Source organism: Pongo pygmaeus, chromosome X (assembly GCF_028885625.2).
Source record: "Pongo pygmaeus isolate AG05252 chromosome X, NHGRI_mPonPyg2-v2.0_pri, whole genome shotgun sequence".
Taxonomy (NCBI): Eukaryota; Metazoa; Chordata; class Mammalia; order Primates; family Hominidae; genus Pongo; species Pongo pygmaeus.
In genome coordinates this window covers 101,917,222-101,989,310 of record NC_072396.2, presented here as the reverse complement: position 1 = coordinate 101,989,310, position 72,089 = coordinate 101,917,222, and positions in this window count along the sequence as shown.

Below are 72,089 nucleotides of genomic sequence, written 5' to 3'. Positions count from 1 at the left end.
ACCTACTCCTGAATGACTACTGGGTAAATAACAAAATTAAGGCAGAAATAAATAAGCTATTTGAAACCAATGAGAAAAAAGACACAACGTACCAGAATCTATGGGAAACAGCTAAAGCAGTGTTTAGAGGGAAATTTGTAGCACTAAATACCCATGTGAGAAAGCAGGAAATATCTCAAGTCATCACCCTAATATCAAAATTAAAAGAACTAGAAAAGCAAGAACAAACAAATTCAAAAGCTAGAAGACAAGAAATAAATAAGATCAGAGCAGAACTGAAGGAGATAGAGACATGAAAAACCCTTCAAAAAAAAAAATATCAATGAATCCAGGAGCTGGTTTTTTGAAAAGACTAACAAAATATAAAGATGGCTAGCCAGATGAATAAAGAAGAAAAGAGAGAAGAATCAAATAGACACAATAAAAAATGATAAAGGGGATATCACCACTGATCCCACAGAAATACAAACTACCATCAGAGAATACTATAAACACCTCTATGCCAAGAAACTAGAAAATCTCGAAGAAATGAATAAATTCCTGGACACATTTACCCTCCCAAGACTAAACCAGGAAGAAGTCAAAGCCCTGAATAGACCAATAACAAGTTCTGAAATTGAGGCAGTGATTAATAGCCTACCAACCAAAAAAAGCCCAGGGCCAGATGGATTCACAGCCGAACTCTACCAGAGGTACAAAGAGGAGCTGGTAGCATTCCTTCTGAAACTTTTCCAAACAGTAGAAAAAGAGGGACTCCTCCCTAACTCATTTTATGAGGCCAGCATCATCCTGATACCAAAATCTGGCAGAGACACAACAAAAATAGAAAATTTCAGGCAAGTATCCCTGATGAACATCAATGTGAAAGTCCTCAACAAAATACTGGCAAACTGAATCCAGCAGCACATCAAAAAGCTTATCCACCACAATCAAGTTGGCTTCATACCTGGTATGCAAGGCTGGTTCAACATACACAAATCAATAAATGTAATCCATCACATAAAGAGAACCAATGAGAAAAACCACATGATTATCTCAATAGATGCAGAAAAGGCCTTCAATAAAATTCAACAACCCTTCATGCTAAAAACACTAAATAAACTACGTATTGATGGAACATATCCCAAAATAATAAGAGCTATTTATGACAAACCCACAGCCAATATCATACTGAATGGGCAAAAGCTGGAAGCATTCCCTTTGAAAACTGGCACAAGACAAGGATGTCCTCTCTCACCAATCCTATTCAACATATGGCCAGGGCAATCATGCAAGAGAAAGAAATAAAGGGTATTCAAATAGCAAGAGAGGAAGTCAAATTGTCTTCGCAGATGACATGATTGTATATTTAGAAAACCCCATCATCTCAGCCCAAAAACTCTTGAAGCTGATAAGCAACTTCAGCAAAGCCTCAGGATACAAAATCAATGTGCAAAAATCACAAGCCTTCCTATACAACAAAAAGAGACAAACAGCCAAATCATGAGTGAACTCCCATTCACAATTGCTACAAAGAGAACAAAATACCTAGGAATACAGCTAAGAAGGGATGTGAAGGACCTCTTCAAGGAGAACTACAAACCACTGCTTAAGGAAATAAGAGAGGACACAAACAAATGGAAAAACACTCTATGCTCATGGATAGGAAGAATCAATATTGTGAAAATGACCATAATGCCCAAAGTAATTTAAAGATTCAATGCTATTCCCCTCAAGCTACCATTGACTTCCTTCCCAGAATTAGAAAAAAATATTTTAAATTTCATATGGAACCAAAAATAGCCAAGACAATCCCAAGCAAAAAGAACAAAGGTGGAGGCATCATGCTACCTGACTTCAAACTATACCTCAAGGCTACAGTAACCAAAACAGCATGGTACTGGTACCAAAACAGATATATAGACCAACGGAACAGAACAGAGGCCTCAGAAATAACACCACACATCTACAACCATCTGATCTTTGACAAACCTGACAAAAACAAGCAATGAGGAAAGAATTCCCTATTTAATAAATGGTATTGGGAAAACTGACTAGCCATATACTGAAAACTGAAACTGGACTCCTTCCTTTCACGTTATACAAAAATTAACTAAAGATTGATTAAAAGACTTAAACATAAGACCTAAAACATAAAAACCCTAGAAGAAAACCTAGACAATACCATTCAGGACATAGGCATGGGCAAGGACTTCATCTCTAAAACACCAAAAGCAATGGCAACAAAAGCCAAAATTGACAAATGGGATCTAATTAAACTCAAGAGCTTCTGCACAGCAAAAGAAACTACCATCAGAGTGAACAGGCAACCTACAGAATGGGAGAACATTTTTACAATCTACCCATCTGACAAAGGGCTAATATCCAGAATCTACAAAAAACTTAAGCAAATTTACAAGAAAAAAACAACTCCACCAAAATGTGGACAAAGGATATGAACAGACACTTTTCAAAAGAAGACATTTATGTGGCCAACAAACATATGAAAAAAAGCTCATCATCATGGGTCATTAGAGAGATGCAAATCAAAACCACAATGAGATACCATCTCACGCCAGTTAGAATAGCAATAATTAAAAAGTCAGGAAACAACAGGTGCTGGAGAGGATGTGGAGAAACAGGAACACTTTTACAGTGTTGGTGGGAGTTTAAATTAGTTCAACCATTATGGAAGACAGTGTGGAGATTCCTCAAGGATCTAGAACCAGAGAGACAATTTGACCCAGAAATCCCATTACTGGGTATATACACAAAGGATTATAAGTCCTTCTACTATAAAGACACATGCACACGTATGTTTATGGCAGCACTATTCACAATAGCAAAGACTTGGAACCAACCCATATGCCCATCAGTGATAGACTGGATAAAGAAAATGTGGCACATATACACCATGGAATACTATGCAGCCTTAAAAAAGAATGAGTTCATGTCCTTTGCAGGGACATGGATGAAGCTGGAAACCATCATTCTCAGCAAACTAACACAGGAACAGAAAACCAAACACCGCATGTTCTCATTCACAAGTGGGAGTTGAACAATGAGAGCTTATGGGCACACAGAGGGGAACATCCCATACTGTGGCCTGTCGGGAGGTGGGGGCAAGGGGAGGAATAGCATTAGGAGAAATACCTAATATAGATGATGGGTTGATGGGTGCAGCAAACCACCATGTCACATGTATTCCTATGTAACAAACCTGCATGTTCTGCACATGTATTCCAGAACTTAAGGTATAATAAAAAATAAAGTAAAAAATTAAAAAAAAAATAGATATGGACACCTTATCTACTATGTTCACTTATTACTATTATATACACTTATTTTACATATATGTGTATATATGGATGTACATATATATACCTTCATATACATATATCATCATTGTTGATCATGGCAAAAAAATGTAAAAAGTGCATGATTTTCAAAAAGGGCATTGTTAAATAAATTCTCCTACATTTTCAAAATAGTATCTTCTGAAGCCATTAAAAAAGAATGAATCACTTCTATGCAAGCTTTCTTTGAAGAATTTTCATAAAATATATTTGAATAAGAAAACAATTCAGAAAATACCTGGGAGTGGGGTCCACAGATCTCCATTTTATAATTATTCAATGAAGTTTGAGAATTATCCAAAAGTTTTATAGTCAAAAAACATCTCCACCTGGTGAAATCAGAATTGATCGAGTCTTATGTATAAACAGTGGTTCTATATGTTTTAAATCAAGCAAATACAATCTTTCTTTAATGCTGTTAGCCTCTTAGAAAGCTAGACAATATTTCCTTGATTGGCATTCAGCCCTTAACAACTCCACCTATCAAATATCAGGTGGCATTTTTCCAGAAAAGCATGTTCAGAAACAATGTTGGGTAGAATATTCTTGTGTGCCGTCTCATAAGGATCCTTCTTAAGTATCAAGATTTAGTCTATAACACAAGTAGTCTTTCAGTGCTATGATTCTTGGTCATTCTTAGATCTCTTTTTCCGGTTCCTATGTGTATTTTTAATATTTTAAATAAATATCCACCATCCCTACCATGCCACACACAAAATAAACATGGTAGCATTGAGCCATAGGAAATATTGTTAGAGCCTACCTGTGTCATTCATTGCTTTAACAAATTCATACTTAGCCCTGATTTTATACCAAGGATTATATTAGTTTTTCTGAGCATATGATAAAAAAAAGTTACACGTTTCCTACCCTCATGTATCTTAGATTCTAGTGGAAAAGATAGACAATAAGTATGTATGATTATTATATGTAAGTAAATCCCATAATGCTTTGATTCATATATTTTTTTACATTTAATCATCTCTGAGATCTTGAGGCATCTGATAATTGATGGTGTATCATAACTTAATTGGCAGCATTTTTAGTTTGTTTTCAGTAATCCGTACAAATAATGGCGCATCTTATATTGATGGCATCTAAAATTCACTGAAACAAGTGTTCACAAACTGGGATATATATTATAAAGAAAAAAACCCAGGAACATTAGAGAGGATAGTGGACCTGCTGAGGAGAGATCAGAGAATGGTTTCCTTTGTTTCTTTTCCTTGATCCTCACCAACTTCTGCTATACTCATAAGAATGTTTTCTAATCCTCAGAACATTGAATACAATCCAAGAAAAAAGACCAAGAATATGTAAATTTTGATGCTTTCTTTCCAAATATTACCCTAAAGTTTACCTGCTACAATATGGTCTGAACTACGGTAGTAGAGGTGGAGGTGGAAATAAAATGGAACCATCTGTGAGATATTTAGGACATAGAGGAAACAGGACAGATTTGATGTGAGAGATGAGAGGGTCTGATATGGGTTGACTGGTATGAAACCCCGATGACATACAGAAACAATTGCTGAAGAAAATTTACTAGAATAATAGAAACTAATTTTTTCAGAGTAATTTCAAATGGCACACATGTCAAATTATATGATCTCTAAAGACAGAAGCAAAGACTTTTAACGTGATGAACTGACATGTAACACAGAATGATGTTTTATATAAAGTAGTATGTTTCAGATACTACATCAGATAAAGCAAAAGTGGGAAATACATCTGAACAATCCATAATTTGGATCTGATATTTAATTCACGTGACTAGTGAGTATTATTGATGTTAACTATAAAGTCATGTTTGTTTAATATGGTTTTTAACTACTAAATCTTAAATCCAGTGAGAAGAATTGTTTCTTTACCCTCAAACAATGGCAGGATAGCATTTTAAATATCTAAAAGCAACAATGCATTTTATAACTAAAGAAATAATATTAGTAATATTTATTTGTAATAATAAGACCAGATAAACATTTTCAAAAGGAATATCTTTTACTGCGAAAGATATTATCACTATGATGATAACATCTAAAGTTTTGGAACCAGTAATAAGCAATTCTTTCTAGTTATACAGTGGAGGCTTTTCACGATTTATTTCATTTATTATCTCCATGTTGTCAGAAAATGGCCAAAATTTTATTTTTAATTTTATATATACTGAAGGCACCTGAGATACATGAAAAAAAAAAAAAACTCACATGAGATAGCATTGATACAGGTAATTGGAAATATTTAGTTTATGCATCCATGGGTTAGCAGAGCACCATGTTGGTGTCAGATACAGATGGATCAAATCCCCTAGCTGACCCTCAGTTGCCATATATGTAAAATAGAAAACACAATTTTGTTCCAAATAGGGTTTTGTTTTGTATGGTTTGAATGAAGTAAAGTATGATGAAGTAAATGGCATTATTGTTTTTATTTTATATAATCAAATATTGGTTATTTGGATAGATTTAGAATTTTTTTCTTCTTTTATCAGAATGCTTATCTCTGATTAGACATATCCTTAGTTTTAAGTCCTGATGTAACCATCATCTTTGCAGTGTTAGTCCTAAAAATAAAAACTCCTGAAAATATGCTGCTTAAGCATACAACAGACTAGCTCTAAGCAATATTGTGCTTTTGACTGCAAGCAGAAACAAATGTGAAATCATAAATTGCATGGTCGATTTCTTCCCTCAGCTTCCTTGTAGTGTTTGCTGTACAGGTAAACACCCAATTGGAGAGCATTGACCACAAAAATGATACACTCTAAATTATGAGAACCATATCCTTATCCATCTATTCAACAGACTGTTTCTTTAAATACAGAGAAAAACAGGGTTTACTGTGCTGCAGTATTCATAAGAACTGATTCATTCTACCATAGTATGACTTGAACAGAATGATAAACAAGAACGTTATCATTTTGCAGGGCAAGACATGACCCAATTTAAAAATAGCTCTAAATTATTAAGAAGCACTTGAATAGTATATGCCATTGTCCAAAACATGCACCACATTACCACGAACAAATTTTAAATGCCTGTATTTTGAGGAATAAATTGGTTAGCATGTAGTATAAATTCTTTAGTTTAAGCATATATGTGTTCCTTATGATGTGTTGTATTCATTTCCTATGTACTGTAATCACTGAATGCAGTTAGCATACCAATTTTGAGTTTTACTCAAGCTGCAGGTAACACTAATTACTGAGCACACAGTTTGACATCTGCATTGAACATATCTGTATGCATAAAATATTATCCTTGGTAGTGGGACAATATGTTCTTATTAATCAATGCCAATATAAACATTTTATATTATTTTAGATGTAGATATATTTTAATCCATACCCAAACAAATGTATTCACAGTTTCTTCCCTAATTTTCTAGAGTAAACCCTGCATCCCACAGGATGCCAACATATTTCCTAGGGCAAATAATTAAAAGAACCTTGAAATATTTCGGTACAAAACCAAAAGACAAATATCACAGCAAACATAGAAAATATACATGTCAAGTTTTAAACAAACAGATGTATGTGTTCTCCTTTTTGGATAAAGATAAACATTTATAGTCTTTCTGTAAAATACATTTGAATTGTCTTCCCTCCCTGCTGACAAAATAGATTAGTCTAGGTGATTTCTGTCCATAAAAGGTTTTGCACTTTTGACTCAACAATTTAACTGCTATCAAATTACCCATTTACCAACATTCTGTTTGTCAAATATAGGGAGAAATTAGCATTTGTCGTTTTGGTTCTTTCTCATTTTACAGTTCCCCTAACATTTGCCCTTATCCTAATTCTTTCCTTAAAAAATGGAATACGTGGTGTGGAGGTTTTCCCTTCCCATGCCAACCTAACAGCAACTTCTCCCTGTAGATAATGTTAAATATATTTTTAAATAATGCTAATAGCTTTAAATCGGAGAAATCAGACAGGTTAGAGTCAATGTAATCCAACATCATCTCTGTCGGTTGCATTTTTAGAGCCAGTATCCCAGGCCCATATCTACTTTTAACAATATGTGTGAATAAGACATATCAGGATACTGCAGTGAAATTTGAACAAAAGATATGGGCCCTTTAACTGTGTGACATGTGTTATATTTAAACTACTGAATTGAAGGATGCCTTTTGGTTTGAAATTACAAGTACATGTGAATGAGAAGCACAGATATCTATCCTTCGAGGCTTTTCTTTCCCACCTGTACACTGTTTCCTTATAGCCATAAAATAGATTGAAGAGTCAGTAGGGCCAAGGTAAAGCATGACATCAAAGTCATGGAGGACCTTAGTACAGTGGAGGAAGGCCCTTCTACCCCATATTCTGCATCTACCTTATTGGATATTTATTAAAACCGCAACTGAGGCAGAGGTCCTCTAAGGAAGAGATATGACCATTATTTATCTTAGTATCCACCATGACTATTACAGTGTGTGCCACATAGAAGATACTGAATAAGTGGTTGATGAATTAATGAATGAATGAACAAGTAAGTAAACAGCTAATCAGCCCTAAGAGGGTTCTGTGTGTCTAAATGGGAATTGGATGGGGATTTTTTTTTTAAGCACTTACTGGCAGAATAGTCAGAAAGATGGTTAGAATAGCACCAGATCCAATTTTCTCTCTGAGTAGATCAATCCTTTGCCTCTTCTAGGCTCTCAGAGAGCACAATTACATCCTAATACAAATTGCAAGGAGCCAAAAGGAAACTTTCATGCTAGTGCCCACTGACCATAGTCTACACAGGTGCTGGGACATTTAAATATGATGTTGTTCTACAGATCTTCTTGTCAGAGATCACCAATTTATTCAAAGAAGCACAAATTTAGAGAAAAGCAGTTAAGTCAATGCTTGTCTGAGTGAAGCAAAATCAAATGGTAATGTAATGCACTGGATTGGGTGATCTAGGACCGTATTATCCAGAGGCTAAAATCAAACAACCTAACTAATTAAGATGTCTCTTCTGTCTCTTCTGGCCACCCAATGGCTAATCAATTTGGCAGATATTCAGTGGCTCTGACTCTTTAGTTTATATTATATAGACATAGCCATAGACTAAACTGGCCCAGACGTATTTGAAATGTTCACTCAACATGTGCTTTCCTTTGGGAACCACAGCTCTATTTAAGCCACATTTTTTATGAAAATAGAATATATATCAAGGCATGTTCTGTTTCTATGTTTATATGTTAAAAAAATCTAGCTTAATGCACACACATAGATCATATACATCTAACTATTAGGCTTTGAAAAAATGCCATTAATGTGCTTTAAGGCACATATTAAATGTTAATTCTTTTCTTTTTTAATGAATAATAATCCACAATAAATTCACAACTTTTGTGTTTGGGCAGATTAATTACATTTGCCATGTTCTGGTACCATCAAGGCAGGGGTAAAAAGCCTGAAATTAAGCAGTTCTAGAATAATCCTTTTCTTGAAAGGATGTGTGTTAAGAAAACATGATAATGATTACAAATGCTAAGATGTTGAAAATATAGTGTGGGCTACAAAAAGGTGAGAGAATTTACCTCAGTGAAAAAGTTACATAAGGAGAGATTCTAGCAGATATTTTATGAGCAGACTATAAAAACACCAAACCCTGAATAGAAATTTAGACATACCTACTGTTTGTAATATTTTCTCGAATGGCTGTACATTATGCTGGTCAGAAAAGAGAAATAAAATATTCTTCAATTAAAAATAAGCATACAAAGGTTTTCCTCTCATTTTTAAAGGAAATTATATATTCTTATTCTCTTGACTGCTGTAGATATGATTTCTAGGGACCCAAGAACACGTCTTACTAAATTCATTAATTATAAAGGATAAAGTTATGCCTCTTTTCAACGCCTTTGTCAATGAATTCCTGTCTGAATAATGAAAAGTTAGATGAATAATTTGAATAGATGACATGTAAGGTCTCTTCCACCTTCACTACTAGATATATCAATGATTCTAATAACATCAGGTTTTGCTTGCTAAGGCTGGTGAAATGAGAAGCATGTAGATGACTCGTCTCTCCTCCAAAATTCAAGTTGGTCCTTAGAGATTAAAAAGAAACTCTACCACACACGGAGAATAGCTTAAGGAGACCAAATGATACACATCTTTAAAAGCTTTCCTTTGGTTTCAAACAGCTTCTCCAGTGAGAAAATGTTGCTTGGGAATATTAAGGGCATATGACTTCTAAGGAGAGCAGAGTTCATAGCCATCAAGAGATTTGTGAAGGTGAAAATCAGAGTACTGAACAAAAGAAGATATTGATTAAGCAACCAAAGGAAAAGGACGGGATCTTGGCAGATCTTAGCAAATACTTAAGTGCTTTAAAAATGCTTTTTGGGGACTTAGAGAAATAAATGCTTAATATGTAAGAATAATCTTTGGAAATGAGAACAATGCATGTTAATGGAAAAGACTTTAAACACACACAAGTTTCTTCACCTTCCAAGAATTTGGCTAAAAGTAGTTCAAAAGGCAGGAAACTGGCATTTTAGTATTCTGTTTGAGAAAGAGAAAGATAAATTATGAAAGTAGAATTAATTTTTGTTCTGCTCTGATAAAAATTTCAGGGGTCATCAGTGTTCATATTTTAGCACGTCAGGATGCATACTCAATTAAGTCTGCCAAGTTCTGTCCAGAAAAAAAAGTCTTCCTTATTCTGAAAGGGAAATCTGCAATATGACAATATCTGTGTAATAATTTCCTTAGATTTACACTAACTGTAAATAATAATTGAGCTATACTTCTATGAATGTATTTCAGAACTCCAGAAATTAAAAAGTGGTGGTTATTATCTTTGCTATACTTAACTATCTCAAAAATTCTCTTTGCCGTTTTTATTCTTCTCACATTAACTCAGAATTTGGGTGAGAGACTTCATGATTCCACTGAGTAATGTAAGCAGGTAAGACAAAAGATAAATGCAAAACCCAACCAATGGCAGGAGACAAGTGCTGGAGGAACTCTCATAGCAATAGAAGCTGAATTGCGAGGTGCAGCTAGCTGAATAGGGGTGAATCTAAGAAGCACTGAAGTTTTAATCACAACTGAAGAAATATTTGAGAGGCAAAATCAAAAAAAGAACAGGATCCCAATAGCTAGGCATAAAACAGAGACTTTGTGGAAAACACTCCTTAGAATTCTAGTTAGAAAGGGAGATATCCAAGAAATCTGCATGTAAGTAATTGGGATATCAGACAGGGTAGCAGATTGAAATCCAGGAGTAGGGAACAAGGGTCCGAGGGCCTGGTGTTGAGAAATAGGGAGAGTTGAAATGCAGAGCCAACAAAGATCATCTCTAAGCCCCTCAAGGTCTAGGTCTGATTAGTATCAAAGGAGATGAGAGCAGTACAAGACTCAGTAAAGTAGTGAGTAGGTATTCACCATCAGGAGCTGACGTTGTTTGAATATTTTAACTGAAAACTATGCAATATTTAATGCATATAGAAGAATATATTTAATAGATATTGCCATATACAACACATAATAATAAAATAAACACCTGAGAGCCCAGTCTCCAAACTAATTGCCCCATGTTACCAAAGCTATTGACTTTACCTGTGGAATTCTTCCCTATTTCGGCCCCTTGCCTCCTCCTCCAGAGATAATAACTCCATTCACAATTTCATGTTTATTATTCTCTTGTTTTATAAACTGGTTTTGTCTCATATTTATGTATTTATAAACACTATATGATTTGTCTTGCTTGTTTTTTAGCTTTATGAAAAATGAAATCACACTATATATAGTCTCTCGTGATTTACATTTCTACTTTTTTCTATGATTTATACATTTTTGTGCATGAGCCATAATTTGTTATTTTTCACTGCTATGTGATATTTTATTTTTTCAATATACCAAAATGTACTCCTCCATTTACTTGTCCATCCTCTTAGCATTATTGTGAACAATGCTGCTATACACATTTCCTATATTGTTCTCCTGGTGAACATGTGCAATAATTGCTCCAAAACCTGCTTTTGAGTTAGATTTCTGTGCCATAGTGGAGACAAATGTTTAACTTTACAAAATAATACCAAATTGTTTTCCAAGATGTGTGTCAAATTTGCTTTCCCCTCAGCAGATTCTAAGTGTCCCTATTGATCCTCATGCTTGCCAACATTTTGTATTGATAATTCTTTTTTTCAGATATATAAAATGCTATTCCACCGTTCTCTTAATTTGTATTTCTCTGATTAGTAATGAAATAAACATCTGTTTTTATGCTCAACACGTTTCACGTATTACAAAATTCCTGTAGTGACTCTTGCCCATTTTAGCTATTGGGCTGTGATTTTTACTTATTGATTTGTCATGGTTTTAAAAATATATTTCTTTAAAACTATTCTAGGTACCAATCATTTTGCAGTTATGTGTCTTGTAAATACATTTCCTCAATTTTAGGCTTGCTATGTCACTTTTAGTAATGAACTGAAGTTCTAAATTTTAATGTACGCTAATATATCTAATCTTTTATGGTTAGTATTTTTTGCATCTCATTTAAAAAAAGAAAAACATACACTGAGCTCATAAAAATATTCTCCCATGTTTTTTGTCTTAAATTTTTTACATTATTTTACAAGTGAGCCAAGAGGAGAAAGGTGAGATAGAAAGATATAAGAAAACAATAAACATTTCTGAGCACTTAATATATTTGAGGTATTGTACAAGGGGCTGGATTTTTTCATTAATTCATATATATTGACTTCTTTACATACAATGTTTCCATTTAACCCTCTGCTTTCCCTCATATTAGAAGCCTACACTGATGATCATGACCTGGAGAGTATTAAGAAAAGATTTCTTAGATCCCATATACCATTGCTTAATTGAACTGTGCCCAGTGTTTTGGTTCTATTTACTTATTATTGTCCATATTATCCCACTGCTAGGTTCTGACTGTATTAGAAGCATGGGTTTTGCAGACAACCTAGACAATTTTATGCAGGGTAGGGGCTATATATGTAAAAAGGTGCCTTCCATGGTTTGCATGCTTCACTGATATGTGTGTGTAAGGAGAGAAAAAAAGACCGCATGGTAATCCAGGATCACCACCACCACCACCACCACCACCACCGCAACAACAAAACACTAGATTTTTCTAGGAGCTTTATTCAGGACACAGTGTCTTGTTTTCCTTCTAAAATCAATGCAGAAACACTGCATCAAATAAATGAGCTCCTCACGCCCCCTGAGCTCCAGATGTTTGGTTAGACAAGTAAACATTTAGATGGGAGAAAAATTTAAAGGATGACTCTTTCTATATAATTCAGAGGGGCACTGCAATATTCTTTACAGATATTTTCTACTTAAGAGCACCATAATAAATATGCCGTGATTGTTATCTCCTAGATGAAGGTGATGGCATGTCACAGAATGGTCTGGTGTCCAAAGAGGTGACTTCAAGTTCTGGGAACTGGTGAACATTTCTTGTGGAATATTTATGATGTGGGCTTAAATTGTATTTGCTATGGATGTGTTCTGAATATAAACTTAAAAGATGAAATAATTGCCTTCTTCCCAGAGAAGTTAGCATGTCTCTTTTCCATTTCTTTTCAAGTGCCTACTTGGTCTAGGAGCAGGAGAACACTTTGAAACCTAAGTATGTGACATTGTGCTTGCTGATTAATATAAACCAAATTATTTTAATAAATTAGCTCTTCTATTGATTCCAAAATAACCTCAAGCTTCAGATACTTACAAACTCAAAAACAAACTACAGGTCAGACCATTACACCTATTTATTTCTCTTACTAAAAGGTCATCTGAAGGATTGTTTATGCTTTAGTTTGGTAACTTTCTTTTTTATTATTCTTATTATACATTAAGTTCTGGGGTATATGTGCACAACGTGCAGGTTTGTTACGTAGGTATACACGTGCCATGTTGGTTTGCTGCACCCATCAACTCGTCATTTACATTAGGTATTTCTCCTAATGCTATCCCTTCCCCAGACCCCCACCCCCGACAGGCCCCGGTGTGTAATGTTCCCCACCCTGCATCCATGTGTTCTCATTGTTCAACTCCCACTTATGAATGAGAATATGCAGTGTTTGGTTTTCTCTTCTTGTGATACTTTGCTGAGAATGATGGTTTCCAGTTTCATCCATGTCCCTGGAAAGGACATGAACTCATCCTTTTTTATGGCTGCATAGTATTCCATGGTGTATATGTGCCACATTTTCTTTATCCAGTCTATCATTGATGGGCATTTGTGTTGGTTCCAAGACTTTGCTATTGTGAACAGTGCCGCAATAAACATACATGTGCATGTGTTTGGGAACTTTCAACACAAATATCTATGGTTGTTTTATAATGCTGACATCATTGCAATCCACATCAAGGGATACAGTGTTCAAAACTCATGCCTATAAAATGAATATAGATGTGTCACCTTCTTTAGAATGACTGGAAGGAACAGCATCCATCAGTCACAAGCTATGGTTGATATTTTATAGGGTTTGTGATTGTAGGAAGTTGTCAATTGTGACCCATGGCCATGCTTCAAAATAACCCACCTTATTTCCTGCTGTTCACTGCTATGGTGCATTATTTTGAGATCTGGTACATTATATATTTATAACAATTCTTCTGATCCCTTGATTTGTGACTGCTCTGCATCAGGTCACCACACAGATATCATTTATCTTCCACAGATAATAAGACATGATAAAATCTCACAGGACTAACACTACAGATAAGACAGCAGTTGCTATAAGACACACTCAATTTAGTTTATTATATAAGCCATACTTTTATCACTAAAATGTTATTGCAATGGAGAGGTGACTTTTGTAACAATGATAATATAATTTTACATGTAGGGAATTCTTTACAGTTTCTAAAGCCCTTTCAACTTGCATCGTCTCGTATAATCCCTACAATAACTTGATGGTATGTACAACAGGTGTCATGTCCCCAATTAACAGATGAGAAACTAATACTAACAGAAAGTGAAGTGACTTGCTCAGATACAAAAATTTGTGTAAATAGCTAGGCCAGACTTAAGAACCAAGATTATTGTCCTTACTTCTTTAAAATAGGATGATGTGAATAGGTCGGCAATTTTCCCAACTTTTCCTCTGACCCCTAGCATAACAAAAAAGGTTCCACAGTAATACATTAGATCTAAAACCTCTACCATCACTTAAGCCAGAGCAGTTATGCTCTTTTCTATTTTTAAAAAACATTTGAACTCTGTGTAATATTTCTAATGAAAAATAGTAACAGGATACAGAAAGAAAAATCATTGAAATAGATTATCTCCACCTCTGACTTTATTTCTTCCTGTGATTAGTCAAGTGGTAATATATAAAAATCTTTCTACTCCCCATTTCTAACTTCATTACAGCCGTAGCATATTATTGTCACTATGACTAATTAGTCATATATAAAATAAAAATCATTCTATTTTCGCTAATAAGTTCAAGTGTAATTTTCTAACACACACAAATACACGTCCCGGTTCAGATTTAGGACCTGTGGGTTTGAAGACCATGATCACATAATATTATAAGTGACAAAGAATGTAGTTTACTCCATTCAGCTATAGAGGGTCAGTGGTTCATAAGGACAACTAGGACACTTTTATTCACCACTAAGTGACATAGGATTATACAGGTTCTGATGATGGCATCAGCTGATATCAAGCTGTGGCAGAGGAGATATGGTAATTTAGGGGAAAAATGAGCACACCAAGCAGATTTTCATATGTGCTTTGAAAGTCTTTCATTTGCACTAGAGATGGGTTTAGGCTATTTTCCAGGTAGCAAAGGTGAAGTCATAGATATAACATAAAGTAAGAGCTCAAAAATGCTGTCATTATATAAGCAGAAAACTGTTGGAAAATAAAAATGTTTTAATGCTTTTACAATAGCTACAAAAGTATTGACTGGATAGGAGTGAATTTAATAAAAGATTGGAAGACCTCTAACCCAAAAACTACAAAACATTGTGAAGACATTAAAAAGGACCAAAATAAGTGGAAATTTGAAGAGTCAAGTTGTTAAGATGACAATTCTCTCTACAAATCTACAGATTCAAAGCAATATAAGTCATAATCCCAGCAAGATATTTTTAAAAAGTTGACAAGCTTATTCTAAAATGTATATCAAAATGTAAGGAGCCTAGAATACCCAAAGCATTTTGGAAAAAGAAATAAAGCTGCAGATTTTATACAAAATGATTTCCATATATACTACAAAGCTAAAGCAATCAAGAAACCATGGCACTGACATAAGGATTAGCAAGTAGAACAATGGTGCAGAATGGAGAATCCAGAAATAGACCCACACTTCCATGATTATCTGATTTTTGATAAGGGTTACAAAGCCATCCAATTATAGAAGCAAAGTCTTTTAAAAATTTATGGTAGGCCAGGTGCAGTGGCTCATGCCCGTAGTCCCAGCTGAAAAGGGAGGATCCCTTCAGCCAAGGGAGGTGGAGGTTGTAGTGAGCCGAGATCGTGCCACTGCACTCTGGCCTGGGTGAAAAAGTCAGACCCTGTCTCAACAACGACAACGAAAAAGGAGCACCTACATGGAGATGGGCGAACAACTTTGATCCTAGTTTTATACCATACACAAAAATTAATTTGAGATGGATCATGGACCTAAACAGAAAAACTAAAACTGTAAAGCATACAATGAACAGGAAAATACCTTTGTGACTTTGAGGCAGCACAGAAAGTAAGAACCGTAAAAGAAAAATATGATTAACTATACCATCAAAATTAAAATTTCTCTGGGGAGTGGCCAAGAAGACCAACTAGAAGCAGATAATGTGTGTGGCTCTCACGGAGAGGAATGGAAGGGACAAGTAAATACAGCACCTTCAACTGAAACATCGAAGTACTCACATTGGCACTAATCAAGGAAACAACTCGACCTACCATGAACAGTGAAAAAGCAAGGGAGGATGACTGCCCACCCAGAGCGACATGGAGCCAAGGGAAGCTCCCCTGCCCAGAGAAGCCATGAGCGAATGTGCAACCCCAGGAACCCACGCTTCTCCCATGGACCTTTGCAACCCTCAGGTCAGGAGATCTGCACATGAACCCACTCTATCAGGGCCTTCAGTCTGACACACAGACATCTGTTGAGTTTCGGCAGAGCAGCCGCTCAGGTGCACGCGGAGACTCAGGAGCTTTAGATACTCTGGCTTTCCAGGCATCCGACCAAAAGTAGTTGCAACTCCAGCAAAGCGGGAGGTTAGCCGCCCCCCGCCCCCTCACCATACATACCCCTAGGAAGTTGGCTGAATCCAGGGGGCCGAGCAGCAACAGTCTGTGGGCCACATTTCCACGGTGCCTCACAGGATGAGACCCAGTAACTTGGAATTCCAGCCTGCAACTAGTAGCAGCATTGCACCTTCCTGGGATGGAACTCCTCGGGGGAGGGGTGGGCCACCATCTCTGCTGTTTCAGAGACAGCCCTTACTGCCTTTGGGCTTTGGAGAGTCCCAACAGACCAGGGGTGAATGAGATCCCCCAGCACAGCACAGCTGCTCTACAAAAATGTAACCAGACTACTTTTTTCAGTGAGTCCCCGATCCTGTTCCTCCTGACTGGGTGGGAACTCCCAACTGGGGTCTTCAGGCACCTCCAACAGGTGTGTTCAGCCAGCAACAGTCCTGCACCTCCCTGGGACAGAGCTCCCACAGGGAGGGGCAGGCTGCCATCTTTGCTGTTTCACAGCCTTCACTGGTGATACCTCCAGGTACTGGAAAATTCGAGGCGACTAGGGACTGGAGCAGGCCCCCAGCATACTTCAGCAGCCAAACGGAAAAGTGGTCAGACTGTTATAGGGGTGCCTATTCCCATATCTCCTCACTGGGCAGGTCCTCCAAGCCTGGGCTTCCAGCCACCCTCCGACAGAGCTATCGAGCCAGTAGCAACTCAGCAACTCCCTGGACAGAGCCTTTAGGGGCATTGAAAGCCTATCTATCACTGCCTCTGCAGTGGAACTGCCCTTCTTACCCTCAGGTTAACAAAAAAGCCAAGGCCCTAAGTGCTTTATCCATACCTCCAACAAGCTGCAGTCGACCCAAGGAGAGAAGGCCAGTCCATCTCCCACAGGTCCTACACACCCCCACTGCTTGTCACCAGACAAGAAACCCCAGGCTTAGGCCCACAGCACAGACCCTCCATCCTGGGCTGATTGCCCTAAGCTACTGCTAACCAACATCTCTCTGGGGTGGAGCCCCCAGGAGAGAAGCAAAGTGGTAGAGCAGCAAGCCAGCTGATGTGGAGCCCAGAGGGTTTGGTGCAGAATCATCTGTAGCAGAGCGTGGTGAGAGACAGCCATCCCCCTGTGATCGACTTGCTCTCATAAGAGACTTTTTAGCCCTAGGGGAATTGTTGAACCTGATCTTCACAGAGAGGTCTTGCACATCAGACAGGGCTGGTCCAACCTTAGCACTTCTTGGTCTGTTGGCCTCTCCTGGGACCCCAGCCTGGCCACACCTGCTTACAGGACAGTCTTGGGTCCCCTGGGGGACCATACCATACCCATACCATAGCTTCTGAGCCAGTGGACCATACCTGACTGATGGAGAGCTCCAGCAAGGTGGCACCTATGACCATGCACCAGCCCACACATTGCTTCCCCATATTGCAGCATCCCCTGAGCCCACAGCAACTCCCCACATCACATTGCTGGTGTCTGTCTGCACGAGTTTTACTTTAATTGCCCCGCCAACACATGGGACTGCAGTATGCGTCCCGACCCCCACAGACTACCACTGCAGACAGAGCCTTGGTGGGCACAAATCCAGCAAGCCCCACCCCTGCCAGTGTCCTGCTCTTGTGCTAACACTGTTCAGAGAACAGGGGATCCTCCCACACCCTGTGTAATAATTCCTGCTTGCAGGGCTCAGAAAAGGCACCAGAACTGCACTGGCCAGCACTTCACCCCAAACCAACCACACCTCCAGTGCAACAGCACAAACAGTCTTCAGCAAGGGCCCCCCTACTCCCCACACCCAACTGCCAATAATGTATGTGGCTCTCATGGAGAGGAATGCCTACTGTGGTGAATGCCCACAGGGAGTTGGGCACCTCTGAATCCACTAACATTTTTCTGCAACTGCTGCACCTCAGTCCCCACAGTGCAGTAGACTCCAAACCTGGAGTACCCAGAGAACAAAGTCAGGGTCCAGTACAAGTGCCCCAGAGTTAGAGCACACAGTCCAAGAGTTGGGAGCTGAACATTGGCCCGTTAAATCTTTCAGAAATGAAACCAGTTGGCTGAATCCACCTTGTACTATAATCAAACCCTCAAGCTCATCAAATAAGATAAAAGAAAAAAAAAATCCAAAGGTCAGAAATCTCAAAGATTGAAGGTAGATAAGCCCACAAAGATTAGAAAGAATCAGCACAAGAATGCTGAAAACTCAAAAAGCCAGAGTACCTTCTTTCCTTCAAATGAACGCATCACCCCTCCAGCAAGGGTTTGGAACTGAGCTGAGGCTGAGATGGCTGAAATGATGGAAGTAGAATTCAGAATATGGATAGGAACAAAGTTCCCTAAGCTACAGGAGTATGTTGTAACCCAAAGCAAGGAAGCTAAAAATCGTGATAAAATATTGCAGGTGCTGACAGACAAAGTAGCCGGCATAGAGAAGAATGTAACTGACCTAATAGAGTTGAAAAACACACTACAAGAATCCCATAATGCAATCACAGGTATTAATAGCAGAAGAAACCAAGTAGAGGAAAGAATCTCAGAGCTTGAAGACTGCCTTTCTAAAATAAGACAGGCAGACAAGAATAGAGCAAAAAAAAGAATGAAAAGGAAATAAAAAGAACTCTAAAGAATATGGGGTTATATAAACAGACCAAATCTACTACTGATGGGTGTCCCTGAAAGAGATGAGGAGAATGAAACCAACTTGGACTATCATTCATGAGAACTTTCCCAACCTAGCTTGAGAGACCAATATTCACATCATTCAAATTCAGGAAATACAGAGAACCCCTGTAAGGCATTCCTTGAAAAGATCATCCCCAAGACACATAATCATCAGATTCTCCAAGGTCAAAATGAAAGAAAAAATGATATGGTTTTACTGTGTCCTCACCCAAATCTCGTCTTGAATTGTTGTTCCCATAATCTCCATATGTCATTGGAAGGACCCAGTGGGAGGTAATTGAATCATGGGGGTGGTTTCCTCCATGCTATTCTCGTGATAGTGAGTAGGTTCTCACAATATCTAATGGTTTTATAAGAGTCTTCCCCCTTCACTGGGCTCTCACTATCTCCTTCCTGCCATCATGTGAAGAAGGAAATATTTGCTTCCCCTTCTGCCATAATCATAAGTTTCCTCATGCTGCCCCAGCAATGTGGAACTGTGAGTCAATTAAACTGCTTTCATTGTAAATTACCCAATCTTTGGTGGTACTTTATAGCAGCATGCGTACAGACTAATACACATTTATACTGAAACTATTCCAAAAAAATTGAGAAGGAGGGACTCCTCACTCACTCATTCTATGAAGCCAGCATCATCTTGATGCCAAAACCTGGCAGAAATAGAGCAAAAAAGGAAAACTTCAGGCCAATGTCTTTGGTGAACATCAATGCAAAAATCCTCAACAAAACACTGGCAAACCAAATTCAGCAGCACATCAAAAACCCCATCCTCCACAATCAAGTAGGCTTTATCCCTAGGACACAAGGTTAATCTAACATACACAAATCAATACATGTGATTCATCATATAAACAGAGCTAAAGACAAAAACCACATGATTGTCTCAATAGATACAAAAAAGGCATTTGATAAAGTTCAACACCTACTCGTGTTGAAAACTCTCAATAAACTAGGTATTGAATAAATATACCTCAAAATAATAAAAGCCATATATGACAAACCCACAGCCAACATTATACTGAAGGGGGAAAAGCTGGAAGTATTCCCCTTGAAAACCAACACAAGACAAGTATGCCCTCTCTTACCACTCCTATTCAAGATAGTATTGGAAGTTCTGGCCAGGGCAGTCAGGCAGGAGAAAGAAAGAAAGAAATGGACTGCAAATAAGAAGAAAGGAAATCAAACTATCCCTGTTTGCAGATGGCATGATCCTATATCTAGGAAACCCTATAGTCACATCCCAAAAGCTTCTGAGGCTGATAAGTGACTTCAGCAAAGTCTCAGGATACAAAATCAATGTGCAAATAATCAAAGTATTCCTATACACCAACAACAGTCAAGCCAAGAGCCACATCAGAAACAAACTCCCATTCACAATTGCCAAAAAATAATAAAATACCTATGAATACAGCTAACTATGGAGGTGAAAGATCTCTACAAAGAGAACTACAAACCACTGCTCAAATAAATCAGAGATGACACAAAAAAATGGAAAAACCTTTTATGCTCATGGATAAGAAGTATTAATATTGTGAAAATGGCCATACTGCCCAAAGCAATTTATAGATTCAATGCTGTGCCTATTAAACTACCATTGGCATTCTTCACAGAACTAGAACACACTATTTTAAAATTCATATGGAACCAAAAAAGAGCCAAAATAGCCAAGGCAATCCTAAGCCAAAGGAAAAAAGCTGGAAACACACTACCCAACTTCAAACTATACTTCAGGGCTACTGTAACCAAAACAGCATGATACTGGTAGAAAAACAAACACATTGACCAATGGAACAGAATAGAAAACTCAGAAATAAAACCACACACCTACAACTATCTGAACTTTGACAAACTTTACAAAAACAACAATGGGGAAAGGATTTCCTGTTCAATAAGTGGCACTGGAATAACTGGCTAGCCATATGCAGAAAATTATAACTGGACCCCTTCCTTACACCATACATAAAAATTAACTCAAGATGGATTAAACACTTAAATGTAAACCCCAAAACTATAAAAACCCTAGAAGAAAACCTAGCCAATACCATTCAGGACACAGGCACAGCAAAGATTTCATGATGAAGATGCCAAAAGCAATTGAAACAAAAGCAAAAATTGACAAATGAGACCTAATTAAACTAAAGTGCTTCTGCACAGAAAAAGAAACTAGCAACAGAGTAAACAGTCAGCCTACAGAATGAGAGAAAATTTTTGCAAACTATGCATCTGACTAAGGTCTACTCTCCATTGTCTATAAGGAACCTAAACAAATTTACAAGAAAAAAACCAACAACCCCATAACAAAGTGGGCAAAGGACATGAACAGACATTTTTTCCAAAGAAGACGTGCATGCAGCCAACAATCATATAATGAAAAGCTTAACATCACTGATAAAGAAATGCAAATCAAACCACAGTGAGATACCATCTCACACCAGTCAGAATAGCTACTATTAAAAAGTCAAAAAAAAAAAAAAAAACAGATGCTGATGAAGTTTTGGAGAAAAAGGAATGCTTACACTTCCACTGTTGGTGGAAGTGTAAATTGGTTCAACCATTGTGGAAGACAGTGTGGTGATTCCTCAAAGACCTAGAGGCAGAAACACCTTTTGTCCCAGCAACCTGATTACTGAGAGTATCAGTCCATTTTTCATGCTGTTGATAAAGACATACCCAAGACTTAGTAACTTATTGAGAAAAAGTGGTTTAATGGACTCACAGTTCCACGTGGCTGGGGAGGCCTCACAATCATGGTGGAAAGTAAAAGGTATGTATTACATTGGTGGCAGGCAAGGGAGAGAATGAGAACCAAGCAAAAGGGGCTTCTCCTTATAAAACCATCAGATCTCATGAGACTTATTCACTACCATGAGAACAGTATGGTGGAAACTGCCCCCGTGATTCAATAATCTTTCCCCAGGTCCCTCCCACAACACGTGGGAATTATGGAAGCTAAAATTCAAGATAAGATTTGGGTGGGGACACAGCCAAACCATATCACTGAATATATACCCACAGGAATATAAATCATTCTATTATGAAGACACATGCACGTGTATCTTCATTGCAGTACTATTCACAATAACAAAGACATGGAATCAACCTAAATGCCCATCGATGATAGACTGGATAAAGAAAATGTGGTACATATACATCATGGAATACTAGGTAGCCATTAAAAAGAATGAGACCATGTCTTTTGCAGGGACATGGATGGAGCTGGAGGCTTGTATCCTTAGCAAACAAGCTCAGGTACAGAAAATCCAATACTGCATGTCCTCACTTATAAGTGTGAGCTAAATGATAAGATCTTATGAACACAAAGAAGAAAACAACAGACACTGGGGTCTACTTGAGGGAGGAGCGTGAGAATATGGAGAGGAGCAGAAAAGATAACTATGGGTACTGGGCTTAATACTTGGGTATTATATAATCTGTACAACAAACCCCCTGACATGTGTTCACCTGTGTAATAAACCTATACATGTTCCCCTGAACTTAAAAGTTAAAGTAAAATTCTCCACAAAATATACAATTACGAAAATGAATAAGCAAGCCAAATACTGGAAGAACATGGTTGCAAATCACAAAAGACTAGTGTTCAGGAGATATATATATATATATATATATATATATATCCTACAAGTTAATTATAAAAAGACTAACAACCAAAATAAAAATTGGTTAATAGAGGGGTGGAGCATGATGGCAGAATAGAAGCCTGTGCTATTCATCTCTCCGCTCCTGGAACACCAAATTTTAATAACTATCTCCACACAGAAAAGCATCATCACAAGAATCAAAAATCAGGTGAGCAAAAGATGCACTCTGGGAAAAAATGGAACCTAGTCCCTTGAAGGGAGGAACCCAGTCCTAGCAGCATTCATCAACTGCTAACTAAAGAAACTTTGGGCCCTGAATAACTAACCACTAGCGATACCCAGGAAGTATGCTATGGGCCTTGGGCTATGAGTCGGCTTCAGGGGAGACATAGCACATTCCCAGCTGCGATGGCTATAATAAAAGACTCCTGTTTGAGAAAAGCAGAGGGAAAAGTAAAGGGGACTTTGGTACCCTAGATACTAGCTCAGTCACAGTATGGTAGAGCAACAAGTAGGCTCTTGGGGTCCTCGAGTCCAGGTCTAAGCTCTTGGACAGCATTTCTGGACTAGCCCTTGGCAAAAGGGGAGTCAACTGCCCTGAAGGGTGAGTCTCTGGCCAGGCAGCATTCACAAGCTGATGGAAGAGCCCTGAGGCTTTAAGCAAACATTGGCAGTGTCCAGGCAGCCAACACTGACTTGTGTGGTGGTGGCTCCTCTGCCTGTGGAAAGGGGTGGGAAGATCAGGAAGGATTTTGCACTATGGTTTGAGGGCAAGCTTAGACACAGTAAAATAGAACATTAACTAAATTGCTAACGACTCCAATCTGAGGCTCTGAGACAGCATCTCTCGATATGACCAGGGCTTGGGGAAACTTGCCACCATGAAGGGAAGGGCCTTGGTCAAGGTCCAATGCTGTGCTGGCTTCAGGTCTGACCCAGCACAGTGCCAGTGGTGGTGGCCACAGGGGTGCTTGCATCACCACACCCCCAGTTCCACATGGCTTAGCACAGAGAGAGAGACTCTATTTGTTTGGCATGATGTGAGGGAAAAGAAGAAGAGACTGTGCCTGGTAATTGAGAGAATTCTTCCAGATCTTTTCCAAGACCACCAAGGTGGTACCTCTATGAGTCTGCAAAAACTACAGCATGATTAGGCTTGGGACTAAAGTCTCTTCAAATACATGGAAAGCCTTATCAACAAGGACAAGCACAAACAAGCCCAGACTGTGAAGATTAAAATAAATACCTAATGCCCAGCTATTGAAGAACATCAGCAAGCATCAACACTATCCAAAAACACATGACCTCACCAAATGAACCAACTAAGGCACCAGGGACTAGTCCTGGAGAAACAGATATATGACATTTCAGAAAGGGAAATCAAAATAGCTGTTTGAGGAAACTCAAAGAAATTCAAGAGAACACAGAGAATAAATTCAGAATTCTATCAGATAAATTTAACAAAAAGACTGAAATAATTAAAAATAATCAAGCAGAAATTCTAGAGTTGAAAAATGCAATGGACATGCTGAAGAATGCATCAGAGTCTCTTAATAGCAGAACTGATCAAGCAGAAGAAAAAAATAGTGAACTTGAAGACAGGCTATTTGAAAATATACAGTCAGAGGAGACGAAAGATAAAAGAATAAAAAACAATGAAGGATGCCTACAAGACCTAGAAAATAACTTCAAAAGCGCAAATCTAGGAGTTATTGGCCTTAAAGAGAAAGTAGAGAAAGAGATAGGGATAGAAAGTTTATTCAAAGGGATAATATCAGAGAACTTCCTAAACCTCAAGAAAGATATTAACATTCAAGTACAAGAAGATTATAGAACACCAAGAAAATTTAACCCAAAGACTACCTCAAGGCATTTAGTCAGACTCCCAAAGATCAAGTATAAAGAAAGGATCCTAAAAGCAGCAAGAGAAAAGGAACAAATAACGTACAATGGAACTGCAATACTTCTGGTAGCAGACTTTTCAGTGGAAACCTTACAGGCCAGGAGAGAGTGCCATGACATACCTTAAGTGCTGAAAGGAAACGGCTTTATCCTAGAATAGTATATCTGGTGAAAATATTCCTTAAGCGGGAAGAGGAAATACATATTTTACCAGAAAAACAAAAGCTGAGGAATATCATCAACAGCAGAGCTCTCCTACAGGAAATGCTAAAGGGACTTCATCAATCTGAAAGAAAAGGATGTTAATGAGCAATAAGAAATCATCAAAAGCACAAAACTCACTGGTAATTATAAGCACACAGAAAAACACAATACTAAAACACTATAAATTTGGTGTGTAAATTACTCTTCAGAAGTAGAAAGACAAAATGATGAACCAATCAAAAATCATAACTGACAATTTTTCAAGACATAGAGAGTACAATAAGACATAAAGAGAAACAATGGAAAGTTAAAACTCAGGAAGACAAAGTACAGAGTTTTTATAAGTTTTCTTTTTGCATTTTTTTTGTAATTTTTATGCTATCATTGTTAAGCTGTCATCAGCTTAAATTAGTGGGTTATAGCACAGTGTTTGCAAGCCACATGGTAATCTTAAATTGAAATGGCCAGGTACAGTGGCTCACGTCTGTAATTCCAACACTTTCAGAGGCCAGGGTGGGTTGACTGCTTGAGCCCAGAAGTTCAAGACCAGACTGGGCAACATGGCAAAACCCCATGTCTACTAAAAATGCAAACATTAGCCTGGCATGTTGGCACATGCCTGTACTCGTAGCTACTCAGGGGACTAAGGCAAGAAGATCACCTGTGCCTTGTGCCTTGGGAGGTCAAGGCTGTAGTGAGCTGTGATCTCACCACTGCAACTCCAGCCTGGGTGACAAAGTAAGTCCTTGTCAACAACAACAAAAAAATGGCTACACAACAAATGAAAAGCAACAAACTAAAATGTACCACCAGAGAAAATCACTTTTACTAAAATGAAGGAAAGAAGGAAGAGAAGACTGCAAAACAACCAGAAAACAACAAAATGACAGGAGTAACTCCCTACTTATCAAGAATAACATTGAATGTAAATAGACTAAACTCCTCAATCAAAAGACATAGAGTGGCTGAATGGATAAAAAACAAGATGCCATGATCTGTTGCCTGCAAGAAACATGTCACCTATAAAGATAAACAGACTGAAAATAAAGGGATGGAAAAAGATATTCCATACCAATGGAAACCAAAAAAGAACAGGAGTAGCTATACTTAGACCAAATAGATTTCAAGACAAAAACTGTAAGAAGAGACAAAGAAGGTCTCTTATATAATGATAAAAGGGCCAATTCAGCAAGAAGATTTAATGATTGTAAAGATAAATGAACCCAACACTGGGGCACCCAAATGTATAAAGCAAATATTATTAGACCTAAAGAGAGGGATAGAATCCAATACAATTATAGCTGGAAATTTCAACATCATAGTTTCACCATTGGACAGATGTCTCAGACAAAACTCAACAAAGAAACATCAGACTTAATCTGCACAATAGAACAAATGGACCTAATAGATATTTAGAGAACATTTCATCCAATTGCTGCAGAATGCACATTATTTTCCTTAGTACATAGATTATTTTCAAGGACAGGCCATATGTTAGGTCACAAAACAAGTCCAAAACATTTAAAAAATTGAAATAATATCAAGCATCTTCTCTGGCCACAATGAAATAAAACTACAAACCAGTAATGAGGAATTTTGGAAACTAAACAAACACATGAAAATTAAACAATACACTTGTAGTTGTGGAGCTGAGGGTCCCAGTTTCTGGCTTAGTGTTGGCCAGAGGTTGCCTTTATCTCCTTGCCATGTGGTTTTCTCAACATGACTGCTTACTTATTCCAAGCTAGCTAGGGAGAGAGTCTCTAGAAAGAGTCTACTAGCAAGATAGGGATCTATATAACAAAATTGTGAGAGTCATATTCCATCACCTTTTCTATATTCTGTTGGTTAGAATCAAGTCACAGGAATTCCCTACATTCAAAGTGAGTTAATAATACTAGAACATGAATACCAGGAGTTGAGGTCCACAGGGGAACCACCCTAGAGTCTGTTGATACAATACTTATAAAAGCTTATTTATAATAGCAAAAAACTGGAAAGAGCAAAGCCGTTAATTGGAAACTTAATGAACAAACTTTGGTGTGCAAATACAAGGAATACAATTCAGCAATGATAAGAAACTAACTATTGATACATGCAGCATGGATAAATCTTTAACATATGTTTATCGGTGAAATAAGCCTTTCACAAAAAATAACCTATATTATTCCATTTGTGTGAAATTTTACAATGGGAAAAACTAATTTATGGTGAGAAAAACAAGAACAGTGGTTGTCCCTAGGGGATGGGGATTGAATGGGTTGGGAAAGGACATGAGGGAACTTTCTCGATGCAGTAACATTCTATATCACTTTTATAAAGTAATGTGCCTGACTGGGGAACTCAATTTAAATCCCTAAAGTGGTGGCAGTCATGCTGGATCAGTGGAACTAATAAAATACATACTAAGGATTTTTTTCCTGAGTTTATCATTTAGTTAGGTTTCAAAAATGTTTCTAAGATAAAGCTAATGTGAGAGTCTTCATTATAAAACAATTTTGAATAATAAATGTAGAAGAAATTATGGAATTAGGAAAATCACCATTTTGTAACTCCCAATGTAATAACTGACTCAGGTAAGAATTATCAGTGGATCTAAAACAATTTGGTGAAAGAATGTTAAACAGGACAATCACATGGTCTCAAAGCATCGCCCCATAGATTGCATATTGATTAGAAAGAGGAAAATATACCTTACACTGAAAAACTCTGGCATGAACAACATTAAACAAATGATCAGACTTAGCATGACTTGGAAAGAAATGAACTGAGAATATATGCTGTTCATAATATACAAAAGGAAAGTATATGGAACTCTGTGAATTTTTTTTTTTTTTTTTTTTTTTGCCAAAAATGTTTAACTTGAATCTATTCATGAGGACAATCTGACATACATGACCCGAACTCTTTAAGAATGTCAATTTTATAAAAGATAAAAAGGCAAGGAGGGCTATTTCATATCAAAGGAAGCTAAAAAGATATAACTTTCAAACACAGTAAGTGATTCTTGAATAGATCCTAGGTTTAAAAATAAAGCTCTACAGGGCTTTGGAAGAACAGCTGGGGGAGTTTGAATATATACTATTAGATAATATTTTTTGAACAATGTTAAATTTCTTGGATGTGATACTGGTATTGTAGTTATTTAAGATAACTTCCTTGTTCTCAAGAGACATACTGAAATGTTTACAGATGAAGTTTCATGCTATCTAAAACTTTTTTTCAGATGGTTCAGCAAAATAATAATAAGTATATATTAAAAATAGATGAAGTAAATTTGGCAAGATGATAATTGGTAAATTTAAGTTAAGTGTATGCATGCTCTTCTTTCAACTTTTCTTTACGTTTGAAATTGCTCAGATTAGAAAACTTGATGGGACTGTAATTCCAATTCTAGCCATGGTGGACTACTTAGTGCTAGACTTTCCCTTCTACTGTAAATAACTATAAAACTTGAAAAAAATACATGAAACAATAGTTTCCAGCTATTGCAAAATAGGCAGCACAGGTAACAGTTGGTGACAGAGGAGAAAAACAGGAGGTGAGGCTAATTATTTCCCTAGCTTTCTACCAAGAGGCACTTTCCAGATTGCATCACAGGGAGGTGGAGCCCAGAGCATGGCAGTCTTGCTGAGCTGAAGAAATAGAGTTTAGAGTTAGGTACTGAGTAGGTGGCTGGAATTTTTGAGGCAGAATAACAGACAAGAGGAAACTAAACAATGAAGAGGCTCCAGAAATTTACAGAAGGGACACAATAAATATTTAGATGAATACTAAGCTACATATATATACAAAGTGGAAAACAACTATTGAGGATCCATGAACCGAATAGAGATTCGAGTTTGTGAAGTATTGCAGTCATTAAAGTTATAACCAACCAGATAGAAGAAACATTGCTGAATTACATTAACATTCTGACGAGACTTGAAAAAAAATCACATCTAAGATACAAGGCTATTTCAACTCTAGAACAAGCACTACTTTATATCTGCCCTAATGAAGCTTAAAAACAAGCCTCAAGAAATCAGCTGATGCACAACTAATGACCTGCCAAAACAAAAATTCAATATGCCCTAAAGGACTATAACAAAAGAAATTTAAGACTATAGCATTGACAGTGTCTAATGTGTAATTTAAAAAATACCAGACATTTGAGGAAACATGAAAATGTGACCCAAAATGATGAAGAAAAAAAAATCAATCAATAAAAATCACCTAGAAATGAGATAGATGTTAGAATTTGCAAAAAATAGTTTAAAAGAGCTATTATAAATAAATTCAAGGATTTAAAGAAAAGGACATATGAGTAATAAGGTGGAGAAATTTCAGCAGGAAAAAGCAATCTTTCAAAACAGAACCAAATGGAAATCTGATCAATGAAAAGTACAAAACTGAAATAAAAAAACAATAGATGTGGTTAACAGCAGATTAAACACTAACAAAGAAAAGACCAATATACTTGAAGACAAGGCAACAAAACTTACAAATGAAAGCTCAGAAGGAAATAAAGGCTGAAAAAATCAAATAAACATTTTCAGTGACCTGAGTGATACTATCATGTAGTCAAATACACAAATAATGGGTTTCTCAGAATAAGAGGAGAAGGACAGAAAAAGTGTTTGAAAAAATAGTGGCCAAAATTTTCAAAATTTATGAAAAATATAAATCCACAGATCCTAGGTGTTCAAGCAAGGTAAGCACAAAGAAAACCACACCTATGGACATCATAATACAATTACTTGAAATCAAATATAAAGAAAGAAGATATACTACATAAAGAACAATAATAAGAATGTTGATTTTTTCATCAGAAACAATACAAGACAGGAGAAAATGAAATGACATATTTAAACATTTGGGAAGACAGAAGAAAATGAACTGACATATTTAAACATTTGGGAAAATAAATACTATTTATCTTGAATTTGATATCCAGTGAAAATATCCTCCAAAAATAAAGGTAAATTAAAAGACATTTTCAAATAAATAAAGTTGACCTGAACTATAAGAAACTGCAAGAAAGGAATAGCACCAGCTAGAAACTCAGAGCTTCAGAAAATAATAAATAGCCTGAAGACAAAGATAAGATTATAGTAAAAAATGTAAATTACCATACTATGCAAACCCCATTCATAACAAAGTTTTAGTAGATATGAAAATATTAGAAAAAGTAGTCCTCGGGACACAAATATCACTAAAGAAAAAAAGATATATATAGTTCGTGTTGATAAAACTGTCAATATATCAAAAAGGCATAAAATTCTTAAGTGTATATGCACTTAATAGCAGAGCTTCAAAATATATGAAGAAAAACTGATAGAACTATAGGAATAAATAGAAATTCACAATTGTAGTTGGAGACTTTAACACTCCTCAATAATTACTAGAACAGCTAGACAAAAAGTCAGTTATGGTATACATTATTTGAATAACACTGTCAACCAAGGTAATCAAATTCACATTTATAGGATACTGTATCTGTGATGGCCTGAATGTATGTATCCCCTCAAAATTTATATGTTGATATCCTAAACACCCCAGGTCATGGTAATAGAAAGTGGGGCCTTTGGGAGGTGATTAGGTAATGAAGGTGGAAGCTTTGTGTTTGGTCTTAGTGGCCTTATAAAAGAGATCTCACAGAGCCAGCTAGCCCCTTTCACCACGTGATGACACAGTGAGAAGGTACTGTCTGTGAGGAAGTAGGCCCTCACTAGACATCAAATCTGCCAGCACCTTGATCCTGGACTTCTCAGCCTCCAGAACTGGGAGAAATAAATGTTTGTTTGAACATTTCATGCTCATGGACTGGAAGAATCAATATCATTAAAGGGGCCACACTGCCCAGAGCAGTCAGTTTCAAGGATATTCCTATTAAACTACCAACGTCATTTTTCACAGAACTAGAACAAAATATTCTAAAATTCATGTGAAATCAAAAAAGAGCTTGAATAGACAAAGTGATCCTAAGCAAAAACAACAAAGCTGGAGGCGTCACATTACTTGACTTCAAACTATCTATAAGTCTACAGTAACCAAAACAGCATGGTACTGGTTCAAAAATAGACACACAGACCAGTGTCAGAATGCAGAAATAAAGCCACAAACCTACAATCATTCGATCTTCAACAAAGTCAATAGGAATGGGGAAAGGACTGCTTGTTTAATAAGTGGTGATTTGATAGCTGGCTAACCATATGCGGTAGAATGAAACTGGACCCCTACTTTTCACCGTATACAAAAATTAATTTTGTGGTGGATTAAATTATTTAAATGTAAGACCTGAAACTATAAGACTCCTAGAGGAACACCTAGGAAACACCATTCTGGACATGGACTTCTAGAAAGAATTTGTGACTAAGTCCTCAAAAGCAATTGCAACAAAAACAAAAATTGACAAGTAGGACCTAAGTAAACTAAACATCTTCTGTGTAGCAAAAGAAACAATCAACAGAGTAAACAGACAGCCTATAGAATGGGAGAAAATATTTGCAAACTATGCATCTAACAAAGGTCTAATATCCAGAATATATAAGGAGCTTAAACAAATCAACAAGCAAAAACAAAGCCATTAAAAAATGTAAAAAAGACATGAAAAGACACTTCTTAAAAGAAGACATACAAGCAGCCAACAAACATATGAAAAAATCCTCATCACTAACCATCAGAGAAATGCAAATGAAAACCACAATGAGATACCATCTCACACCAGTCAGAATAACTGTTATTAAAAGTCAAAAAATAACAGATGCTGGATAGACTATGGAGAAAAGGGAACATTTATACACTGGTGGTGGGAATGTAAATTAGTTCAGTCCCTGTGGAAAGCAGTTCGGAGATTTCTCAAGGAATTTAAAACACAACTACTTTCAACTCAGCCCAGCAAGCCCATTATTGGGTATATATCCAAAATAAAACAAGTACTTCCACCAAAAACACAGATACACTCAACTATTCATCACAGTATTATTCACAATAGCAAAAAGACATGGAATCAACCTAGGTGCCCATCAATGGTTGATTGGATAAAGAAAATGTAATACATATACAGCATGGAATACTATGCAGCATATAAAAGAATGAAATCATGTCCTTTGCAGCAACATGGATGCAGCTGGAGGCCATTATCCTAAGTGAATTAACACAGAAACAGAAAACCAAGTACCACATGTTCTCACTTACAAGTGGGAGTTAAGCATTGGGTACATATGGAAATAAAGATGGCAACAATAGAAACTGGGGACTCCTAGAGCAAGGAAGGAGGGAGGGGGCAAAGTTTGAAAAACTAACTTTGGGGTACTATTCTCAGTACCTGGGTGACGGGATCATTCATACCCCAAACCTCAGCATCATGCAATATACCACAGTAACAAATCTGCACATATACCCCCTAAATCTAACATAAAATCTGAAAAACAAATAAGTGTACTCCTAAATAAGCTGAAAAAGATGACTAAATTAAAACTCAAAAGTAGAAGAAAAGACTTATAAAGTTAGAGCTGAAATGAATAAAACAGAAAAGGAACAGACAATAGAGTAAATCAAAGCAAAAAAAAAAAGTTATTTTATGAAAAGCCCCTGAATTTAATAAACTCTAGGTAGACTAGAAAGGGGGAAAAAAAAACAAAAATTATCGATAACAAACAAGAAAGGAGAACATTTTTATAAATCCTACAGATATTGCCAGGATATTGGGATGTATTATGAACATCTTGATTACAATAAATGTTACAATTTGATAAAATGGACAAATTAATTGAATGACACCAATTACAAAGATTGATACAATAATTTTTTTATTGAAATCGGTATATATCTAACAAATAAGATGATGTGGTAATTTAAAATGTTTCTACATGGCTTTAATGGTAATTTGTAGTAAATATTTAAACAAGGAATAATATTAATATTATATAAATTCTGTCAGAAAATAGAAGAGTGACATTTCCCAATTCATTTTATAAGGTCAATATTATCCTGCTATTAGTGAGGCAAAGACATTAGATGAAAACCACAACCTAATTTTCCTTATAAATATACATACAAATTATCCTTAACAACAAAATATCCATAAATTGAATATAGCAAGATATAAAAATAATAAGACATTGTGATCAAGAAGGATTTATCTCAGTAATTCAAGGTTGGACTAACAGGAGAAAATAGGTCAATGCAATTCAACACTTGTAAAAGAATAATCAAGAAAAAAATACAAGATCACCTCAATCGATGCAGAAGAAGCATTTTACAAAATTCAACAGGCATTAGTAGTAAAAACTCAAGAATGAGAAAGTCCCTCAATTTGACAAAAGACATATACCAAAACACATAGCTAGTATCAAACTCAATGGCAAAAGATTGAATGCTTCTCCCCTAAAACTGGAAACAAGTCCTGGAAGTCTGCTTTTACTGGGGGCCCCAGCCAGTGAAATAAGGCAAGGAAAAAATAAAAACCAAAAATATTGAAAAGGAAAAAATTAAACAGCCTGTATATGAAGATGACATAATTTGGCCTGTGGAATATGCCAAGAAATCTACAGAAAAGCCACATGCACTAATAAGTGAATTTAGCAAAGTCACACAATACAAGGCAAGATCCAGAAAGCAATTATATTTATATATTAGCAACAATTAACAATGAAATTAAAAATATTAACATTTGCAATAAGATCAATAAGATAAAATACTTAGAAATGAACTCATTTAAATATGTGCAAGACCTCTACACTGAAAACTACAACACATTGCTGAGAAAAACTAAAGAAGACCTAAATAACCAGAAGACAGGCAGTGTTTATGGATCAGAACACTCAATAGTGTTAAGGTGTCAGTTTTCAAAAAATTGATCTGCAGTTTCAATGTAATCTTAATTGAAATCCCAGCAGCCTTTTTTTATTAAACCAAAAGAGAACCTAATTCTAAAATATAGCAAATGACCCAAAACAGCCAAACCTATCTTGCAAAAAGGTAAGACAAAATTGGAAGACTGATGCTATCTGATATCAAGACTTATTATAAATTTACAGCTATCAAGACAACGTGGTAGTAGGTTAAATACAGACAGATCAATCAATGGAAGATAATATAGACTATATTAGATCCATACTTGTACAGCCTATTGATATTTTACAAAGGCACCAAGACAATTCCATGGATAAAGGAAAGTTGTTTCAACAAATGATGCCGGAATAACTGGACACATGTATGAAAACAATGACATACAGCTCCTACTTCATATCATACATATATATTCTAGATGAATCATAGAGCTAAACATAAAAGTTAAATTATAAATCATCTAGGAATAAACATAGGAGAATCTCTTCACAATGGTGTGGTAGAAAAATATTTTCTTGACAGTATCCAGAAAGTGTTAACTAAAAAAGAAAAAAAAAAGGATAAATTGGAATTCAAGAAAATCAGAGTCTTCTTTTCATTAAAAGATAACAATAAAAAATGAATAGTCAAACTACAGATAGAGTGAATATAGTTGTAACACATAACTCTAATAAAGGTGTGTTAGTCCATGCTCACATTGCTATAAGGAAATATGTGAGACTGGGTAATTTATAAAGGAAAGAAGTTTTAATTGTCTCGTGGTTCCACATGGCTGGGAAGGCCTCAGAAAATTTACAATCATGGCAGAAGGTGAAGGTGAAGCAAGTCACCTTCTTCACAAGGTGGCAGGAGGGAGAAGTGCTGAGCGAAGGGGGAAGAGCCCCTTATAAAACCATCAGATCTCATGAGAACTCACTATCACGAGAACAGCATGAGGGAAACTGCCCCCATGATTCAATTACCTCCATCTGTTCTTTCCCTTGACATGTGGGGATTATGGAGATTATGATTCAAGATGAGATTTGGGTGAGGATACAAGGCCTAACCATATCATTCTGTCCCCAGCCCCTCCCAAATCTCATATCCCTTTCACATTTCAAAACCAATCATGCCTTACCAACAGTCCCCCAAAATCTTAATTCATTCCAGCATTAACCCAAAAGTCCAAGTCCAAAGTCTCATTTGAGACAAGGCAAGACCCTTCAACCTATGAACCTGTAAAATCAAAAGCAAGTTAGTTACTTCCTAGATACAATGGGTGTACAGGCATTGAGCAAATACACCCATTCCAAATGGGAGAAATTGGCCAAAATGAAGGGGCTACGGGTCCCATGCAAGTCCAAAATCCAGCAGAACAGTCAAATCTTAAAGCACTGAAATAATCTACTTTGACTCCATGTCTCACATCTGGGTCACACTGATGCAAGAGGTGGGGTCCCATGGCCCTGGGCATCTCTGCCCCTGTGACTTTGCAGGGTAAAACGCCCTTCTGGCTGCTTTCCTGGGCCGGCATTCAGGGTCTGTGGCTTTTCCAGGCTGTGATGCAAGCATGATGTTGGTGGATCTACCAATCTGAAGTCTGAAGGACTGTGGACCTCTTCTCACAGCTCCACTAGACAGTACCCCAGTGGGGACTCTGTGTGGGGGCTCCAACCTCACATTTCCCTTTTGCACTGCCCTAGCAGAGGTTCTCCATGAGGGCTCCATCCCTGCAGCAAACTTCTGCCTTGACATGTAGGCATTTCCATACATCCACTGAAATCTAGGCAAAGGTTCCCAAACCTCAATTCTTGACTTCTGTGCACTAGCAGGCCCAACACCACATGGAAGCTGCCAAGGGTTGGGGCTTGCACCCTCTGAAGCCGCAGCCTGAGTTGTACGTTGGCCCCTTTTATCCACAACTGGGATGCAAGGCATCAAATCCTGAGACTGCACAAAGCAGCAAGGCCCTGGGCCCAGCTCGTGAAACCATGTTTTCCTCCTAGGCCTCTGGGCCTGTAATGGAAGAAGCTGCAGTGAAGACCTCTGACATGCCCTGGATACATTTTCCCCATTGTCTTGGTGATTAACATTTGGCCCCTTGTTACTTATGCAAATTTCTGCAGCACACTTGAATTTCTCCTCACAAAATGGGTTTTTCTTTTCTACCACATTGTCAGGCTGCAAATTTTCTAAACTTTTATGCTCTGCTCCCCTTTTAAACATAAGTTCCAATTTCAGATCATCTCTCTCAAGTTCAAAGTTCCACAGATCTCTAGGGCAGGGGCAAAATGCCACCAGTCTCTTTGCTAACACATAGCAAGAGTCACCTTTATTCCGGTTCCCAAGAAGTTCCTAATCTCCCTCTGAGACCACCTCAGCCTGGACTTTATTGTCCATATCAGTATCCCCATTTTGGCCAAAACCATTCAACAAGTCTCTAGGAAATTCCAAACTTTCCCACATCTTCCTGTCTTCTTCTGAGCCCTCCAAACTGTTCCAACCTCTGCCTGTTACCCAGTTCTAAAGTTGCTTCCATATTTTCGGGTATCTGTTCAGCAGCACCCCACTCTGCCGTACCAATTTACTGTATTATTCCAGTCCCACATTACTATAAGGAAATACCTGAGACTGGGTAATTTATAAAGGAAAGTTGTTAAATTGACTCACAGTTCAACATGGCTAGAGTGGCCTCAGGAAACTTACAATCATGGCAGAAGGCAAAGGGGAAGCAAGGCACCTTCTTCACAAGGTGGCAGAGGGAGAAGTGCTGAGCAAAGGGGGAAGGGCCCCTTATAAAACTATCAGATCTCATGGGAAGTTGCTATCATTAGAACAGTATGAGGGAAACTGACCCCATGATTCAATTACCTCCACCTGTTCTCTCCCTTGACACGTGAGGATTATGGGACACATAATTATAATTCAAGGTGAGATTTGGGTGGGGACACAAAGCCTAACCATATCAAACTGGCTCAAATCTAGTATATATAAAAGACACCTTCAACTTATTAAAACAAAGATAAATCAATGCAATAAATGATCAAAATGCTTGAACAGACATTTCACAAAGGAAGATATACAAATGGTCAATAAGCACAGTGAAAAAGTACTCAACATCATTAGGTAATAGTTGACCAATACAAATTAAAACCGTGATGGAATACCACTACATATTCACCAAGATGGCTAGCATTTAAAACACTGACTATACCAAATGTCAGCAAACGTGGAACAACTGACACTCTCAAACACTGCTGGCAGATAAATAAAATGTTAAACCAGTACGAAGACAGTTTAGTAGTTTCTTATAAAGTTGAACATATTCCCTCTGCTATGGTCTCAAAGTGTCCCTCAAAATTCATATATTGACACTTAATCGCCAGTGTGATAGTATTAAGAGGTGAGGCCTTTAGGAGGTAATTAAATTATGAGGGCATAGCCCACATGAATGGGATTATCAGCCTTATAAAAGGGCTGGAGGGAATTAGCATTTGTCCCTTTTTGCCCTTCCATTCTTTCTGCCATGGGAGAATACAGCATTTATCCCCTGGAGGATGAAGTGACAAGGTACCATCTTGGAAGCAGAGAGTAGCCCTCACCAGACACCAAACCTGCAGGTGCCTTAATCCTGAACTTCCTAGCTTCCAGAACTGTGAGGAATAAATTTATATTGTTTCTAAATTATCTAGTCCATGGTATTTTGTTAGAGCAGCACAAACAGATTAAGATACCCTTCTTATGACCCAGTAGTTTCACTCCAAGAAATTTACACAAGAGAAATGAAAAAATATGTCCACAAAAAGCCTCATATAAGAAAATGCATAGCAGGTTTAGTCAAAATAGGAAAAACTAAAAACAACCTAAATGTGTGTCAATGGGACAATAAAGTAATTGTGAGATGTGTATACAATGGACTTCCACTCAACAATAAAAAGGAATGAATTCTTGATACATGCAACAACATGGATGAATCTCAAAAATATTATGCTTATCAAAAGAAAACGGTCACAAAAGAGCTCTTGCTATCCGATTTGATTTACATGAAATTCTAGAACATGCAAAGCTAATCGATAGTGAAAGAAATCAGAGCAATAGTTGCTTCAGGGGGACAGTCAAGGATTAATTGGGACATGGTTCAAAAAAACTTTCTTGGGGTGTTGGGAGTATTCTATATATATATGAGTATGTGAGTTATAGGAAGCATTTGTCAAAACTGATTGATCTGTACACTTAATATCTGCGTCTTTCACTCTATGTAAATTAGATTTCAGCAGAATAAAAGATCTGGAACTTAAAAACAAGGAAAGTGTTGGTAGTGGGAACAAGGAATATTAAAAAACATAATGAATTAAATTTAACTAATAGTATTTAAAGTCTCGCTACTTATTCCTAAAGTTAGATCACATTTTTCAGTATGCTATCAGAGGTATTTCCCTCTTTAGGGTTAGAATTGAAAAAAGTTTCAGAACTTTACCCAAAGATTTTGTGCTAAAATCTTTATTTCAAACAATGTATCTGGGGAAGCAATATTTGCCCATAAGCATGGAAAAATTGATAAAAATATCTAGAAGGAAATATACTTATTTTAATAATCAGATCTGCTCAGTTTTCTAATGAGGATTCTAAACTTTTTCAGTGTTACATAAATTTTTTTAATGTAGCTCATTTGGCTGTCGAATCTTTCTATATTTAGCCCCTGTGAAAATAAATATTATGGTGTTATTACACATACGAGATATAGTTTTCGTTATTTAACAACACCTAAAAAACCGGCCACTCAAAATGTAAGAATGCATACTCCTCCACTAACAATAAATGAAACTTGAAGTCAGAACTCCCCGAATGTTTCCAAGAATAAGTTGAAAATTTCAAGGCATTTTGAATCATGATAATATTTCAGATAAGTTCTATTATAGCCATTGCATCAAATGTCACCAAAACAAATAATTTATAATTCTGATTGGCTGAGTCAGACCATTCTTCTTACTAGTTTTATGTTTCAAACTCCTGTTTGATTTCATGCACAAATAGTAAGCATATGTCTATGATACGCGCTATGTCATTAAAAAACAAATATATATATATATATATTAGGTTATCTTCATAACAATTATAGTCTCTTACACAGCGTTTTATAGTATATAGAGAAGCTGTCAATCATCAGTATCTACAAATCGAATTGATAATTTGTGATGATCAGTTTAAAACATGGGACATTTTTCCAAAACCTTCAAAAAGATGAAGTGTCTTAGTGAGAAACACTTTTTTAGAACCCACTTCAAAAATGTGACGAAGGAAGAAAAGACAAAGCTTAAAGTGGTAAAATCTCTGCCTTCTTCACAGGGCCTACTTGATTTGTGATTTCCATGTTTGCTTCAAGAGCTTAATTGAGCTGCATTGTTTTGGGTTTTCACTTTCAATTAACATCCTCTGCAAAGTGTGAACTTACAGAGCCTGGTTTTGGCAGTTTCATACTTAGCAAGAAAGTTTCTGCCTGTGTATTGTGAAATAATTTAAATGAAAATGTTATAGGTATCAAGTTACAGCTAAAAGAAAGGAGTACAAAGCTGTGCTTAAGTTTACTTCTATTAGAGTAGGGCACCTGAATTTAACTGGGCTAAAATAATCTGTCTGTCTCCCTGCTATTTACAAATATATACGTGGGCTTAGTGTTTTGATTCTAGGGCCTATAAAATAGGGTACACTAAAAAATATAACCCTGCTATATCTGAAATATCATTTAAAAAATTATTTCATCTGTGAAAATATGGACTTTTTCCAGCATGGTACTTCCCCTTAGCTTACCTTACACTGGATGCTATATGTCAAGACAGTAAGACATTGCATTTTTTATAAGCAGATTATTATCTGTAAAGATTAACTGTTTTTAGTTCTGGGAAATGTTAGACAGAGGCTATTTTGCTACACTTTATAAATAAGAAAAATATTTGATAGGGTAATTCACCAGTTAGAGGATCACAAAATCCTTCAAAGTCCACTAGTTTTATTTTGCAGTTGTAAAATAAACGTCTGGACTTTGTCATTTACACTTACCAGAATCAAATGCACATAATCACATAGCTTTGAATTCTGACATGAAATTCTGAATCCTTTATCCATTTTATTGATAGCATGAGAATCTACTCCCACAACGGTATTTGGTTCAATGTATACCTTCCAATGCTTTAGCATTATTGCTCAAGTAGAGCTGAAAGGCAAGTTATATTGTTGAAATGTTCTGTAAGTGATAGGTAAAAATCATGGTAATTCAAGTCATACTTCATGTGACCAATACCTCAGAGCACTTTAAACGAAGAATAGGTATTAATGAGGTCAAGTAAAGCAATTTCTCTAGCTAACCTTTTCATTTTGTGCACGGCAGTATTAAAAATGGTGCAAAGTGGCATTTAATTGCCTTCAAACCCTCACACTTCTGCAATCTGAGATTCTAGAGAATTCTTACTTCTATCTTGACCCCATTTTAAAAAGTACTATTCTCCCTGGACCCGTATAGGGATAGACTGGCATTGTCAGAATCCAAAACTAAGGAAAAGTTAAAGAATAGTCTGTCAGCAAAGTTGGAAGGAATCATTGTATATGGATTTTTTTTGTCTTCTGGGGTGACTACCTTCTATCATACTTAAGAACTACAAGACTAATGTAATAAGGAAATAACCCATTTACGGGCAAAAAAAAATGCAATGAGTAGATGCCAGTTTGCAAAGTGTGAAAAGATAACATATATACATTTATATTTTCATATTCTGCAACTTTACAACCTTACACTCCGCACTTCCCAAAACCCCAGGGATAGCTCATAACATCGTACTATCAAGATTAAGAATAAAAATAACCCTTTGGCTCAAAGATGCAATACCTTACATATAGCATTCCCTCAAAATAACAAAGAAACTGATTTCATCAGTTGATATGTTGATCAGAATACTATGCAATTCTCTATTTCTGTTTTTGACATTTAAGCAAATGTATTCAAACATTTTAAAAACAGAAATGAAGCTTCTAATACATAAAACTGTGTTTGATTAGTGTCTTTCTTCAATAACTTAATTTAAAACCATGGAAAATTAAATAACAAATGAAGAATGGCTACGAATTTCAGTGGAAGAACTAGAAGCGAATGCTGAATGGGTTATGTCAAGATACTAATCCACGCTGCTTCACAGTGAGGCCATAGACTGAAAAGCATGCAGTCAAGTTTTCAGGAAAAAAAGCATCCTAACCTTGCAGTCTTCACCCCTATGTGGCAAAAGTTGCTTTGGAAATGACAAGGAGAGATAGTGCAATACGAATCCTTGTCAGAGAGCTGTGGCAATAATATTCTGGGTCAAACCAGTATACTCAATATGCCTCCTATCAAAATAGCACAGTGGCTATATGGTGCCCGATAAAACTGGAAAGCTGGAGTTGTGACTGTGAAAGCGCTGCAGATTAATGAACAATTCACCTTATTCTTTGTGTTTTCCAGAATAAAATGGAGTAGGTCTCATAGAGCCTTGCAAGAGCCTGTACCCAGGAACAATAAGGTGGAAAAAAATGAAAGACAAACGGAAGAATAAAAAATAAGCCCGAAAAATTTTACCAGAGAGTCAGTGAGGACAAGGAGAAAAATATGGTACTTTTCTAGTCTTGCCATCAGCAGCAGCAGTAATCCTCACAGTCCCCAAGTTTGTGTTAAAGCTTCAAAGCAGGATACTAAATCCTTTCACAAGTTTTCTTAAAGCATTGCCAGTGACAAAAAAGCGCAGGGCATATTCTTACACAGTTTAAGTAAGGAAATTTAGCAATGCTATGTACTATTAAGAATTTTAAAGGAATCTATAGTGCTAGAGTATTGCTTTGGATTTAGAGAATTCATTCAATGACTGCATATACTGCCAAAGGAAGCATTAAAGTTTAGCTTGTCTCCTTACCTTGATAATTCGGCACCAGATTAGAATGAATGAAATGGTTCTGTTTTGTTTCCATCAAATGACCAAATGATGAGGTAAATATTTGTTAAGATCTTCTCTTCGAAAGACTCTGTTAGAATTACCTTCTGCTAGATTTGATTGTGTCAGTGCTTATAATCATTCTACAAATCAGTAAAGGATCCTGAGTTGCTGGGCTTAGAAAAAGAAGCACACTCCATTTTCATCCTAGATAGACTGCCCATTTACTTCATCTCCTTTTGCTGCAATCCATCCTGCAGTGGGGAAAATGGAGAAATTGTAAAAAGAAACTATGTCTGATTTTTGTCCTTCAATTTTTACACAATTTTTTGTTCAAAAGTGATGTTCAGAATTCGTTCTCAAGGGATGGAAAATTTTCAGAATTATCTTCCCACAGGCTTCCTTCACACAGGAGTCAGCTTTGTCTAAGAAGCTCTCATTGATGTCAACATAATACTTTTGATGTATGCAGTATCTATCGTTGCTTTCCCTACTTTCACCAAGAATACCATATTTGCTGCAAGTAGTTTTTACACAATTGCATGTAATATTTTTGAAGGATTATTCTATGTATGTTTCATTGAACTTTACCTTGCTTGAATGAACTTCTTAACCCATGTTGATTTCTATTTTTGTATTTTCCCACACGTTTTCAGTACATAAATTCTTTTTTTAGGAGATAGCCAGTTCTATTAAATTAACTGCAGGCAATCAGGGGACTTATTCCTGCAAAGTCTCACAATTAGAGATTCATTTATTCATTCATTCAAGTTTTATTGAACGTTGTGCTGTACACTCTACTAGACACTAGAGATAAAAATATAAATAAAGTACAGGACCTGCCTGATGAAACTCTTGCTCTGTTATAACTACAATAGTAAGTGATGGATGCTATAGGAAGTGGCTATGAAGAATCTAACTCTGCTTGGGGACAGTGGAAATAGGTGGTGGCTTCACGAAGAGATTATATTTAAACTGAGTCTTGTAAGAAGGCTAATAGCTCCCAAGAAAGATAAGACAAGAGGGAGCAACATAGCAGCATGGAGAAACCGTTCAGACACTAAGTAATTGAGTGTGTGTTTCTTCTTGGTGCATGATACTGTAAAGTGTAGAGTTAAAAAACAAATGCCTGTACCCGAACACCACCCTCCCAAGACTCTGATTTACTGAGCTATGACGAGTAAAGGCCATTTTTAAAAGCTCCCTGGTTATTCTAACTGCAGCCAGAGTGGAAAGCCATTGCTTTATACAGTTGGGAGCCATTGAAGGATTTTAAGCAGAACAATGAATGAAAATGTAAGGAAACAAAACTATTTTGTTTAGATTGAAGAAGTGAAAGATTGAAGGCTGAGATACTAGTAGAACAATAATAGCAAGATGTAAGTCCTCAACTGTTGCTAATCTGAAACAAGGTTTTCACTTGTACCAAGCAAAATGACCATTATTTTATGAGTCTTTTTGTGAACATATCCACTCATTTCTCTTGGCTATATATGTGGAAGTAGAATGTCTGGGTCATAGGATAACCATATATTTAACTTTTTCTAATATAAGCTTCTGTAATATATTTAGCATATGTTAAGAAGATGCCAAACAGTATCAACTAAATTTATTCAGAGTTGCTGCATAAAATTACACTTCCATCACCAATATATGAAAGCTCCAATTATTCTACATGCTTGCCAACAGTTGGTATTAGGTATTTTGAATTTTTACCATTTTGGTGGGTGTATAGTGATATCTCATTGTGGGTTTTTTGTATGTGTATGTTGGGTCATCTAAACAAAATTACTGTTTTTTACTTTATTTTATTTTATCTGTTTAGCTGATCCATGGATTAGCATAACTTCAGTTTCTTACATGTAACCATGATTACATAGTTTTGGTAACTTTTATGGGCTATAATTCACATGCTATAATTTTCTTCCTTTTAAAGTATGCAATTCAGTGATTTTTAAAATATTCATAAAGTTATACAACCATCAACACTACATAATTCCAGAATATTTTCCTCCTGCAAAGAGAAACCCCATGCTCATTAGCAGTCACTCCCCATTCTCCTGGGACTCCAACTTCTGGCAACCATTAGTCTACTACTTTTGGTCTCTGTGGATTTGACTATTCTGGACATTTCATATAAATGGAATCATACAATATGCTGCCTTTTGCATCTGGCTTCTTTAAGTTAGCATGATATTTTCAAGTTTCATCCATGTTGTAGCATCTATCAGTACTTCTTTTCTTTTTCTGGCTAAATAATATTCCATTGTGTGAATATACCACATTTTGGTTATCCATCCATCAACTGGTGTATATTTGTGTGGTTTCTGCTTTTTCACTATTATGAATAATGCTATTATAAACATTCATGTATGAGTTTTTCTGTGGGCATATTTTTCTATTGGATTTATATCTAGAATTGAAATTGCTGGATCATGTGGTAACTATTTGTTTAACTTTTTGAGGAACAGCCAAGTTGTTTTCCAAAGAGAATGCACAGACCAGTTTACATTCCTACCGGCAGTGTATTAAGAGTCTAATTTCTCCACATATTTGCCTACACTTGTTATTTTCTGTCTTTTTAATTAGAGCCATCCTAATGGATATGAAATGGATATCACATTGTGGTTTTGTTTGTGTTCTTGACTAACGATATTGAGCATCTTTACATATGATTATCAGCCACTTGTGTATCCTTCTGTGGAGAAGTATGCATTCAAATCCTTTGTTCATTTTTAAATTGGATAACTTGTCTTTTTTTCTTAATGATACCTAAGAGTTTTTGTTACAGTCTAGACACCAATCCTGATAAAAAGGTGTTCTTAACTTAATGGAGTCAAATTTATTTCTTTACTTAATCTTATATGGTCTTGTTTTATGGGTTTTTCCTTATATAAAATTTTTAAAATACCACTCCATAGTCATAAAGGTATACTCCTGTTTTCTTCTAGAACAGAGTTTGACAATTTTTTTTCTGTAAAATACTGGATAGTAAATATATATGGCTTTGCAGGCCATGTAGTCTCTTTCATAACTACTCGACTCTGCCATTGTAGCATGAAAGCAATCATAAACAATACACAAATGAATGGGCTGGTTGTGTTCTGTTAAAATTTTATTTACAAAAAGAGGCAGAAGTCTGGATTTGGCCTAAGAGCCATAGTCTGATCTAAAAGTTCCATTGTTTTATTTTTCACATTTAGGTCCACAGTCCATTTAAATTTTATTTTTGTGTATAGTTTGACATAGGTATCAAGGTCCATTTTCTTTCATATAAAAATTCAATTACTCTGACATTATTTATTTAATAAAATTATTCTTTCTCCCACTTAGTTACAGTGAAATCTTAGTTATAAGTCAAGTGACTCTATATATGTGGGCCTGTTTCTGGACTCTCTTTTCTGTACCATTGGTCTATTTGTCAATCCTTTCATCAATACTACACTGCTTTAACCATTATGGGTTTATAAGTAGTTTTGAAGTCCAGGAGCATAAGACTTCCAACTTTGTTTCCTCTCTTTCAACACTGTATTGACTATTCAATACTTTCGCATTTCAATTCAAATCTTATAATCAGCTTGTCAGTTTATACACACACACTCACGCACTGCAGTGATTTGATTGAGAATGCCTTTACTTTATAGATCAATTTTGGACGAATCGACATCATAACACTATTGTATCCTCCAATCAATCCATAAACATGCTGTGTTTTTCTATTTATTTAAATCTTTTTCAATGTCTCTCAGAAATGTTTTGTTGTTTCAGGTATAATGGTTTGTCATATCTTTCATTAGATTTAATTCTAAGTACTTGATGATTTTTCTTGCTATTTTCAATGACATTTTTAATTTTATTTGCAAAATTTCTTATCATTTTACAGAAATAGAAATATTTCTCAATCTTGACTTTTTCCAGGTGACCTTGATAAACTCACTAATTAATGTGCTTGTATCTGAAATCCAAAAGTTTTAAAACAAATGAGGAAACTACTGAAATTGTGTGGGATAGAGGTCATAAAAACACAAATTAAAATGATGAGTGTAAGAAGAGATTTGAGAAACATATATATAAATTCATAGTAATAGAAATGTTTATGATAATGCAAATGGAAGAGTAGAAGGAGTCTATCAGGTTTCTGCCTTGGATAAATGAATGATTAATGCTGCCATTTACCAAGATAGGAAGCATAGGGAGAAGAAAATGCTTTGGAAAAAGTAAGATCCTTTTTTAGTAAATTTCTCTGAGTTGGCTATAAGATGTCCAAGAGAAAATTTCTGCTAGTGAATTGAAAATAGAAATCTGGACTTAAGCTATTGCCAGTTGTTAGAATACAGATGATAGTTGAAGCCAAGTAAAAATAGTCAAAAACAAGAACAATGTGTAGAGTGAAAAAAAAAAGAGCTAAATATTTTAGTACTGGAAAGTACCAATATTAAAGGAGCATTGAAGGGAGAAAAGCCAACAAAGGAGAACAAAAAGAAATACTCAAGGCAGGGCACGGTGGCTCACGCCCGTAATCCCAGCACTTTGGAAGGCTGAGGCGGGCAGATCACGAGGTCAGGAGATCGAGAAGACCATCCTGGCTAACATGGTGAAACCCTGTCTCTACTAAAAATACAAAAAAATTAGCTGGGCGTGGTGGCGAGTGCCTGTAATCCCAGCTACTTGGGAGGCTGAGGCAGGAGAATGGCTTGAACCCAGGAGGCGGAGCTTGCAGTGAACCGAGATCACGCCATTGCACTCCAGCCCGGGGGACAGAGCAAGACTCCGTCTCAAAAAAAAAAAAAAAAAAAAAAAAGAAATACTCAAAAGAGAACTAAGAAAGGGTAATCAGAGAAAACAGTGAAAGATTTTCAAGATGTAGAGCATGTCTAGCAATATCAAATGTTGTAAAATGGTCAAGTGAGAAAGGGATTGAAATTGAAATTGCCAATTTAGAAGTCATTAATTACTTCTTTCAGAGATATTTCAGCAATATGATGGGAATGGAAGCTAGATTCATGTGAGTTAAATTGAAGATGACGAAGTGAAAGACAACTGTAAAAAATATTCTTCATAAACTCCTGTATATGAAGAGAAGGAGAGAAGGCTCTAGAGTGACAAACCAATGTCAACAGGTTCAAAGGAAGGTATTTTGAAAGGGGAATATTTGATCATAGTTATACTTCTAGTGGAAGGACCCAAAGAGTTTGAGAATACAGATGTAAGAGGGAATAATTGATGGAGCAAAGGCTTGCAGTTGATGGAAGAGAAGTGGATCTGATGCATAAACACCATCTGAATTAAACTAAACTTACACGTAATTTGAATAAATAGAAATATAAATGCTTGGGTGTTAGCATACAGCAGGTGGATATAAGTTTGTAGCTTCTATTTTTTTTTTCTCCAACATCTAGTCTCCCACATCTAATGTCTATTTAACATCTTTGAATTATTTCTAAACTGTCCTCAAATAGGTGAAAAATTTTCCCTAGTCTGCTCAAACTTTACCTCCTTTCACATATTACATATAGTACCATATATGCGTTAAAAGCCTTTAGAAAGGATTTATTTCATGGTAACATGCCTTTAGTTATGGGTGCAAAAATCAAGTTACAGATTTAAGTAGTATGTGATGGTTTTGTGGAGATAACAATTTATAAAGAGCAGGCAATTATCCTGTCCCTTGCTACATAACCTACCATCAACCTCTACCTCTCCATCTCCTCTAAATACAAAATTCCAAATAGAGGCCAGGTGCAGTGGCTCAGGCCTGTAAACCCAGCACTTTGGGAGGCCAAGGCGGGAGGATCACCTGAGGTCAGGAGTTGGAAACCAGCCTGGCCAATAAGATGAAACCCCGTCTCCACTAAACATACAAAAATTAGCTGGGCATGGTGGCACGTGCCTATAATCCCAGCCACTCAGGAGGCTGAGGCAGGAGAATCGCTTGAACCCAGGAGGTGGAGGTTGCTGTGAGCTGAGACCCCACCATTGCACTCCAGCCTGGGCAACAAGAGCAAAACTCTGTCTCAAAAAATAAAAAATAAAAAAATTACAAATGGAATCTGATTACTAGTAAAGCCATGTATGTTCTGAAGATTTTTATCACAAGCTATTGATGATTAAGGAGGTATGCAGACTTTTTTTTTTTTCCCCCAAGACGGAGTGTCGCTCTGTCACCCAGGCTGGAGCGCAGTGGCACAATCTCGGCTCACTGCAAGCTCCGCCTCCCGGGTTCACGACATTCTCCTGCCTCAGCCTCCCGAGTAGCTGGGACTACAGGTGCCCGCCACCACGCCTGGCTAATATTCTGTATTTTTAGTAGAGACAGTGTTTCACCGTGTTAACCAGGATGGTCTCGATCTCCTGACCTCATGATCCGCCTGCCTCGGCCTCCCAAAGTGCTGGGATTACAGGTGTGAGCCACCGTGCCCGGCCGGTATGCAGACTTTTTAGGAAGCGTGTCAATTACTTGTATTTAATACACTAAACATCAACAAAGAAATAATAAATTTTAGTAGAATATGACAAGTAGTTAACAATATCAATGAGGATGTTAAGAAACATCTGAGGGGGAGGGGGGAGGGATAGCATTGGGAGGTATACCTAATGCTAGATGACGAGTTGGTGGGTGCAGCGCACCAGCATGGCACATGTATACATATGTAACTAACCTGCACATTGCGCACATGTACCATAAAACCTAAAGTATAATAATAATAAAAAAAGAAAAAAAAAGAAACATCTGAAAAGTGGAGGTATATGATTACATTAATCAAAGAAACTTTGAAGACAATAAATTGAAATTTACAGGTTTAGATAATTATAACAGAAAATGAGCAGTCAAGATAATCTTTAAGAATCTTCCTCAGTATGCATGTAATATTAAGACAGCATTATAAAACTCAGATTTATTCCCTGAGCTGATCCCTATGGATAAGCAAGTGAATATTTCTAAATGTTTCTTTCTGCATTTACTACAACATGCAAAATACATAAGGTGGTGAGTCGGGAGTTAATAAACAGATGAGTCTGAGTTCCTAAATTAATTCATTAGTGTAATATTCATGGAATATATTTTCCTTTCAATGCACACACATAATTCATATTAGCATTAGTGGGAGGAAGTTACACTTGCATGAGAAGAATACAGCAATCAACATGCAAAACTCTAAGAGAATTCTTTGTGAAAGATTTGCTATTTCAGTGCATATTGCAAAAGTGATGTCTGCATGACACCAAATGGAAACATTCATTCATCCAAATATTTCTTAATATCTGCATGTTTTATACTATAGGTAAACTGTATAAAATATATATTTCATTTTATCCATACCAAAAAAAAGCAACAAAGATTTGTTAAAGACAACTTGTTAAAAACAATCATGTGCCAAGCACTGCGCTAAGTCCCTGACAAGTATAGTTATCACCACAAAAATATGCTGTGCGGCCGGGCGCGGTGCTAACGCCTGTAATCCCAGCACTTTGGGAGGCCGAGGTGGGCGGATCACGAGGTCAGGAGATCGGGACCATCCTGGCTAAAACGGTGAAACCCCGTCTCTACTAAAAATACAAAAAATTAGCCAGGCGTGGTGGTTGGCACCTATAGTCCCAGCTGCTAGGGAGGCTGAGGCAGGAGAATGTCATGAACCTGAGAGGCAGAGCTTGCAGTGAGCCGAGATCACCCCACTGCAACGCCAGCCTGGGCGACAGAGCGAGACTTCGTCTCAAAAAAAAAAAAAAAATGCTGTGAAATCATCCCAAAAATAGCAATCGTTTACTCTCATGTGTCTGTGGGTCAGTTAGGCATTCGATGATCGAAGTTGGGCACAGCTTGCAATTTTTCTCATCTCAATCTGGCTTTGCTCATGGATCTGGAGGTTGTCTAGGAGTTGTCTGATCTAGGCTGGGCCCAGATAAGGTGGTTTGTTCTGCCCCAGTGTCTCTTCTTCAAGAACCAGCAAGAATATTTGTTTTAAGTTGATGGATAAAGGAAGAAGACAGAAAGCTGAATGGAGTAAGAGCTTGACATATTTTTGTCACATTATGTCCTACAGCATGCCATTGACTGAAACAAGCTACAAGGCTAAACTTAAAGTCAAGGGTTGGGGAAATAATACTCTGCATCTTTAGTAGAAGAAGCTGCAAAGTAACCAGGCAAAGGGCCTGGCTTTAGAAAAGGGTAAAGAATTGGACCATTAATAGAATCTGAACTGTACACTATCTGACTTAATCCTCAACACATCTCCACAAAATAATTAGCATTATTTTCCTCATATTACAAGTATGAAATGGGATCATAAAGAGGTTAAGTGACTTTTCCAAGTCATAGAGGGAATAGGTTGCAGAGTTAATGCCAAAGTTCATGTGGTTGTTCCAATATATCATTTCTTATGCATATTGTTTGGAAGTTTACAATTGAAATGAGGTCTGCCAACTGATACAGAAATGATGGCAGATCCACAGTAAACCCATACATACAATTGTAAGCATATAAAGTCATCAAATAATAAAAAAAAAAAAACCAGCCACTTGATTGAATCAATAGAGTGAAGTTTACACCATGTGTTAGTTTTTTTTTTTTTTTTTTTTTGAGACAGAGTCTGGCTCTGTTGCCCAGGCTGGAGTGCAGTGGCACAATCTCGGCTCACTGCAAGCTCCGCCTCTCGGATTCACACCATTCTCCTGCCTCAACCTCCCAAGTAGCTGGGACTACAGGCACCTGCCAACATGCCCGGCTAGTTTTTGTATTTTTGGTAGAGACGGGGTTTCACCGTGTTAGCTAGGATGGTCTCAATCTCCTGACTCCTGACCTCGTGATCCACCTGCCTCAGCCTCCCAAAGTGCTGGGGTTACAGGCGTGAGCCACTGCGCCCGGCCCATGTGTCAGTTTTAAATTGCTCATAAATGCAATACCTCTGTCACAGAAGTCAGTGACAATGTGACTTTGTCCTTGTAAACTTCTCTTATTATCCCCAGTTATGAAGAAACCACATAATCTTTTTTTCTCTCTTTCTAATTCTAGGCTGGTGGATAGTGAGGAAGTGAGTTGTGAAAACAGACTCATCATAATTGCACACAGGTACAAACATATTTTTAGAAGAGGAACAAGTTGAAGGAACACATGTCATGTGACCTTGGTTTTCTAAATAAAGTATATTAATGGTAATACTATCATTTACTCAAAGATAAACAAAAACATATTCAAGTCTCCTCTGTCTTTAAAATAAGTAGTAGTGTACTTTTTCCTGCCACTTTCTTACGTTACTATTCCCTTTTCCATTCAGTGGCAATCTGTGTTTGTTGCTCCACTCCCTGATAACACATTCCTTGAATGCTTAGCTTCTTTCTTCTCTGTTCTGCTGAGACTTGCCCTTTCTAATGTTATCTTTCATCTCTCAATCACCAAATATTTTTATCAGTCCTCATCCTCTTGGCCCTCTTTCCAGTATGTGACATTTGCCTACTCTTCTACCACTGGAAACTTTATATTTAGAGGAAGCGCAAAGATGTTAAAATGTGGGCACTGGACCCAGTCTGCCTGGATCAAATCCTGACTCTTCCATTTCAGAGGGCTGTGACAGGAGAAAGTCAGTGAACTTCTCCAAGCCTCAGCTTTATTATCTGTAAAACAGAGGGGATTCTATTACCACAGAACCAAAATCATACGGTTGTTAGGATTAAATGAGATAATATATGGTAAGTACTTTGAAAAGTGCCTGGCACACACTAAGTGCTCAATAAAAACTTCCTCCTTTGATGATATTCCATTGTCCTGTTTCCTTCCTCCATTTTTTAACATACTGACTTTAATTCCTCCTCTCAATTCCTATTTCTTTGTGTTTCTCCAGTTAATTCTTGTAATTCTCTCATACTACTTTTTAAATCTTACCCAAAATCATGATTATAACTATTATACTGATGCCCCAAAACTCTCAAATCTATTTCTGGTCTAACCACTCTCTAAACACTACTCCTTATTTCAATTTAATACAATTTTCTCCTACTCAGTTTTCTACTAACAAACAGAAAAACTCAGTGGTTTCATCATATAATCCCCTTAGATACTTTAAGATCACACTTTTGATGCCTTAGCCTTGTTTTTGCTAAGCTGAATAATTACAATCCCTTGAACCTTTTCTTGTAGAGCTTATTTTCCACTTTTTTGTACTCTCCTGTATCTCTCTATTCTTTTCACAGTATAAAAATTCACTCTTCTTAATACTTTAAAAATGTTTTGACTAATGTTGGATACAATGGAAGTGAATTCTAACCTTGGGTGTTAATCCCCTACTGGGCTCCCTTATTCCATTTGTGGGTAAGAATAGAACTTTCCTGATCTGCTTGATTCTAGCAGGTCTGTTCCAAAGGATAAAAAGGTAAGATTAATGTAATTTGAATGACATAATCATGACCTCAGTCAAAGTTGTGGGTTTTACGCATGGCAATTTGCCATTTAGTAATTCATATTGTGCACTATATGAAGGGATCTCAATAGAATAGAGTCCAGGATTGGGCACATCTAGGCTTATTCTACATCCTAGAAGGTCTGGCTTCTAGGATTTTCAGGAACTGTTTGTCTAGCAATCACAACTATGCTAGAAAGAGTCATATTATATAGCTTTACTGTGTATAGATTGACTGTAAAGAGCCGACAAGAATCCAGAACACTTCAAATTTCCAAACATCCTGAGGGCTATAGGGAAGTTTCAAAAGCACTGATAAGAAGCAGGTTGCAGACATTATGCAGATATTGACTTGTGTTGAAGACAGTCACACAACATATTTAACTGTGAGGTAAATATCAATCTTATCTTAGATCGATATTTACTGCAAGAAATAGTGCATCTTGGTGCTGACCAAAAATCCAAGTTGAGGTATGTATCTTTATGTACATTCCATTACCAAAATTACTTGTAACAAGAATTTTTCTACTTTTTTTGACATCTGAGGAATATTTACAGCAACTCCAGAAAGGAGGTAGCACTTTCTGTTTTATTGCTGCGGTCCATTTACTACATATCTATTAATCAAAAGGAAGAACCAAAGAATATAAGTTGTTAGCTTTGTTATAATCACCTTTGTGCTTTCTTCCTGAAAAAGTTTGCAACTTATTAACTTAGGAGTTAATCCCCTACTGGGCTCCTTTATTCAGTTTGTGGGTAAGAATAGAACTTTCCTGCTCTGCTTGATTCTAGCAGGTCAAGTAACTGAGGATAGGGACTAGAGAAGAAGAAACTTTGGAGAGAGAAGACTCAGCTTAACATTTTGGTCCTAACATTTACTAAATATTTGATCTTGGAAAAGTTTTTAACCACTCTGAGACTCAACTATACAGTGGAGAAAAATATAAATGTCTGAATTACCAGGTTATGAGAATCAAATGAGATAAAGTTTTATCTCTCACTACCACTTTATATCCAAATATCTTTAAGGGGTTGCCTAAATTCACATTTTTCTAATCCCTGTGCTCTCACTCACCTTTCATCCCACAGCAATCTGTCTTCCATAGTTATCGCCAAATTAAAACTGCTCTTCATTTATCATCTATTTCTTCGTTGATAAGTTCAGTGGATTCTCAGTACTCACCTTGTTTGACCTCTTGGTAGCATTTCTCACTCTTGTCCATCCCCTAATTGAAAGATCACTATCCCCTGGCTTCTAAGTCTCTGTATTCTCCTTAATTTCTATTTACCTCCCTAAGGTTATTCTTTCCCAGTATTCTTCAAGAGCTAATCCTCTCCTATCCAGGCATTAAAGGTTGCTGTTTTTCATTACTCTGGACTAAGCCCTCTTCTCTTGTCATTATGCATACTCTCCCTGTGTGATCTGACTCACTCTTATAGTTGACCATTACCACCTGTGAGCTGTTGACTCCAAAATTTATAACTTGTTTATTAGTCAAAAATCAAATAGTACATATTATCAACCCAGATCTCCTTCCTGTCAGACATGTGTATTTGACTGTTCATGATGAGTTTATTATTTTTCTAATAAAACCAGATCCTTCCCATTCTGTGTTCTTTATATTTATACCCAGTTGCTCCAGCCCAAAATGTGGGTGTCATCCTTTATCTTTCCTACTTCCTCAATTTCCACAATAAACCAGCAACCTATTTTGATTGATTTCACGTTTCTGAATGGGGTGAGTGAAGGAACTATGTAAATAAATAGGGGAGAACATTCTAGGCAGAGGAGACAGCAAGGTTGTACTCAAGGAACAGCAAGGGGGTCAGTATTTCTAAAACACATTGTTCTGGGATATGGTGAGAGAAAAGTGATAGGGAATGAAGTTTGAAAGTTAGAGGGAGAACTCTCACTTAAGGTCTTTGCTCAAATGTCACCTTATCAGAGAGGCCTTCCCTGACTACCCTCTATAAATTAACATTGTCTACAATCACATTTTGCATTTTCCTATTTCTTACTGATATGGTTCGGCTGTGTCCCCACCCAAATCTCATCTTGAATTGTAGTTGCCATAATCCCTACAAGCTGTGGGAAGGACCCAGTGGGAGGTAACTGAATCCTGGGGGTGATGGTTTTGTAAGGGGCTTCCCCCTACACTCAGTTCTCACTCTTCTCCGTCCTGCCATCACGTGAAGAAGGGCATGTTTGCTTCCCCTTCTGCCATGATTGTAAGTTTCCTGAGGCCTCCCCAGTTATGCAGAACTGTTGGTTAATTAAATCTCTTTCCTTTATAAATTACCCAGTCTCAGGCAATTCTTTATAGCAGTGTGAGAACAGACCAATACAGTAAATTGCTACCACAGAGAGCAGGGCACTGCTGTCAGGATACCCAAAAATGTTGAAGAGACTGGAACAGGGGAAAAGGCAGAGGTTGGGACAGTTTGGAGGGCTCAGAAGAAGACTGGAAAATGTCGGAAAAGTTTGGAACTTCCTAGAGACTTGGAGGGCTTGGAAGACAGGAACATGTGGGAAAGTTTGGAATTTCCTAGAGACTTGTTAAATGGTTTTGACCAAAATGCTGATAGTGATACGGACAATGAAGTCCAAGCTGAGGTGGTCTCAGATGGAGATGAGGAACTTGTTGGGAAGTGGAATAAAGGTGACTCTTGCTATATTTTAGCAAAGAGACTGGAGGCATTTTGCTTCTGCCCTAGAGGTCTGTGGAACTTTGAACTTGAGAGAGATGACTTAGGGTATCTGGCAGAAGAAATTTCCAAGTAGCAAAGTATTCAAGAAGTAACCTGGGTGCTGTTAAAAGCATTCAGTTTTATGTATACACAAAGATATGGTTTGGGATGGGAACTTATGTTTAAAAGGGAAGCAGAGCACAAAAGTTTGGAAAATTTGCAGCCCAATGATGCAAAAGAAAAGAAAACCCCATTTTCTGAGGAGAAATTCAAGCCTGCTGTGGAAATTTGCATAAGTAGTGAGGAGCCAAATGTTAATCACCAAGAAAATGGGGAAAACGTATCCAGGGCATGTCAGAGGTCTTCACAGCAGCCCCTCTCATCACAAGTCAGGAGACCTAAGAGGAAAAAATGGTTTCCTGGGCCAGGACCAGCACCTTACTGCATTGTGCAGTCTCAAGACTTGGTGCACTCCATCCCAGTTGTGGCTAAAAGGGGCAAACATACAGCTCAGACCATTGCTTCAGAGGGTGCAAGCTCCAAGAGTTGGCAGCTTCCACATGGTGTTGGGCCTGCGGGTGCATAGAAGTCAAGAATTTAGGTTTGGGAGCCACCACCTAGATTTCAGTGGATATATGGAAACACCTATATGTCCAGGCAGAAGTTTGCTGCAGTGGTGGAACACTCATGGAGAACCTCTGCTAGGGCAGTGCAGAAAGAAAATGTGGGGTCAGAGCCCCCACACAGAATCTCCACTGGGGTATTGCCTAGTGAAGCTGTGAGAAGAGGGCCACAGTCCTCCAGACCCCAGAATGCCGGATCTACCAACAGCTTACACCATACACCTGGAAAAGCCACAGACACTCAATATCAGTCCATGAAAGCAGCTGTGAGAGAGGCTGTACCCTGCAAAGCCACAGGGGAAGAGTTGCCCAAGGCTATGGAAATCCACCTCTTACATCAGCATGACCTGGATGTGAGACACGGAGTCAAAGGAGATCATTTTGGAGCTTTAAGATTTGACTCCCCTGCTGGATTTTGGACTTGCATGGGGTCTGTAGCCCCTCCATTTTGGCCAATTTCTTCCATTTGGAATGGGTGTATTTACCCAATACCTGTACCCCCATTGTATCTAGGAAGTAAGTTATTTGCCTTTGATTTTAAATGCTTATAGGTGGAAGGGACTTGCCTTGTCTTAGATGAGACTTTGGACTTGAACTTTTGGGTTGATGCTGGAATTAGCTAAGATTTTGAGGGACTGTTGGAAAGGCATGATTGTGTTTTGAAATGTGAGGATATGAGATTTGGGAGGGGCCAGGGACTGAATGATATGGTTTGTCTGTGTCTCTACCCAAATCTCATCTTGAATTGTAGTTCCCATAATCCCACATGTCATGAGAGGGACCCAGTTGGAGGTAATTGAATCATAGGAGTGGTGGTTTTATAAGAGGTTTTCCCCTTCACTCAGTTCTCATTCTTCTCCTTCCTGCCACCATGTGAAGAAGGACATGTTTGCTTCCCCTTACACCATGATTGTAAGTTTCTTGAGGTCTCCCCAGTCCTGTGGAACTGTGAGTCAATTAAACCTCTTTCCTTTATAAATTACCCCATCTTGGGCAGTTCTTTATGGCAGCGTGAGAACACACTAATACACTAACTTTATGTTATCTATACAATGTATCAAGTTTGTTGATTATTATTGTGTGTTTACTCTTTATCTCCCCTAGTAGGTTCTTATTTCCAGAAGAGCAAATATCTTGTTTGTATCATTTAATAATGTCACTCCAATGCTCAGGAAAATGCATAATGCATGGTAATGACTCAGTAATTATTGACTGAATGAATATGTAAAATGCCTGGAGCATAGTTGGTGCTCAAGAAATTGTAGCATTATTATTATTATTATTTGTGAGTAAAGTATTTTGAAGAAGTTAAACATGTAAGTGCTAAACTAGGAAAGCACAAGCACAAGGTGCTTAATTAATTGACTAGAGGCAAATCTGGATGAGAAAAGCAATAGTATTCACCAGAGCTCCAGAGCATGTCATGTACACACTTTTGCTGTCCATCTCACACAAGTATAGGGCAATAGGGTTGTTAAGCTGTAGTTGCTGCTGGCAGCTGGAGAGTGCTAGTAATACAAAAGCTATTCTTTGGCTCTTTCTTATGGTGTCTGTGGAGCAGTCTCATCAAATGGAGGCAACTCTGATGATACTATTAGTAGCAATAGAAAGAGCAAGACCTCAGTGCAACCTCATTTTCAGGCTTTCTGTATCTAACTAGTTGCTGCCTGTTTCCAAGCTCCTCAGTAGCTTTTGGTCAAGCACTTCTCATAATGCCCACTCCTGAGGCTGTGTCAGCCCCTGACGGTGGCTCAGCACATTAACTAACACAAAGGGAATCTTTATTTTATTACTTTGTAAGGGGCGGGGCACAACACAGATTCATTTCAAACAAACTTAATTGTCTTGGGAAACTGAGCAACATGCTACAACAAAAATGTTTATATTAAATAAGAAAAAAACATATTATAGGAAAAACAGTTAGCTTTCTGATAAACATTAATAGGATTCTATATTTGAAGCTGTCTCTGAGGAAAACAACCATGAGTTATAGTAAATAGCTCAATCAAGTTAGCTGTGTGTAGCAGTTGATTCCCTAAAGCCTTAAGATTATTGGGGACATTAATAAGGGGAAAGGAAATGCTATTACTAGAAGCAATGGATCCCTTTTACTCTTGGGATCAAGACTCAGCTTTGAGTAGTGGACTGTTTACTGAAGCTGAGAAGAGGTCACAGTAAAAACGGTCCTGGTGGTGTTTAGCTGCTGTGTACGTACCAGAAGCAGAAACAAAATTAGAGCAGTATGTTCTTTGAAACTATTTAAGGCTACAGGAAGATGCATACAAGATGCAATGAATTTGTCTTTTCAGTGAAATTTAAAAATTAGAAAGAGAAGTTACATTTTCAGGTTTCAGGCCCAGAAACTTGTACTGGGCAGGAGGTCAAAGGGGTAAATCTAAGAGCCGGGCCTGAAGTGGACATGGAAGTAAGCAAACCCTATGAGATGTACAGATCGAGACAGGTTCATTTCCATTGCTAAAGAAGGTGAGGCCTTAAGATGGGTCAGAGTCTCCCAAATTTCATCACTTGAAATTTTATCTAAATCAGCTCATTTCATTACTTAAATAAATGTACTAATTTTAAAAGGGAGCTATACTGTAACTGGCAGATCAGTAACACTTGTTATTAACAAAGGGTGACCCTACAATAAATACAATATGGATTAAACAATATTATTAAGTTCCAGCTAGATACTATTGTTAGTCCTATTCTCTTAGCTTGAAGACCACTTTTGTCTCTTTTCAAAGAAGTATTGGCAACTGTTAGAGAGTTATTAATGACAAACCAGCACCAAACCAAGAATTTCTCATTAATGTAATCAGAAGAACTGAATGAGCATTGAAAAGAGATTAACTTTCTCATTATGAATCATCTGTCATGTGCCTATGTCCCAACAGTACTAAGTATTCCAAACTTAGGAAAACATAAAGTTAAACAAGTAACAGTTTAAAAGCCATAGTCTAAGAGGAACAAGATGTAAGAAGGAAGAGCAAAACAAGAATTAAAATGTAGGATGAACAGTCAGGGAGTGGAATATTACAGCAAATGAAGATATGAGGCTGTGTCAGTCAGCTTGTTTGCAGTTATACTAAGGTTAAAAATAATCTCACTGGCTTAACCACAACCAATATTTTTTCTCCCTTATAGTCCCATCAGTGACTGTGAGTCAGCTCTAGTTCTGCAACCTGTGCCTTTTCATTATGAGATCTAAGCTAAAGGAGTAGCCCCTATTTTCATCTCTGAAAGCTTCAACTCAGATACAGTGCATATCATTTCACTCATATTTCATTGGCTGGAGAAAGTCACATGGCCAAGCTTCAAATATAATAAATGAGGCAGACAATACACTCCTCTGTGTGGAAATACTGCAAGTCCCATGGCCATGAGTTGCAATGCATTATCCTCCTGTGAAGGGAGTGAATGATTGGGACCAATAATACCATCTACCGTAAGGGCCATGCTAGAAGATCAGGGGCAGCTGTAACTGTCACTAGCATTTATGGAGCCCTTATTCTGTGCCCACCCCTTTTTAAGTGCTTTACATGCATTTTTCTCATTGACTCCCATCAACAACCCTATGAGGAAGGAATTCTTATCCAAGGAGAGAGCTGTATCCTTCCTGGGGACTGGTGGGGAGAAATATATGTGATAGTTACTCCTAATGCAACAATTTAAGAGAACAGCAATTTTATGAGAGTTATTGGCTAAAGAGGAAACCCTATAGTGTCAAGACATGAAGCACACAACAGAAATTCTGGAAGTATGCATTATGAAGCACACATGAGACAATGTACTAAGCCTGTTATTTTGAAGCTGAAAAGTGGGGAATGAGAGGTTCTTCACATAATAATTTGAGTAGAGAAAGGATTTTTGTTTGTTTTTCAGTAACAAGTTAATGAAGTCTGGAATACATGAGTTAGTTTTTTTTTTTTATGTAGTTTCTCCTCAAATCATTGTCTTTTAAGTAAATTTTTTAAGTCATCTTTTTTATTTTGTTGGAATTGTTATTTTTCTCTTTTCTATCAGTTTATCACTAATGTAGTGCCTTTTCATTAATGAATTCTAATACATTTTAATTGTTTTGTTATCTGTTCCTTTGTTCTTATTGTTTTCATTATTTTACTACTTTATTCTTTATATGTTAAATTCCTTTTTATTTCATTTAATGATCTCAATTAGAAAATTGTTCTATTGCAAGCATGTTGCCAGTTTTATTATCTTTATATTTTTATTCCCATATTTTATTATTTCTTTTCATTTTTATTTTTAATTCCTTTATTTTAAATTTATTTTATATTTTCTACTTTACTTTTTAAAAATAGGTGATCTTTTTATATTTCATTGTTTGTATTACATTTTTGAATCAATACTTGGAATGCAGTAGATGTAGGTTTGTGGAGGATAACTATGAATCTACTTCTCATGAAGGAGAATAGACCTCTGAGATGATGTTCAGGGACAATTCCAGCCCCAGTGTGAATCAAGGGCTAGGAAAATATACAGGTTAATAGACTGCCAACACATGATGACGACTGGATAAAATATTACAGCCTGAAACTCATCACTCGCTGAAAGGTAAACAGACTTTTTCAATTCCACTTACCAGTGGAGATGTTTCCAATATACATCCTCAGCCTGAGTCTAATCTTATCATACTTTGGGTGAGGCTGAGACCATTGTTAGCAGTTTATTTCTGCCAGTAGACATGACTTAGGTTGGCAAGGGCAGACAAGTATGTAGTCCTCATTTATTTGAACACTTTCAGGTGTGGTTTCTACACTTGTGTTTAACAGTCCTTCAAATTCAAACAAAATACAAACAAACTAAAGGTTAGAAGACCAACATTTGGTTGACAACTCTGTATTTCATCAAGTTACTGCATTTTAGTAAATAACCTTCTATTGTCAACATTGTTTCTCAGAACGAAAGACATCTTTATATCAAAAAATAGGAGGAAATAATCTTAGAATAAAAGAGACCATTAAATTAAACAAATTGAGCTCTGTTAAAACTTAGTATACACTCATTTTTCCCATTTGCCATGTACCAATAAAAACAGAACCACAGAAAGTCACCAACCTATAGACCAGTATCTTGAATTCACTGCTATAAGTTCTATATTTTATTATTGAGGCCACAGAAAAGTGTATGCTTTAACCACTTTAACTTAGTCTTTCCTAGAATTCCCTTCATGGCACTATCTTTGTATATTACCCTCTCTGCTTTTATAAGAAATCTTACAGAATATTCTGCATTTACTTTTAAAAGTGTTCATTTTTCATTGTCCTGTGTAATGAACTACATGTTAGAATTGAGCCATTTAAACACTTGCCTCCGCTTAGGAACTGATATGGGTTTGATATGGGTCCTTTTCGTAACTTAGTAACTTATTTTGTTTGGGGTTCCAGGAAGCTCAGAGCCACCATTTCAACTCAATTACAAAAATTCTATTTATTTTTAAAATTAGCATGCATACATTTACCCTTTTTCCTTGGTTTATATTTTCTATTTACTCTCCCATTGTCCGTGTTATAAGGCCTCACAATGCCTTTCTAGATAGATGTGGGTTACAAATTAATATAAAATTTAACTAGTGGTCTCATTGCTTTTGATTAATCTACACATTCTATTGCCTCTATCTGACTTTAAGTTTCTTGAATGTGGAATCAATGATTGATTCACCTTTGTATTTTTTATAGTGTTTAACACACAGCAGGTAGATGAAATGCATACTTGTGAAATAGCTTGCTGGCTGGCTAGCTGGCTGGATGAGGCTTTATTTCTCTTGCTTGGCTAGATGCATCATTTTTTTATGTTGAATATTTTAGGGACCATATAAAGTGGAAAAACCTGTGTAACCATTAGTGCAGGAAATCACTAAGTGTAAAGATGTCTAATTTTAAAAAAAGGCCTTCTTCCCAATTGTTGGAAAACTATTAATGATTTTTTAAGGATAACACCAGCATATCTGCCACATGCAAAACTATGAAAGAATGCTATACTTGTACTTAGACATGTCTCTTCTCACACTGAAATGTTGAAAAGATATTCGTAATGTTGCCAGGTTTCATTTTGCTTCATTTATCTGACACTCTGTCGGCTTAACTAGAATATCTGGCTTTATCACATATTTCATTCAAGAATGTCATACCATTTTCAATCTTACTAGCTCCCTCATCTTTAACCCACTTTTATTCTGCATCCCACATTCTAATAGTGTGCTGTTTTAGAAGCAAATTCCTTCCTCACTGAAAATGAGTTAGAAGATTCAGCCCTTTTTTGAAAATTTCAGATACAGAATGATCACAGTTTTATAAGTGTGTCTACTAATCAGTAAGAGAACTCAGACACTGCTTTGACTCAAACAATACTTCAGGGGTATGGATCATCTCCAAAGCACTCCGAGTACTCACCCAACAGCTCATTGTCTGGGCAGCACTCTGCATCATGAATAATGTAACTATGGGCAAGTGTAGGGCTCCGGGATAAGGTAACCTAAATAAACTCTTCAGAGAGATTTTACATTTGAAAGGGAGAAAGGTTTTCATCTGAAGACACACATTAGCAACACAGGAAATGAATCATTTGCATCGCAGAAGACAGAAATTGAAGCCAACGTGTTTGGCTGTTACTGAAGAAGTTTCCACCAGGTGTGCATGCTTTTTCAGGTCATGGCGAAGAAGGCAAAAAGCCATTGCAATCCAAGTCCTTCATAAAGGAAAGGAACGGCTGAAGACCCTTCAAGAATGGCATGATATGTTTTGGAAAGGAAGTAACTCTGTATTCAAAAGACATAGCTCAGGTAGCTGTGCTACCCAGAACCCAGAGACACCCAGAAGATTAACAACTGGCCACTGTGCAAAAGGGTGTCTCCCTCAGATCAGAAATAATGGTACTCTTAATATCTATTCAGTCTAACTCCGGCTCACCTAACATGTAAATCAAGGCTTTCGTTCATTTTATTATTTTGAGTTGCACATCTTGTCATAACAAATACAGTGAATTTAAAGAAAAGCTCTAGGTGAAATTAATTGCTCCCAGAAGTGATTATCTTTTACTGCTAGAGGCCGGGGAAGAACTGAGAGGCAGTGAAAAGAGATCAAAATAACACTTTGCTGTTTGAAAGATTCAGCATCATTTACTGGCAGAAGTATTAAGACTTGCCAGCAGTCAGGCTTTGCATTTGGCCTTTCAAAATGCACTGAAATTGAAGCCTGAATGTTGGGGTGCAGCTTATATAACCGTCTGACTCTGAAGCTGTTCAGAAATAACCTTATTCTTCAGTACCCAGTCCTAGAGATAGCACAGATAATGTTTTGGAGCTGGATTGTGGGGTGGATATTTTACAACTGAATTATAGTTTTCAATTTTTTAAATTTACTACACATATACGTTATGAAAATACAGTGTCAAGTTTTGGAAATGATATCCATGTATAAGGGTATCCACTTCTAACTACATTGTGATCTGCAGGTGCTCAGTAAGAACCCCTGCCATTGTCTCAAGGCAGTGTCTGTCAATCTAATTTAATGATCATAAAGATCTTTGTCTGACTCTAAGGACCAGGAGTTCATTCAACCAGACATCCCATAGGGAGGTTTCTTAGTTGGATGGCAGGAGATCTGTGCCCAGGGGTCCTTTCATTATACCTATTAAAACTTCTTACTATAAAGCCAAAATTCTGCTACCTTTCATGATACCACAGAGAAATTATTCTTTTAAATTTCTAAGTGGATGTCTCGGCCGTGAGATTACAATCCACAAAGACTACGAAAATACTGACTTGAAAAATTAGCATAGTATTAGGCGCCCAGTGGGCACTCAATAAATTTTAAGATGGTGATGATGATGACACTTTGGATTCAAGAGGATTTAAATTCTGTTTCTTTAAGCACGTAGAATTAGTTGAAGAGCTATGCATTTTGCAAAATGCTTGCCTAAATCTGGTCAAAATCACTCAGCAACTTGTGGCAAATCCCCTTTAATCCTCTACAGTCACTTAAATTGCCAATATGTATTATGGCCATATTTTACTTCTCAATGACACTGGAAGGTATTTATTCCTGCAGTAGAACTGTTCTTTATATAGGAAAACAGATTTTTATAAGCTTAATAATGTCATCATCTGCACATCTTCTTTATTTTCTATCTCCAGTATATTTTTCAGCTTTGTCTGAAAAATAATTATTAATAGGAGTTAGGTAAAGTCTTATATTCTGAAAAGTTCAGGCATATTATATACTGTCCTCATCTTTCCAGCATCAGTACGTAAGTGGTGCTCTGGAAAATGCTATTCCCATTTTAAAGACAGAATAACTAAATCTGAAAATAATTGGTGGTGATTTTATAGGTTATTTGAGAGAATTGCCAAAATTGAAATATAAAAACGGGTCTATCTTTATAGATCTTGCTAGCCAGAAGGGAAAATTCTGAAAATTTTAATGATACTCTGAGTGAATACATGCTGTTTCACTCAACACTTTAGAAACGATGGTATTTTGTGTAAAATAGAGCAGCAATTCTCAACAAGGAAGGTATGGCTTCCCCATGGGACATTTAATAATATATGGGGGAATTTTTGTTGTCATAATGATTGGAGGACCCTACTGACATTTACTGAACAGAGACCAGAGATTATAGATTTCCTGAAATATACAAGACACTCCTGCATTGAACTTGATACACCTCTTCATCCACCCTACAAAAACTGGAGTCTTTTCCTTCTCAGTAAGTGGCAAATTTCCCCATCTAGAAGTTCAAAATAACTGTTTCATGACGTGGGAGTTGTGGGAGTATGCAGATGAGTGATTATAATGAAATTGAGATTATGGAAAAATTGAAGTCATTAGAAATGACAAGGACTAGTGAATGACAATGTCTATGGAGTCGATAATTACAGGGAAAGCCAGGTGTTATTTGCAGTGCTCAAATCCCGTCTTGATTCCTGATTATGGAGGGTAAAACGTCTAGAGGAAGCAGGGTCTTCTCCCCAGTATGGGGTCTCACTCCTGACTTTTTGATGGTGTTAAGAACACCTGGAGGAGCTGAACATCATTCTCAGTACTCAGGCTTCTTGTTTTACTCTAATGATGGGGTAGAAGTCAAGAAAAGGTGTGATCTGATTCCCAGTGCACAAGGCCTATTAATTCCTTTCGGAGGAGGAGAATAATTACATTTGAAGATTTGTGTGGATTTCCCTTGACCCCTGTTGATGGAGTTGAAAATGCCTTCTGGGGAAACTGGCTACAGTGCCAAATGTGCAGGTCCCATTTTTACCCCCATTAATGGTGAGCTTACCCAATAAATAGCTTTAAATACCAGAGATATAGCTAAGCCTACCAAGTTTTTAACTTTAGTTCAGAACTTTCTTCTGAATATCATACTTGTATTTCCAACTGCCTACTCAACATCTCCACTTAAATGTCTAATAAACATTTCAAACTTGACATCTTCAAAACTGAACTTGATATTCCTCTTCTTTCACCCCACAAAAGCTGCAAGTTTTCCCATCTCAGTAAATAGGAACTTTCACCATCCAGAATCTTTTTCAGGCTAAAAATTTGGAAATCATTTTCCATCACCCTCTTTCTCTCATACTCCATCCAATTCATCAGGAAATTCTGTTGGCCCTTTAAAACTTATACAAAACTCAGCTATTTCTCACCATCTTCAGTGATAAAACCCTGATCTAGTCGCAATCATTTCTTGCCTGGACTACAATATCCTCCCAACTAGACTCCCTGATTCCATCCTTGTCCAGCCCCAACCCCACTCCCAACTATTCCCAACATAGCATCTATTTAAATCATAAATAAGATATCATGTCACTCCTCTGCTTAAAACTCTGCAATGGCTTCCCATTCAGAATGAAATTTTAAGTGCCTAAAGTGGTCTACAAAGTCCTGCAAGATCATCCTGCCTCCCACTACCTCTCTGACCTCATGCCCTGCTACTGCCCACTTCCTACACTTAATTTTGGCTAGACTGGCCCCCTTGCTGCACCTTAGCCAGGCATGAGCCCTCATTACAGCCTTCGCACTGGCTGTTCTCTCTGCCTGGAATTCATGGTTAACTTCTTCAGCTCTTTCAAGATTTTCTGCGGATATCACCTTCTCAATGAGGCCTGTCAAAACCACTCTCATTTCAAATTCGAACCACCTACCACTCCTTGGCAATTCCAATAGTTACCCTGCTCTATTTTTTCCCAAGACACTTAATACCTTTCAATATGCTATTCAATTGGTTTTGGTTTTCTGTGTTTATTGTCTGTCTTCTTCCCACTCCACTCCCAACTAGTCTGTAAGCTCCCTGAGGGCAGGGATACTTGCCTGTCTTGTTCACTGTTCTATTCCAAGTATCTAAGACAGTGCCTGGCACTTAATGAGTGCTCAATAAATATTTGTTAAATCACTTTCAAATGTCCAAACACACATTAATGTAGCTGAACATTTTTTACAGTATAATTTGAGGATATATTACTCTGTTTTGTTTGAAACTTAATAAGCTTTTTTTCTCTTTTTTTTAATCATTTAGAGGAAATCATGTCATAAACAGCAATTACACTTATGGTATTTGGGTATTTAGGTATTTGGCACCTACAAAGTAAACCTTGGTAGCTGTCATGTCATAACGATTTTTACCTGTAGTTATAAGCATCTATTTTATTACGTCTTCTGAAGTAGTTTTGACTGACCATTTGTATATTTAGCTATATGTTACTTTCTTTTCATTTACCTTTTATATTATTGATAGAACATTATATTGTTCCTTTTTCCCCTTGAATAGTGTGTCACAGTAGGTTATAGTATCTGTAAATTTTATTTCAGAATTTTAAAGTAGGTTTCAGAAAATAAGTATTAGAAAGGTAATGCAGTTATTAATACTTCCAGATTAATACTGCACATTTCATATTTAGTTTGTGACTTTCCAGGGGTAGATATTTGGACATTCTCTAAAATTAGGGAGCAGAGAGCATAGATCAGATCCACTGATTTTTTTTTTTTTTTTTTTTTTTGAGATAGAGTCTCACTCTGTCACCCAGGCTAGAGGGCGGTGGTGTGATTTCGGCTCACTGCAACCTCCGCCTCCCAGGTTCAAGCGATTCTCCTGCCTCAGCCTCACGAGTAGCTGGGATTACAGGCATGCACCACCATGCCCGGCTAATTTTTGTATTTTTAGTAGAGACGGGGTTTCACCATGTTGGCCAGGCTGGTCTCGAACCCCTGACCTCAGGTGATCCACCCACCTTGGCCTCCCAAAGTGCTGGGATTATAGGCATGAGCCACCGTGCCCAGCCCAGATCCACTACTTTATGAAAAGTACTCACCAGCTCCACAGACTTTCTTGCTAAGGCTAGGAAACACAATTTACATGTCTAAGATCATAAGTAACCCTAAATTCTCTGCTACCATTAGCTACAAACACAAATTGGACAGCTTTGTTGTAAAGTCTCTTCTCCTCTCTGCTTCCCAGAACAAACCTTATAAGTCATTTCTGTCCACAAAATATAAACTCAGGTGTGTATCTGCTTGCCTTTGTCTAGTGTAAAACATGTTCCTAGCTCTATTGTCCTGAACCCATTTCCTGTCTATTTTTTCCCAATCTGTCAAAGGTTTCCTTAAGAAAGTACCTTTATAACCTGCTTTCTGACTTTTACCTCTTGGCTATACCAGCATCATCTACCCCTTCCAGGATGAAGCTCTTGAGCTATGTTGCATCCATCCCTACCTGCTGGATTATTTCTGTTCCTGGCTAGTTATACCATGCTGATATACAGGAATGGCAAGCCACTAAATTTTGACAATTTGAAAGCAAATTAAAATGATTTTATTTTTTTCTCCTAAAGTTCTTCTGCCCTTGTAACTTTGACCTTCATTTGAATGTGCACTTACATGACGTTTTAATGCATATAGTTACTACCCCTGTCTTTTTGGTCTATGCTAGATGAGTCTAAGACTTAGCTTAAAACCAGTCAATCATTTTACTTCCATATATTGCAGATGACACTGCTAATGGTTGTGTTGCACACTTGTGCAATTCTGGCTGAAAAGTCTAATCTATGGTCTTTAGTACCAAATAAACAGATTTTAAAGTGCCTGTCACTTGTCTGAATCTCAAAGCACTTAATAATGAAAGTTTGATTCTCTCACGTAGGTTGGCATAAAGAAACTTTGGGTGAACAGCAGGCTGTTATTTTATAATGTAACTTTTTTTAAGGAAATCATTGGGGTTATAAGATATCATCACCTACTTGGGCACTTGGCCAAGACAATGAACTGAGCGTTGGTATGCATGCACACTCTATCGCAATTGTATGTCATTTTAATGACCCCTGGTATTCATGATTTAGCTTTTAGTTTCTGTAATCAAAAGATTAGCAAATCCCTCCCTCCTTTCTGACTGCTATTCACTCACTGCCTCCTTGTCTTCTTTCTCTCCTCACCAACCAAGCTACAGCCATGCTCTGAGCTGCCCCTAATTTTCCTGCTTCATCTTCAACAGAGGGGCAGCTGCCACTGTCAACAGCAAAGCAGGAAGGAAAGAGGGCGAGAGCGGGGAAAAAAGGGTGATAGAGCACTACCAAGAAGGAGCACATGAATGAACCTGTGATGACTTTGATCCTCTTCACATTCTCCATTGCCATTCAACTCCCAACCTTTATCCCTAATAACAGCTGCCGCCTGAGAGGCCAAGTGTTTCCTGGGGAAAAGCTGCTGCTATCAAAATCACCTTGGAGTTGAACCAAGGTGAAAACCACATCCCAACCTCTGCTTGAACTAGAAGCCGCCTAGAAGTTCCTTGAGTGTGCGATGGTTGAACTTACCAAGAGTCCTTCTGGAACTCTCCAGAGTGCCAGAAAATTCAGAAAATAGCCAGACTTGCAGGGTTGTAGCTGGTCTACAAATCAATAATTCTTTGACATCTAAGAATCTTAACTTCAAGGCACAACATCAGCAGAAGGGGTTGCCGTTAATGCTACTGTTTGACAAACAAGCTGAGAACTGTTTTGAGAACTTTGGGCTTAGTTCTTCCTCACTATGATGGCTAATACTGTTTGTGCAGAGATCCCAGTAAACTAGTCATCAGAACTCATTCTTTAGCTGGTAGCCAATGTCACAAACCCTAGCAGCCTAGAGTACATGGAAAAGTCACCACTGGATGCAATTTGTTACATCTGCCAAGAAATTTACAGGGAGCAGCTACGGGATAAATCTAAAGAGACTGGAGGTCCTAATAGTAATGTGAAGTTAGTGGCTACTAAGTCACTCCTGAACTACTGGAGTTCACCAAAGCAAACTTTGGCGAAGAGTCTGAAAGGCAATTTATTTTGCAGGTTGTCTACGGAGCAACCTATTATCAAGATAATTAGGTATGAGTGGGTACATTACAGAATCTGGTCAAGAAAATGTCCCTATATTATCAGTACATGGACACATACATGAGTCCTGCTCTTTTTGTAGTCGCAAATGAAGTAATGAATAGTGACTTTGATGAAGTGGTTCTATAAGGAATAAAATTCTGGTCCAGTGTCTGTGATGAAAAAATAGATTTTGTCATTAAAGCTTAAGAGGCAGCAGAACAAAGAAGGCCCCCACAGCACACAGTGAGTTCTGTGCCAAGGGAGGTCTACAATTGTGGTTCCAATTCTTATACAGACACTAGCAAAAAGTGATGAAAATGATGATGTTCCTGACCACGTGATGTGAAGATGACATTATCCCACATGTACTTCTCTCTGTTAAAGAACATTCAAGAACCCCGATTAGTCATACCAGGATACTACTGTGATGGCTTTTGCCTGTATCTTGGAAGAACAGAAACCCAAAAAGCTACAACTCCTAGTCATACATGCAATGTTTATCTTAATAGAATTAATCAAAGACCCCTGTGTAAGTTTTTTTATATACAAGTATACACACTGAGGGCAGATTTTGAAAGCTGCTTCAAGAAGCTGCCATCAAGGGTGTCTACTTGGCTGCCCTGCCACAAAGTCTGATGGAAGGCCTGAATGATGAAACCAGAATGTCTTCAAATGCATGCTGGGCTTTTCCCAGTCTCACTGAAGCTGCTTATGAACCTTCGTAAGTAATGGCCAGGAAGACACTGCTACTTCCTGGTTATCCTCATATTTCAGAAGCTCATGGAGACCCCAGACAGCTTCTGCTGACCAACAGAACAACCTGAGAAGTGCTGCATATGATGCTTTGATGCAAATTGTAAAAAAATATTACCAAGTACTATTACCCTTCAGTTCAAAAATTGACTCTGACAGCTCTGATCTGACTGCAGAAGGTGTATCAGATGAAATCACATATAAGAGCACTTTTGATAAGATCTATTTCAATGACCTTTGGTCTTTACTCTGCCTAACTCTTTGAAATGTTCCCTGAAAAGTGCAGCATCAAGATGAGATCATAGTCTCCCTATCAAGGATTTTCCAAATCGCAAGTAGGTCTGGAGGAATGCAAGAGGATGACCTAATGGCAGTTAACACACTGGCGGAAATGTTGATTGATGAATTTCTAAAGTACATAGAAGCCTCTAAACTCTTTCTGAGCAAGGATATTGTATTGAAAAATTATACTGAGTGTCAGGTTTTATTGGAGACCATAGGTTTAGCGGAAGACTTATGTCACATTTTGAAATTCAGTATCTTACCTTTTGTTGATGGAGAACATAGGGAATGAGAATATCCATAGGTTTGTGAAGACACAGATTCTGTGTTTGGAGATATTGCCCTTATTATTGGTGGAGAGTTTACCAAATATCTAAATGGTATTCATACAAATGGCATTCAGCAAACCTCCAAATCCCAGATGAACAAGTCAGACTATGAATGACATGGTGGATTATCTGAATGAACAAAGAGAAGATTGCTGGGAAGCGTAGACTATAATTGTCCAAGGACCAAAGGGAGGCTAGAAGAATGCATACCCAGATATACTCCTGATGCAACCAATAGTAGAATATAGTATGTCTTTCTTCTACCACACTGCTAGATTGAGAATCATACAGAAAGCATATGTAGTGGTGTGCTGAACTGATAGGGAACTTATGTACAGCATTTAAGAAAGATGTGGCTGGGTACAGTGGCTCACGCCTGAAATCCCAGTGCTTTGGGAGGTTGAGGAGGGCGGATCACCTGAGGTCAGGAGTTCCAGACCAGCCTGGCCAACATGGTGAAACCCTGTCCCTACCAAAAATAGAAAAATTAGCCAGGCGTGGTGGCAGGCACCAGTAATCCCAGCTACTCAGGAGGCTGAGGCAGGAGAATCACTTGAACCCGGGAGGCAGAGGTTGCAGTGAGCCGAGATCGCATCACTGCACTCCAGCCTTCAGGATAGAGCAAGACTCTGTCTCCAAAAAAAAAAAACAAAAAAAAAAAAGAAAGATGTACTGAAATTAGTAACAACTAGGCTGATAATTACTGAAGTATTGACTAAGGGACAGAAATTCAAAACAAAACAAAACCCTTGCTCCATGGGCAGCAGTATAACTGAAGAAGCTGAAGAACCAAGGCTGATCTGTGGCCACTGGGATGATACCTGAGATTACCGCTGGGAATTTCCAATCTTTCAACAAACCTGGAAAGGAACAGTGTGCACAGATACTGAAAACACACCACATTGAAAATCTTGCTACAGTAGCAGCAGCTGTTAGCGACAGCACCGTTGGTTAGCTATATAAACACTGACTTCAGAGAAACCATTAGATTAGCCATCTTAAAAAAGAGAAAAATGATTTACTTAGTTGAGGAAGAAGAATAGGAGGAGGTGGAGGGAGCAAGGGAAAGGGGCAAGGGCAATAAGAGAGAAAAAAAGTTATCTCTTCCCAAGCAATGCTACAATTTGCTTTTCAGTATTTCAGCTAGTGCTGAGTGGAATGACTGATTTTTTTCCCAAGAAGAGAGACTAGGTTTCGCAGTTGTGTTTCCTCCTGAAAATCTGCCTGACGTATGCAACTGAAGATGATGATGGAGTCTGGGTTTGTGCTTTTACCACACAGTACTGCATGCATGCAGGTTAAAAGGAGGATGAGGAATACTTTACAATTTGAGTGTAGATGAATGAAGCTGAATCCACACTGTCAGCTTCAAGCCATTGAAGTTTATCTTTTTGCCTTAAAAAAGCAGGGGAGGCTAGATGTTGCATTTCACAAAACTAACTGAATTTTTGTCTGCTGAAGGAGAAGAGGAGATGAAAAAGAAAGCCACTTTTTAGGGGTTTGGCTATTTGTTTTGAATTATTATCATTATTTTAGAAAAAGCACTCACAAATTGTCAGAATAAAAATGCAGGCTTCCAAAAAAAAAAAAAAAAAAAAGACACACAAAGCTCCACAGCCTAAAGAAATCAAAATTTAAATTATCGAAATTGGTAACACAAAGAGAAAGCTCTCTTTTGACTTGTATGTGGCATGCTGGGCATCCACCTTCCCTAAAAGAAAAGATGTCATGGAGTTTACCAAAAATATACAATAAAAATAAATACACAAAAATACATCAAACTTTAAGTGACTATTTTGGTCTGAAAATGAAGATAAATTTAATGATCAAACAAAATCTAATAAAATAATCATTTGGAAATTGTTTGACTTTCTATTCTTTTTTATTTGTCTCCAATATTCCTTTCTTACTATTCTTTACAATCAACTAACCACAAAACCAATAAAAAATATATGCGTAAAGGGTGTGCGTGTGTGTGTAATTA